The sequence below is a fragment of the Rhipicephalus microplus genome, chromosome 5 (genome assembly GCF_043290135.1).
Source record: "Rhipicephalus microplus isolate Deutch F79 chromosome 5, USDA_Rmic, whole genome shotgun sequence".
NCBI lineage: Eukaryota > Metazoa > Arthropoda > Arachnida > Ixodida > Ixodidae > Rhipicephalus > Rhipicephalus microplus.
The window spans coordinates 115,110,856-115,182,944 of record NC_134704.1 but is presented as its reverse complement, the minus strand read 5'-3'; the positions used below and the strand labels follow the sequence as shown (position 1 = coordinate 115,182,944).

The 72,089-nt window shown below is 44.9% G+C and overlaps 1 protein-coding gene, 2 long non-coding RNA genes and 1 pseudogene across 3 annotated transcripts in view; 1 reads left to right on the top strand and 3 right to left on the bottom strand.

The window, feature by feature from the left end:
- LOC119174279 (uncharacterized) overlaps positions 1-3,773 on the bottom strand; it is a 5,061-nt gene extending 1,288 nt beyond the window's left edge. Inside the window, exon 1 of the long non-coding RNA XR_005110194.2 lies at positions 3,701-3,773. This is a non-coding gene — a long non-coding RNA (uncharacterized LOC119174279). The remainder of the gene's footprint in view (positions 1-3,700) is intronic.
- Positions 3,774-18,906: 15,133 nt separating this feature from the next.
- On the bottom strand, positions 18,907-21,880 carry LOC119174278 (uncharacterized). The gene is made up of 2 exons (XR_005110193.2): positions 21,817-21,880; positions 18,907-19,104 (listed from the first exon to the last, which is right to left on the bottom strand). It is a non-coding gene; the product is annotated as an uncharacterized LOC119174278 (long non-coding RNA).
- A 13,918-nt stretch (positions 21,881-35,798) lies between these two features.
- Positions 35,799-41,951, top strand: LOC142817540 (NADH-cytochrome b5 reductase 2 pseudogene; annotated as a pseudogene).
- Positions 41,952-43,139: 1,188 nt separating this feature from the next.
- LOC142817903 (uncharacterized) lies at positions 43,140-65,044 on the bottom strand. The gene is made up of 5 exons (XM_075895847.1): positions 64,819-65,044; positions 59,184-59,347; positions 57,963-58,027; positions 44,152-44,235; positions 43,140-43,397 (listed from the first exon to the last, which is right to left on the bottom strand). Exons 1-5 carry the CDS (start codon positions 64,909-64,911, stop codon positions 43,264-43,266), a joined length of 540 nt encoding a protein of 179 aa, XP_075751962.1. The 5' UTR covers positions 64,912-65,044; the 3' UTR covers positions 43,140-43,263.
- Positions 65,045-72,089: the final 7,045 nt, after the last annotated feature.

The following is a 72,089-nucleotide window of genomic DNA, read 5'->3' as shown; positions in this document are numbered from 1 at the left end:
CATAATATATTATGCCAATAGCTCGGCTATTTGGACAGAAGAATAGACATATTTTTTATGACAGGAATGTGACATTCACACACAGAAAAAAAGTTAAAGGCAGTCCATTCAATTGACCAATAGTTCTCAGAGAAAGTTTTGAAAACATTAATACGTGCACAGTATGGTGCCGCATCATGACTGCCACTGTGTCTGGTTTGTGTGGAAGAAGAGGGATAAATGTACACACTACAATCCACATGATACGCCCAAGTACGAAGCAGTAACAGCAACTTGTCTCTTGCAATAGCAGCAGGCTATTTCAAAAGTGGAAGCTGTTTCAAGAGTTCGTAGCTCTCAATGATGAAGGTGAATCAAGGCTGTGATAGGCGCAGTAAAAGAAAAAAAAACATATTCTTCCTGAAGAGGATCATAGGGTGATGCGAAATATCGCGTTTGTGCAGCGCGGGCAGCCGTTTTTTTATGCGAAGCCTTTCTTAGCGAACTTCGGCGACTTTGAGCTTATCTATCTATCTATCTATCTATCTATCTATCTATCTATCTATCTATCTATCTATCTATCTATCTATCTATCTATCTATCTATCTATCTATCTATCTATCTATCTATCTATCTATCTATCTATCTATCTATCTATCTATCTATCTATCTATCTGTCTGTCTGTCTGTCTGTCTGTCTGTCTGTCTGTTTATCTGTCTGTCTATCTATCTATCTATCTATCTATCTATCTATCTATCTATCTATCTATCTATCTATCTATCTATCTATCTATCTATCTATCTATCTATCTATCTATCTATCTTTCTATCTATCTATCTATCTATCTATCTATCTATCTATCTATCTATCTATCTATCTATCTATCTATCTATCTATCTATCTATCTATCTATCTATCTATCTATCTATCTATCTATCTATCTATCTATCTATCTATCTATCTGTCTGTCTGTCTGTCTGTCTGTCTGTTTATCTATCTATCTATCTATCTATCTATCTATCTATCTATCTATCTATCTATCTATCTATCTATCTATCTATCTAAGCTTTCTATCTAGCCACCTACGACATTTAGCTCTCCTGGCCATTTCGATAATGGTATCGATACCAACTTTGGTATGGCATAACATGACTCTATGAACAACATATTTGTCTAGTCATAACATGAAATTCATGACATGTATGTCATGAATGTCATGATTTATACTTCAAGGTCTTGCTGCTCTTGCGGTGGTTCGTTTCACATGGCATGTTGCAAAACTGGTATGCTATGGCATGATTGCAAGTCGAACACAAGCGACAGTTCTAGCGTGAAAGACATGACATGCGTGTCTTCTAACAACATGGCTACATGCCCTACTCATGATGCGCTTGCGGCCGTTTCACTAGCCTCCCATATACCAAACTTGGTAGTACGGTACGTGAATGGATGACAAAGGTATGTGACTGGTGCAAACATGATAATCATGGGATGCCGTGTCATGTAACAACATCACTACAAGCTACGCTCATGATGCGCTCGCAGCCGTTGGGCTAGCTTCACATGTACCTAACTCGATATTACGCGACGCAAACGGATGACAGGTAAATAACACATCCAAACATGATAATCACGACATGCGTGTCGTGTAACAACAGGACCGCATGCCAGACTCATGATGTGCTCGCGGTCGTTTCGCTATCTTCACATATGCCAAATTTGGTATTACGTGACACCAATGGGTGACTAAGGTATGTGACTGATGCAAACATGATAATCATGAGATGCGTCTCATGTGAGAACATGACTACATGCCACAGTGAAGGCGTCAATACATTTCGACGTGATGCGGTGCACGTGATCGCCGGCGTTCATTCCATTGCGTCACGCTGGCGTTGCCACGCCAGGCACCGGTCCTGCCATATACTCGCAGGCGTGTGCCGCGCTGCGTTGCTTTGACGCATGCGTGTTTCAGCACGTCCGGCATGCCTCGGTCACGAAAAGAGGGAGACGCAGTGTTGTCTGAGTAACGCATCGGCACGAAATGCAACATGTCGCATTTTGCGCCGTTTGCCGTCGGGCTGCGCCGATGGACGCTGGTCACACCGGTTACGCCTGACGTCAGACTATAGAGTCCTCGTGTTTTACTAACGTAGCGTCGCTGTGCCCAGCGTGCGCGTGCGTCAACGCTACAATGGAGCATATTGGGCCCTTCATGTGGCGCTCGCGGCCGTTTTGCTAGCTCCAAATATACCAAATTTGGTGTTATGTGACGCCAATGGATGAAAACTTATATGACTGGTGCAAACATGATAATCCTGACACGCGTGTATGTAAGAATATGACAACATACCACGCTGATGGAGTGCTCGCTGGCGTTTCGCTAGCTCCCCATATACTAAACTTGGTATCACGGGACGTGTATAGATGACAAATGTAAACGAGACATACAAACATGATTATCATGACATGGAAGTCATGTGCGGCATCATTTACCTCCATCTGGTAACGTTGTGTTAATTTCAAGGTAACATTTCAACCTTTCTCAATCGTGCTTCGCATATCATTGATTCCCAATTTACGTGGGATCTGCCATTTTTTTTCTTTCAATCAATAAAATTGCTAGCAGGCGCTGCCCTGCGTGGGGTTTGTGAGACGCCACGGGGGCATTCCAGCAATTCACCGTTTTCAAGTCAGTAAATTAGCATGATAATATTTCCAGTATATTTGACATGTTCGCCAAAACCGCTAGAACGTTGCGCGTGAAGCGACCCTGGTGTAAGTTATGCACAAGATTTTCACGATATGCTGGTGCGTTATGCCGTTGATATCGGGGCTTGATTTATCTCGCGCTGAGAAGTGTGCGACAGATCAAGGGAAGTGGTGCATCTAAGAACCAGGTGTTTGTGGCGAAAGATAATAGATAATTGAAATGGAGCCGCTGCCGGCGGTCTCCACCAGGCGGCACTACAATGACAACACAGCGGTCGTCTACGTTATCACTACTTCTACCCCGCTTTACTGCGTCGAAAGCTTGGCCTGTAGAAATGGTGAACGCGTCATAGTACTATCCGTTTTGCACGGGGCAGATGGCATGTCGGGCCTTGAAGCCCAATTTGCCTTGTTGTTGTTTTCCTCTGCACATCGCTCGTACTAAATGAAGGAGATTGACCAATGATAAGGTTAATTTTGTCAATACTTTCCGTATTGCTTATTACTAGGTATGCTAGTTCATATAAAATAACGTCTACGTAAAAGACGCAATTTACATGAATATACCAAGCTATCGAGTGAATGGTACATCTCAAGATTTTATTCCTCTATCACGGCTCCTTGAAAATTTATTCACATAAGAGACTTTATTGCGGAAGACTCTTACAATCTCCAGTATTCTTACGGCGGGGGAGAATTCATGCTGCAAGCTAGGATTTCAGCATAGCTACAACCGCGAATGCCAACTGTGATTTGCGACTCTTTCGTTTTACAAACCGCTCCGCGCGGACCGAGGCCGGAACGTGGTAACGGCTCACATAGAGTGGCGTAGTGAGCGATTTGTGGGCCGAATCGCGATTAGGTTCGTAGTTAGATTTCAGATTTAAGTATATTACAGGAAGGAGTTTCACATCGATGCACTGTGTGGCTATCTTGTGGCTCCGAATTTGTCGAAACAGTGTGATAACTTATGAAGACTTGTATCATAAAACACTCTCACACACTTACACGAAATCCGACGTCGACGCAGTATTTTAAGCCCGGGAGTAAAGAAGTTCCTTCCACCGCTTGTCCGGTGATCTGCACACGAGAATGACCCACAACAATAATAAAGAATCCCGCTCGCCTGAAAGTACAGGTTGAGTGGTACTAATCACTTGTATGGGCTACAGTTCTCAGCAGGCTGATGAAAATGCGGCTCCATAAACACAAAAAGACACGGAGATTCCGACATACAATCCAGGGCACTTGTCATTTTTTTTTCAAACAGAGTATTTTTAGAGCAATTGGTCCTCTCCTCCAGGCAGAAATTGAGAAATTGCCTGGCTCCGTGATTGTGACTGTCACGCTGAGTCAAAATCGTACCAATTTATCTGCTACCTTGATCATGTGCTTCATACCCCGCGCCAGGTGTGTCGTCGCAACCACAAACAGACAGACAAGTTTGGTATCGATAGCATTATCGAAACGGCGAGGAGAGCTAAATGTCGCAGGCGGCTTGATAGATAGATAGATAGATAGATAGATAGATAGATAGATAGATAGATAGATAGATGTTAATAGTTCGGAGAGAGAGAGATAGGTTTATTTAGAGAAAGGCAGAGGTCGGCCTGAGCCATAGCTTGCTCTAGCCTGCTACTCTACACTGGGGGAAGGGAGAGGGAGAAACAGATTAATTGATGATGATGGTGAGATAGAGAGGTGGGTATGTACTACTCTTTCTAGCTGAGATAAACTTTATAGCCACGCATATAGCCCAGTTGCTTCCAAAAAGGTTATAACCGTTCTTATGACCACAATTGCACTGTTGATGTCTGGCCAAGGCTGCTCTGATGAATGCAGCTTCTGATGCGGTTCTTCCACAAGTTGCGTGCGCGTAAGTGGCGGCCACTCTTCAGTAGAGAGAGACCTACTTGTTTTCTTTTTTCCATCGTCTGCGTTCGCCGTGGTGTACCCTGCAGTGGGCACCATTCCCAGATGCGTTGACTTACTTCTTGTAGTTGACTGTGTTCTTCGCGAAGATCTTCGACGGTGACGTCGTCGTCTTCGCCGGACTTTTTCCGCAGCCTCTTTGTGGGTAGAGCTGTCTCGCACCATTTGTCTAAGAATAGTAAACTCCTTCTTTATGCGTGGACAGTCTTTGGAAGATGTACTGTGGGCACCTTGACAATTAGGGCACTTTAGTATGGTTGCGCTGCATTTGTCCTCGGTGTGTGGTTTGTCGTGATATAAATGGTGCGGTCTTTAAGGTAGCTAAAAATCCAAGCATACGGTCGTCCACCGATGTCGAAATCTTCCAGTGCGTCAAGAATCGCATAATGCAGCACATTATCATAGGCACCCTTGAAGTCTAGGAAGACTGCCGCCACTTGTCTGCGTCGGCTCCTTTCCTCTTCAACGCTGGTGATCAAGTCGACCACACCGTCAATGGCAGATCGGCCACTTCTGAAGTCATTCAAAAATGCAGGAAAGGAGTTATCGCTCTCTAGAAGCCACTCTAATTCTTGACAGTACCATTCTTTCCATTACTTTCCCGACGCAGCTGGCTAAGGCGATTGGTCTGTAGGATGAAAGCGTATAAGGACACTTCCCCGGCTAAAGCAATCCAATAATGCAACTGCATTTTCAATTAGCTGGGACTTCTTCTGACTCCCATGAGATGGTATAATGAGATAACAGGATATGTCGTACTTCTCTACTAAGATGGTTGAGTGCAGCATACGTGATTCCGTCAAGTCCTGGTGCCGATGAGCGTCGGGAGGCAGAAATCGCAGCGTCAAGCTCATGCATTGTAAAACGCACATCAAAGCACTCGTCAGACGATGGAGGTGCAGTGGTAATAAGAGGCTGATTAGTGGCAAGACCATCAGTGGTGTCTAAGATTAGGCAGCAGTAGTCGCTGGCTATCTCAACTTCTGTCTGCCCTTGATGTAGAGCAACAGCTTGAAATGGTTGACGTTGTTGGGGAGTTGTCTGCAAACGTCGTACTGACCGCCAGATCTTACAGGTTGCCTGGGGTCCAGAGATCCACAGAATTTTCTTCAACACTGCCTGTAAATTTTGTCAAGATGCCGAAGAACATGTCGTTGAGCTCGACGACAGGCGCAAACGTCTGAAGACGACTTCATTCGTCTGTATCGGCGTTCTGCATGGCAACGGATTGCACGAAGGGCCTCGTCATCATCATCATCATCAGCCTGACTACGTCCACTGCAGGACAAAGGCCTCTCCCATGTTCCGCCAGTTAACCTGGTCTTGTGCTTGCTGCTGCCAATTTATACCCGCAAACTACTTAATATCATCTGCCCACCTAACCTTCTGTCTCCCCCTAACCCGCTTCCCTTCTCTGGGAATCCAGTTAGGTACCCTTAATGACCAGCGGTTATCCTGTCTAGGCGCTACATGCCCGGCCCATGTCCATTTCCTCTTCTTTATTTCAACTATGATATTCTTAACCCCCGTTTGTTCCCTAATCTACTCTGCTGTCTTCTTGTCTCTTAAGGTTACACCTACCATTTTTCTTTCCATTGCTCGCTGCGTCGTCCTCAATTTAAGCTGAACCCTCTTTGTAAATCTCCAGGTTTCTGCTCCGTAGCTAAGTACCGGCAAGATACAGCTGTTATATACCTTCCTCTTGAGGGATACTGGCAATCTACCTGCCATAATTTGAGAGTGCTTGCCGAATGTGCTCCACCCCATTCTTATTCTTCTAGTTACTTCAATCTCGTGGTTAGGCTCTGCGGTTATTATTTGCCCTAAGTAGACATAGTCTTTTACAACTTCAAGTGCACTATTACATATATTGAGGCGCTGGTACTTTCCGAGGTTGTTGTACAATACTTTCGTTTTCTGCAGATTAACTTAAAGACCCACCTTTCTGCTCTCCTTGTCTACTCTGTAATCATGAGTTGAAATTCGTCCCTTCGGTTACTCAGCAATGCAATGTCATCGGCGAAGCGCAGGTTACTAAGGTATTCTCCATTAACTCTTATCCCTAACTGTTCCCATTCTAGGCTTCTGAAAACCTTCTGTAAGCACGCGGTAAATAGCATTTGGGAGATTGTGTTCCCCTGCCTTACACCCTTCTTGATTGGTATTTTGTTGCTTTCTTTATGAAGCACTAAGAAAGCAGTTGATGCCCTGTAGATTTCTTCCAGAATGTTTACATATACTTCATCTACGCCCTGATTCCGCAGTGTCTGCATGACAGCTGATATTTCTACTGAATCAAACGCCTTCTCGTAATCTATGAAGGCTATGTATAGTGGTTGGTTATACTCTGAACATTTCTCTATTACCTGATTGATAGTATGAATGTGGTCAATTGTTGAGTAGCCTGTTCGAAATCCTGCTTGTTCCTTTGGTTGATTAAATTCTAATGTTTTATTTACTCTGTTAGCAATTACCTTTGTAAATAGCTTGTATGCTACGGAGAGCAAGCTGATCAGCCTGTAATTCTTGAAGTCCTTGTCATCTCCCTCCTTATGTATTAAGATGATGTTAGCGTTTTTCCAAGACTCTGGTACCCTTCCCGTCAGGAGACACCTCGTAAACAGGGTGGCTAGTTTTTCTAACACAATCTGCCCTCCATCTTTCAGCAGATATGATGTTATCTGATCCTCACCAGCGGCTTTGCCTCTTTGCATGCTCTCCAAAGCTTTTCTGACTTCTATCATTACTGGTGGGGTGTCATCTGGGTTACTGCTAGTATTAAGGTCGTGGTTGTCTCGGCTACTGTACAGATCTCTGTAAAACTTCCGCTATTTTACCTATCCTATCCATATTGGTAGTTATATTGCCTTCTTTGTCCCTTAGTGCATACATCCGACTTTTGCCTATCCCAAGTTTCCTCTTCACTTCTTTGACGCTTCCTCCGTTTTTCAGAGCGTGTTCAATTCTCTCCATGTTATACCTTCTTACATCGCATACTTTACGTCTATTAATCAACTTCGAAAGCTCTGCCAGTTCTATTTCGTCTGTTGTACTTGACACTTTCATGATTTGACGCTTCTTAATTAGGTTCTTCGTTTCTTGGGAAAGCTTGCCAGTGTCCTGTCTAACTACCCTGCCTCCAACTTCCACTGCACACTCCGTAATGATACTCGTCAGATTATCATTCATTGTATCTACGCAAAGGTTGGTTTCCTCACTAAGAGCCGAGTACCTGTTCTGCAGCGACACTCTGAATTCCTGTACTTTCCCTCTCAGTGCTAGCTCATTGATTGGCTTCTTGCGTATCAGTTTCTGTCGTTCCTTCTTCAAGTCTAGGCGAATTCGAGACCGTACCATTCTATGGTCACTGCCTCGTACCTTGCCAACCACTTCTACATCCTGCACGATTTCTGGGTGTGCACTCATTATAAAGTCTATTTCGTTCTTATTTTCGCCATTAGGGCTCCTCCATGTCCACTTGCGGTTTTCTAGTTTTCGGTAGAAGGGATTCGAAATCCGCAAATTATTGCGTTCTGCGAATTCTATTAGTAGCTCTCCTCTGGCGTTTCTTGTGCCGATGCCATAATCTCCTACTGCCTGGTCTCCAGCCTGCTTCTTCCCTACCTTTGCATTAAAGTCGCCCATCACTATAGTATACTGTGTTTTTACCTTACTCATTGCCGATTCTACGTCTTCATAGAAGCTTTCAACTGAAGCGGCATCATGCCTGGATGTAGGCGCGTAACTTTGTATCTTCCGGTTACCTTAAGCTATCAAAATTATTTTTACACGGAAAAAACCGGACTGTTGTGTTCTAAAAGAAAATACTAGCTATTTTTCGGTGCCGTTTGTAGCTCCTTTTGAAAATTTGTTTTATTGAAATGAGCTTTTTGCTGATTACTACCTTAATTAAGGGGAGTCAACTGCTGATCTCTGCATCGATAGATTAACCTGTTTGGTTGTGTCACGCAGTGAAGAAGCAATGATGTTCTCTACCTCGGATGGATCAGTCGTGTGCTCACAGCCGAACTCGACGGATGCCTTGAACAGTGTCAAGTAGGTTTGACGATGTAGCGTGTGTGTGTGCGGCGAAATCATCTCAACTGAACATAGGTTGGAAGGTGGTCACTGCCGTGAGTGTCCAAATCTGTGCACCAGCATGCGGAAGACAGAAGGCTTCTGGAAAACAAAACAGTGGTCGAGGCAGCTGCTGCAGGACGTGCCACGAATAAATGTTGGTGATCCGTCGTTGAGCACGCATAGTCCATAGTTGCATATAAAATTGGCCAAATCCCTTTCGCGATAATTCATTGTAGTGGTTGATGATGAGAGGATGATGTGCATTGAAATCGCCAATCACACTGTGTGGCCTTTGTTCTGCTTGATGAATGGTCCCCAGGTGGATGCAGTCTATCTGTGCGCTTGGGTGTATGTATCCTCCTATTACTGAAAATGTCCGCTTTTTATGAGTTATAGTCAGGCTCACGTAATCATTGCTGGTATGCGACGTGACTGCATATCTCAAAAACGTCAAATCACGGCGTATACAAACGAGAACTTTGCTTGTACGTTGATCACTGCGGGACCAAATCTAGATATATCCAGATATACGAAAAGTTGAAACCATATTCGCTTCACATATCACGATAACAGGAAATTGATATTTAAAAACCCATTTTCTGAAGTCCGACAGACGGCCACGTGGACCACGAGCATTCTATTGCATAACAAGCAACTGGCGCATGAGTTCTTCGAACATCAATGCCATATTCACATATTGAAGAATAAGTAGAAGAGGCTCCAAAACCTAAAGTAGCTGCACAGGCGCCTTAGCAGCGGGTATATTTAGGCTGCTGAAGATCTTACGCATCGATCTCATGAAAATTTTAAGCAATGACTTGACATCTGTGTTGTCCATCTTCTTGTTTTCTTCATTGGGGATAGCGGCCCCATTGGATGATGGCACTACGGCGGCTCTTGATGGTAGTAAAGGCCACTGAGTCTCCGACGTGGTGAGAGCCAATGACTGGTTGCCTTGTACATGCGTGGACTGTATTGGCACTTGAGCATCTGTATCCTCCCTTGTGGCCGACAAAAGTAGGCTAGTAGGTGGTGAGGGCACAGTTTTGTGTGTCGAATTCGATACGCTATGGGCACTGCTGCTTCGTTTGCGTCGGTGTCGGGAACGATGTTTACGGCGCCGTACAGCCCTTGCAGCTTCTCTGTCAGTTCAGTGGTCTCGAACCATCTTGTTCAGGATACTAATTTGATTCCTCGTTTCAGGACATTCCTTTGATTTTGCGTCGTGGGCGCCTGAGCAGTTTGGGCATTTGGCCGCAGCATTGCAGTTATCACCATCACGAAGGCCACCGCAGTGCTTGCAGGTTACGGCACCCTTGCAAACTTCACTAATGTGCCCAAATTTTGTGCAGTTATGACAATGCAGAGGTTTCGGTACATAAGGACGTACCGAGTGCCCCACGTACCCAACTTTTACATGCGTGGGTAACATCTTCGACTGAAACACTACTTTAACACATCGCGTCCGTCTAAAGCGGTGGAAGCCAAGCACGGGAGCTAACAACGACAGCAGTTTCTCGAGACTCGAGTTTGTGATCTCCTCATCGACATCTTATATAACTCCTGTTGTCGTTTCTTTGTCGTACGCGGAGAATGCGCGAACCGGAATGTTTCCTAATTGAACAATCGCTTTCAGCGTGTTCAATAAGGCCTCCGCAGTGACATCCACAAACAGGATGTTCTTTCGAGTAGTTATGCGTATTTCTACGACTTTAACTGGTGCGATGAGCTCAAAGTACTCCACCAGGCTCTGACTATTCAGAGAGTTCAAGATGCGGTCTTCAATGTCGACACATACGAAATTGTGTACGACCGCATGATACTCGCCTTTGTCTGTGCTTGCCGGCCAGTCGGCAATGTCCAGCTGATTTTCCTCTTCAAGCGTCGGCTTCGTACGACCACGAAGTCGCTGTCCGAAGCCATATCTTCAACGGAGGAGTCATCAGAGTTGTCAATGTGGACCACGCTTGGGCCGGGGTGAGAACTTGCGTCAGACGCACTATGATGTGGTGGTCCCGGTCCCGGTTGCTGGATGCGGTTTTAGTCCCCTATTCTAAGGCAGAACTTCCCTCCGCGGTGTGTGGATTATTGAAAAATCTTGATAAAGTAATGAAAAAACTCACAGAGCTCGAAGCAGAGGCTGTTCTCTGTGACCACTTCTTCTTCCTCCCCTTAATAATTAGGAAGCTCACAAACTTCCTAATTATTTATCTGAGAGCAGCTGTTTCACAGGGATGTTGTACGCCATATAGGATACCTATTTTCAATAAACCACAGAATTGCACATGTTTTGACATTATCATCACCTATGTTCAATGGTGATATCGAGATCTTGTCTCTATATCGTGAATCATGACGACTGGGCGTGACGATCGTGCGAAGTTAGGTCCTAAGATCCACAATGTCTACGTTGAAGTCTCCCGCTAAAGGAAACGGTTCTGAAATCTTTATATTAGTCCAGCTTAACTGTGCCATCTCGGCTGCTAGGATGTTGCTTTTTAAGGACTCCAAATTCTTATCACCGTACCTAAGCTCACTTCATGACAGGAGGCAAGCCGCGCATATTTGAATTTTATTTCGTAGATTGCGGCTTTCCTATTCGGTCCACGAATTTGAGCAAAATTATTTGGTTACACACTGTGCATGTTCACTGTACCCAGCCGTCCAGCGCGTTGAGCTATTTCTGGAGACTAGGCGAGCATGATGAGCCTCACATAAGTAACTAATGTTATGCCAATATCTTTGAGATTGTCGTGCCAAATCTAACGTTACGTAGCTTATTCGGACGCAGCAACAACTGTGGGCTATACACTATAATCTTTTTTGCGTGTTCTCTACCCGGTTTTGCCTACCCTTCATGTCCGATTTCATTCTATAAACGCGCTTACAAGATGCGTCTGGCAATGTTAACTGTGTATATTTTCACAGTTTACATTTCTTGGCTCTTTCATATCCAGATGACTCCTAGGAGTGCTGCATGATCATTACATTTAACCTTGATAGGTACATTGCTCTTAATGATTAGAGACCCCACATGTAGAGAATTCGTCACAGCAGTTATTCTTATAGATGAGCAAAAAGGTTCCACGTTTTTTTTTAAACTGGAGCATGAAATTATCGAAACAAGAAACTGGTCATGCTTCCAACAGTATTTCCTCACCTCCAAACGGTCTATGGTGGGTTTTTCTGCCAAGCTGTATTTATATCCAACCAGTAGAAGGGAAAATAAGAAACGTGTGCCCGATGACTTCATCATAACAGCGTCTCCGCTCAAGCGCTAATACATGCTCAAAGTCATGTACAAGAGATAGCAGGTCTTCTACGTAAGTCGTTAAATTACGTTCATATTATACCAATTTCTAACGGCTCACGCCGGATATAAACTGAGCGTAGCTTTCATTGATGTAGACTTTTCGTTCGAGTAAGGCACAGATGTACTGCTTCCACACAATAGTTCTAAAGCTTGGATATTGCAATCTCTCATGAGCGGCTAGACTTCTAACAGCTGTCGTAATTGTTTTGTTTTGTAATTGTTTTATATTCGTTATAATTAATTTACCCATGTGTTGCTATTCAATTAATTATTTGTTTACGTGTTGTAAAGGAGAAAACTTTTAAAAAGTCGAATGTGCCGTCTAGAAAAAGAATGAGCGAAATAAAAATAAAAGAGGAAAAAGAATGAGCGAAATAAGCTAGTAAACGAATGTCATAATAATTTACTCTTAAGTAAGTATTCCGACAGTATGAAAAGTGGGTTAAAGTGTAGTCGTCTAAACAGAACTTATTCCACATTTTTCTGGTCAGATGATTACAGATGTCTGGTCTGGTCGACATCACAAAGTCTTGTTAGTATATTACCTCTCATTTTCTTTTTTAAATTTTTCTTGTAATGTATTTTTGCATATTGATGTGCATTTTAGATGCTATCAAAAAAAGTTGTGATAACTTCGTTCAACCCCTAGACGCGGTTATGTGCCATATTTTGAGAATAGAGAAACAAGTAGCATGGTGACTGTGTTGGCTTCATGTTTCTCAGTGTTGTTACAATTTTCACGCAGTCAACAGCGTGACTCTCTGCTAAACGCCTGAGAAGCTGACGGATCACGATCCGGTAGCGGCAACTGTGCACATTGCAGGGCTTCGTAGTGAAGATAAACCGCCATGTCAGTTTAGTGGTTATGATGCGTGACAGCTGACCCCCACGTCACGGAATGAAGTTCCCACCGTGGCAGCTGCATTTTATATGGAGACTAAAACGCTTGAAGCCCGTTCATTTGAATAAAGTGCCGGTTAATGAAGTCCAGGTGGAGAAAATTTTCAGAGCCTTCCAATACGCCGTCTTTCATGATCGTAAGGCTTTGCGGGGATGTTAAACCCAACAACTAATAATATTACTAGTGAAGAAGGCAACACAAGCGTAGGCACTCAAAGCGTAGATAGCTTTCCCCGGTACAATCATTGTTTTAAGAAGTAATGATATTTTTCAAGCTGTAGTCAGGCTGGAGGTAGAAAACAGGATCCTTTAAAAACATCTTTTCGGTGTTTATTATGCGGACAAGCCCCGAGTGACATCCGTAAGAACTAATACAACTAATTGAGCTATACCTCTTCGATGAATCATCATCGATGAGAACTCAGGGCTGGCTTGTCTTTGATGATCATACATGCAATAAAAAATTTTGGTAACACGATGGTGATAAACTATTGAGCACGCCAATTTGCTCGGGAGCCATCCAGAAGACGTGGCATGACAACAGAAGAGGCGGGAAAAGTATGGGCGGATTGCAGGCAAAACTATGTAGCAGCGTTCTCTGAAAGCAAGTTTGAATGTTGGGACTACGCATCAGCCGTAACGTACCTCTCGTGTCTGGTTATGGAATACTTTTTGGAGAAATGCGGGTAAATACATGTAGCAGACTATGCATTCGCAAACTGATAACTTTCGTGTCTGGTCATATTGGCACTTCCTGAACGCATGCAGCAATATGTCCAGCTTTGAACAGCTTGAACCTCCGAGGAGCTACTACAGATCATGAAGTGGTGATTTTAACAGCGACGGTCTGCGGCATCAGTGTGAGCTCTGCTAAAACGCTTCCGGTCCCTGGATGGCAATAAACACTCGGCAAACCCGATTCTTTGGCGGGGTACAACACGAAAGAGAAGAAGCAGACATGAATTAAAGGAATATTTGACATCATTTCCCTCGTCCACCGCGGCGGAGCCGTTGCTATGATGCTCGGCTCCAGATTCGAAGGTCACAGGTTTGATCCCGGCCGTGGCAGCCACATTCCGATAGAGCCGGAATGGGTGAAGCTCGTGTACTGTGCAATGGCAGAGGACATTAAAAAACAGCAGGCTGGCCGAATTTCCCGATAATTCAAATATGGCATGTCTTGTGATATTATCATGGTTTAGGAATGTAAAACTTCACATATTCTTGGTATCTGGTCTCAAATACAAAAAAAAAACAATTGTTCTCGCTTACAGAGCCACGCTGTTGCACGTGCCTATGTGGTATAGCGTGGAGAACGTGAGGTCTTCATCGATAGCAGTCCATCTGTGACGAAAAGAATGAGATAATTATTCTTGCACTTATTATAGTAAAAGAATGGCTGGCCATTAAATGTGGCTACAATAGAATGAACCAAGTGCACGTTGAATAGGCAAACATCCTTATTGCGTGTTGAGTAGCGAACCATGGTTAACATCCCTGCCTTCTCCATCGTTGTCCTTCCTTCCTTCCTTCCTTCCTTCCTTCCTTCCTTCCTTCCTTCCTTCCTTCCTTCCTTCACTTCTATCTTTCTTTCTTTCTTTCTTTCTTCCTTTCTTTCTTTCTTTCTTTCTTTCTTTCTGTCTTTCTTTCTTTCTTTGTTTCTTTCTCCCTTCCTTCCTTATTGTGTGTCAAGGCAATATCACCACTCTAATAGCATTGGTTTCACGTGGAGAACAGAGAGTTTCTTTTGTATCATCCAGTTATGCAAGAACTACATTTCAAACCCGATTGAGACGGGCAAGATACCACGCAAGATCCATTTCCGCTGTCCACTATCCTTTCCATCGACGATCCCCCCTGTAAGCCTCCTGCAGCAGGAGATGTGATTCGTGCGTACCCTGGATCACATTGCTTAGGCGGATATTCGAAAATGACCTAAATGGTTTAGGTTCCATTTGAGCAAGGAAAAAGCGCCGTAGGGAAGCGGGAGAGCTACAAAATGTCGAAAGAAAATGAATCTGTGACTGAAGGAAGAGTTACAAAATCCTTGAGGCTGGCTGCATACGCTTTCTATGTGTCGCTGTGGATAGACGATTGTGCGTGAGCACCGACGTCTGGGCTTTTCTTGGTATGCGTGGGCGAGGTAGGAAGTGCTAGGGTGTTGGTGCAATAGTGATCATTGTATAACGCCAAAGAAGTACGGCGAAACATGTGTCGCTGAGCCGGTTTCAAATAAAAACATTCACAGCATATCTATGGAGTTAACAATGGTAAGTGGGGTGAAGTGTTCACCCGTCCGTCTATATGTATAACAGAGTGTCTGTCTGTCGATCCGCTCATATCACACTGGGGCATTCATTCAACGGACGGACGCTTCACCCCAATCATCATAATTCACTACCTGGCTATGCTTTGAATTTCTTTATATAACAGCGCCATCTCTTCTCTTAATTTGTCAACTATACAAAAAATACTGATGTCATGTATTGATAATATTTCCAAGGACATATACAAACAACGCCATCTAGTGAGCCATTCCTAAAACTAACTAGAAATAGCTCCTACAACATAATAATGCAGAGGAGGGAACTACCTACACCCTTAGGAGCTTGGTCCCTAAAGGAAAACATCGATCAACTGGACATGTAGGCAAGCGTCACAGAGATAGAGTTATCGAGCACGGGGCCAGATCCAACATCACGATCTTACTCTGGCAGTTTGTTGGCGCTCGTCACGGCTCGCACAATCGCGGAGTGTTTCTAGTGTAGACATACCCCCCCCCCCCCCTGATCCTGGCAGCTGCTTTTGGCGTTCTTCTTGGGGGCTGATCAGGACTTTTTCCTGGTGCTCGTCTGTCGCAGCACCTGATGCTATTGTAATTGCCTTTTTTACGTAACCAATAATGTGCGAAGTTTGAGAGCTTCGTCACAATCTTCCACTGCATTGTTTGCCATAAAAAGTCGAAGTTTTGGCAGAAGGCTGAAGCAATGAATGCGATTGCAAAACATCATGCTGGTGTACGAAGTAAAGCAAGGAGATTTATGAACCATACGAAATGTAGTGAACATAGTCGATTCTGCTTGAATTGAGGGTAACGCATTAACCACGATATCTAAAGACGTATTGTTGCGAATATTTGGTTGCGAGACGTAACGCATTAACCACAATATCTAAAGACGTGTTGTTGCGAATATTTGGTTGCGAGACGTCTGAAAAGAGGTGAAATCTAAGTTAGGCATAAAGAAACGCGACAATCCACTGTTTTTCACGTCGAAGTACATTAACGTTGAACTATTGAGTGCCTATAACCGGAACATCCTGTACACATACCACATAGAACTTAGCAGCAAAAAGTTCGGGACATCGGTGCGCAAGGTTTGCGATGAGATGTACACTGTGGCGACGACAAAACTGTGCAATATTTTAACGGCGTAAGCATGACCACAATCTATCTGGGGCAGCGAGTTGAGTCTGTTTGTTTAAAGTGAAAGTGACGGGGCACAATTCGGTGGGATGTGAATAAACAGGCAAGACAGGCAACTTCCTGAATAATTTCTGACTTGACGCGAGCAACTTTTCCTGTTGCTTCAGAATGGAGACGGAGCCAAAAACACTTTTTATAGCCCCTTTTATCCAAATTTATGTGCTCCAGTGAACCAAACCCTTCATGAATCAAACCATCGGACACGTCAGTGTTTAGGGAAGGCATGTATGGCTTGTCCAAAATAAGTACAGCCGCCCAAACGTTTTATCGTGCGTGAGTGCCAATTGTTTCGTGCGTCAGCGCATGTGTCGACGTTCTCGCCATGGAGCACCCAAGCTGATCATGAGCCCAGCTTAGCGTGCTTCATGGGCATGCGCTTACTTTAGCCTAATTAGCACCTTGGCTATAGTTATAGCGCGAGAACAAAATGACGACACAGAGACAAGAAGGACACAAAGAACACAGTCCTTCTTGTCTCGGTGTCGTCGTTTTGTTCTCGCGCTATCTATCGTGATGCCATACCAACTAGCTCAAGCTGCCACACTTCTAAGTTTCACCTTGGCGTCGTCGTACGGCGCTGATGCACAAGAACATTGGCACTCGCGCAAGATAGCTCGAGATTTGGTTGGCTGTACATGCTTTGTTCAAGAGTGTTTCTTTTAGGTTCATTGACTTTCAGTAAGCCAGTTAAAATGGTTTATATAAAAAGCTTGCCGTTAGCGAGATTGACAAATTGGTGCTGCCTTGTTAATTAGTGCAGTGCGCTCAGGAGTCAGGTACCACTGGTTGAAATCCGAGGCTGATGCCTTGGACATTTTTTTCTTCCTCTTTAGTTTGCTTTGTGCCTTTTATGTACATATGCTGTAAAAAGTAAATCTATAATATAGAGTACAGAATTCTTCTTTGCAAACTCTATATCGCCATGTCCCTTGTATTTGATCAACACATGGGGTTTTTTTCCACGGTATTGAAAAATATCATATAAAAAATATACGGGTACGGCTCTGTAAGCGGTCCAAAAACAGTTATTTACACCATTCATAAACATCGAATATGAAAAATCTAAGATGACGCATACGAAACTTCGAACATAAAGTTCCTCGCTCCGCGCGCTTCGCATTGCTCGAAGCAACAACATTTAAAGTGTACCCTCGCACGCGTCACACCATCTCGCTAATCAACGAGAACACGTGGAAGTAGCCGAGCTCTGAGCATAGGTCGGCGAAAATTGTGGAGCGCGCTCACAATCATACATGAAATATCTTTCGCGCTTTGAACTCGTTCGGACGCGGAGCCACAAAAATTTTTCTGAGCAAGACTTTGTCGGACTCAAACTCATGAAAATTTTCTTCGACCGCACTCACTCAGACTCAAGCTTACCAAAATATCCTTCGCCATGACATACTCAGTCTTATACCTCGGTTTGAGTAAGTCCTGGTGAGTCGAGTCATGAGTGAGTATGCTGACCTACGGCACTGTGTACCACCGACAAGACAGCAACATTTGTGGCGGTAAAATGTATTTTTATATAAGAAAACTAAAACAACGATGCCCTACCTGCTGTACCAAAGTATTGCAGGCTACCAAATTTTATTTAGAAAATGAATAGCACAAGTGTCAAATTGTATTCTTGAAGAAGAAAATAGAGAAAACAAAAATAAAGACACCACCACCAACACTGCCAAACACCTCCAAGGGAATGAGTGAGGAACTTCGCGTCACAATATACACCGTATAACGCTATTCAGAAATATATACTGTCCCGCCACGGTGGTCTAGTGGCTAAGGTACTCTGCTGCTGACCCGCAGGTCGTGGGTTCAAATCCCGGCTTCGGCGGCTGCATTCCCGATAGAGGCGGAAATGTTGTAGGCCCATGTACTCAGATTTGGGTGAACGTCAAAGAACCCCAGGTGGTAGAAATTTTCGGAGCCCTCCACTGCGGCGTCTCTCATAATCATATGGTGGTTTTGGGACGTTAAACTCCACAAATCAATCAAATCGATCAGAAATAAATACTCGGACTAGGCCTTTACTTTCAAACGCTTCTGTGACAAATCCATTTTCCCCCGCTCGTTATTCTCTTGTTTATCTTGGTTCCAACCTTCCATGCGAAATCATTTATTTTCCTTGTCGTTTTCTCTTATATGCTTTCACCAACAGTAAATGCTGTATATAATAAATGGCTCGCCATTAACACTTCGAAGAACATACGAACATAAAGAACTTTAAACGCAGTCATTTGGCACCGCGTGCTGCATTTGCAGCGAGAGGTCTTAGGTTCGACTCCAGGTGACGAAACTTTTTATGTTAGCTTTTTTTTGCCATCTGTCAACGTATGTTTTGCAACGTTGTGCATGCGACGGGAATACGTCAAGGGAGCCGTGATATGCAGACCACCGAATGAAACACTTTCGTGTTAAACAAGTGGCATTATTACAATTCGGTAATGTTTAATCGTCTCAATTGTTTTTGAGATATTTATTATGTGTACACGAGTCTACCGGTTCGTTGAATTCACTGAATTTTATTAGGCTTGAACATTTATCAACTGCCGCAGGGCCACAATGTTATACGTTGACAAGTACCTTGCTCCTCAAGATTTTGCTCATTCCTTCCGAAAAGGTCTCCAATGGCATGTGCTGCATATTCCTATATGTCTGGAGAAATCGTGTCAGAGTTGTAGGGGGCTATGATCAGCGCAACTGCAGAGAAGAATAAGAAAAACATATAGTCGGTTGCACTTAGACCGGGGATTTTGATATAGAGCATGTATATAATTGTAATCACGAAGAGTTGTTTGGAGCGCAGACGTTAAGTTCCGTCACTGTTCCTATGACTGTTCACCATTAAAACAGATTATTCAGCTGTGACGTCAATGTTCGCTAAGCAGCACCTCAAACACAAGTTCGCATGGTGGATAGTACGGCTGCAAGACTACACTTGTACTATTTGTCACCGCGCAGAACCTCAAAATCAGGTTGCGGATGCCTTATCGCGAAAACAAGTGGAGAAACGCTCAATGCAAATACGCGAAGACTGGATATTGCTCTACCGACAAGAATTTTCGACTGCCTAACGTGCCGATAAATAATTATTCCTCATTAAAAAGTCGTTTTCAGGCACTGGACACAACGCCGAGTTTTCTTTAGGCGAAGGCACGCTCTATTGTGGTCGTTGGATAGAGAAGCAGGACGAACATCGATTTTTCGTCGTTTCTATCTCTTTGCATTCCAGTATTCTGCGTGCCACCCGAAGAAGGCCACATAAGCTACTGATCAACCTTGCACAAAGCACAAGAGCGTTTTAGTGGCTGAGAACGGACAGGAATGTGCGCGCCTATGTTGCACGCTCTGACGTCTGCCTACAACACAAATGGTGTCTGGGCTGTCAACCTGGTTTACTTACGCCTATTACCTCTTCGGATACTGTGGGAGTAGGCCACATTGGGCCTTTTACAACATAGGCAGATGATAGCAGGTGTATTAGAGTCGATGTTCTCTTGCTGCAAGCTTCGTCATAAAGTTTCTACAGCACTGCTTAAAATGGAGGCATTAGTTTCCTAAGAAGCTCATCTCCGACAGATCGACGACTTTCTGCAGCTGTGAGCTCCGTCCTTATATACGCAGAGCAGAAGTTGTGGAATGGTACGCAGAGAGGAAGTTGATGGTACGCAGCCGTGACTTCCGCAGAGCGGAAACCAAGGCTCCGTACCATCCACAAGCGAATGACCTAACAGAGGTACCTTGGAATCTCGACTGGCGCCGTACTGAAAAAAAAAACTGGTGAGGCAGATTAGAAAGTTCACCTCAACAGAGCTGCATACGAAGTAAACACGGCCTTGCAGAGTTCAGTCGGAACATCCTCTTAGGAAGTCGTCTACGTCCAGCCATTAAAACAAGGAGCTACCATCTACTTACACAAGCCCGCGCAAGCTAATCTCCCTGCCGCAAGAGAAACATATTGCCGCAAAGTACAAAGCAAGGCGCGCAAGAAGGTTGTGGATTCTACGAACCAAGAACTGCAAGAACGTCGTGAATTCCCAACATGCGCAAAAACGACAATTTGACCACCGCCATCGTCGACCACCGCCACACTACATCGGTGATGAGGTGTAGGTGCGACGAGTGACACCGTCTTCATCAAAGAAATTGTGCACAGTGTTCGAAGGACCATTTGCTATAAACAAGTGGGCGAGAACAGTTAGCGAGTGCGGTCTTTGGATGCTGACTCACACACAGACAAAAGAAGGTGAAGTAACTTTGCCGTACATGTGTCACGGATGAAGCGCTGTGTACGCGGAGACAACTGAAGTGCAGTAATCTGTTGTTCTCCCCAAATTACACCTTCCGCAGAGTGACCTAGTGTAATGACGAGCAGCGTCAAAGAAGCGTAAGGCCGAGGAAGGTGGTCATAATAAAAACAGCGGGCCTGGAATAGAGGTGTTGCTTCTTGATCTCTAAATAATATCTATATAATTGTGTTAAGATATCATTGAAAAAGATATTTGTACCTCGGTATGCGGCATTACTTGTACGACGTATCGGTTATAAAAATGCAAATATCTTAGAAGGTTTACTTTTATAAAGGATAACCATTTTGCTTAAACTGTCTGATTATTTGTCTAATTTCAAGAACTATACCCATCTAAGCACTGTGATCGGATTGTCAGGCTCCCATTCACGTTTTGCATAAAAGTGTTTTTATTAGTGCGATAGCATGTTGTGCAAGCAAAACTGAAATTAGAAATGATATTGTCTTCAAGCATCCGGACTGCTTGCGTAGTAACACATATGTGTGAATACTTCAGCTCCATGCAAATATAGGTTGCCGCTAAGTATGGTGGTATGAGCTGAAAAAAATGAGAACATTACTTGACAATCCGTAGATGCCACCAATAGGTTACTTTTATGCGTCTTTCTTGTGTACTAATGCAGCCTAATCCTTACGTACATAAATGAGCTCCCTTCAAACGCTTGATGCTGCCATGCTCTACGACGTGAATTTTACATGCCCTAATGAGTAGCCAAATGCTCCATTGCTGTCTAACTGGTGTATCGGTTATTCGCGACTCCATGCGGGGTATATTTCGCAGATGTATGCGTCGAAAATCTATAAAATTCTGGAATCTTTTTCACGCTGCAACAACCTCAATATGAAATCTCTCTGTGACGCATCAAGCATCCGCCTTCTTATTTAGAGCTACAAAAAAAAAACGTTCTTGAAGGCTGGTAAGTTCACGCTTTGAGTGATCTAAAATTTACGCAAGGAAAACCAAGACAGGCTGAAGCAATGAGCAAGTCCTGTGGAGCCTTGGCCGTACTTTCCACCTCTCCTGCTTTTTCGTGGTGCCTAAACCTTAATAAATGTTGTATTCAAAGCGAAGAGCTTATTTTTGTAAGACTGCTTAGACTTACCGAGTGCGCTAGCAAGCCCCATAGCAAGGTACCGTGCAAGGAATCCATTCATGTCCCACAACTGCAAAGATGAAATATAGAACAAGTGACGCACGTGAAAAGCTCAAATGCACGCAAAATAATGTGCGTTAGACCACATTGGGCGGAGATCTTACCACTGTGCGCTGCCCTTTGCATCAAATAAAAATGGATAAAAGGAGCAATAAATGCAAGTACTTCAGTGTTTTTTCAGGTTACTTTTCTATTTTAAGACCTGACAATTTCTTCGGAAGAGCCATAACAGAATATATAACGTGTGCGGTAACAACACAGACACTTTCACAAAAAAAAAAAATAGGCTGAAAGTGTAATTTGCCTGACGAATGTAGTAATTTTACATGAAAAGTTAAGTGTCCTAGTTTTCAATGAAAATTAAAATGTTAATAGCATGACGAAGTCGTGCATTTGCTCATACAAGCCTTTGAAAACTGTGTGGGGTCGTTTTAAAATCTGTAAATTATAAAAGTAAATTTTTTCACCGTGTTTTGAGATGGTGTTTATTCAGCCGCTCTAAAAAACATTTATTAGACGAAAAGTTGAAGAACCTAGTTGCCCATAAGAGATCGTTCTACGGAAGGCAACGGCCAGCAACTGCGGTGGACCCCTCTTAGGAAGGTGTCTGACCAGTTGTCCAGGACCAAATAAAGTTCATTTCACTTAACGCAAGTAACTTACTCACACACGCACATGGGGCAACGCTGATGCACTACCTCTTGAGGGTTGTAAATCACAGACATGCACATTCCACAGAACACACACGCGTACACTGTCGTCATTTATGAAAGGGGACACGCGAACACGTGGCCGGCGCTCTGCGGCGGCTGCCTACAGAATAATCCACCGACAGCAAAATGAAAGACGTTCGCTTTCAGCTTCATCTGTTGCCGAAAAAAATAACGAGTTACGGCGGGTAGACAAGCGCTGATAGATTGCACACTTTCTCTGCTCACGCCTACAGTGCGTAGTCTACTGCCAACATATCAAACGTTGTTCGCGACCATGGAGCAAGTTGCAGTAATCGTCCGATATCGCTCGCGCAGTGAGCGATTAGGGGACGTAATCTACCAGCGCTTGTCTATGGACAATATCTCGTTAACTTGCTTGGCCATAAATGACGCGAAAAGCGAACGTGCTTTCTTCACTTGCCGATTGATGGTGCAGTAGGCAGCCGCCGCAGAGCGCAGGCCACGTGCTCGCGTGTTCCCTTTCATGAAGAATGACAGTGTACATTCAGGCTTCGCATTCACTTTACTGCATACAATTGACCACGACGACAATCGTCGAGAGTGGCCATCCTGGCGACGAAGAGAATAGACGCCGTGTTGCTGCTTCACTCTGCCAAACAGACTTTGATTTGTAGGGTTTAACGTCCCAAAACCACCATATGATTATGAGAGACGCCGTAGTGGAGGGCTCCGGAAAATTTTGACCACCTGGGGTTCTTTAACGTGCACCCAAATCTGAGTACATGGGCCTACAACATTTCCGCGATCATCGGAAATGCAGCCGCCGCAGCCGGGAATTGAACCCGCGACCTGCGGGTCAGCAGCCGAGTACCTTAGCCACTAGACCACCGCGGCGGGGCTGCCAAACAGACTTGAAGTGGTGAAGCTCTGCCACTTCGGTGCACTTTAAACGCTGAAAAATCATTAACGCCAGCATCTAATGATAGCCGACGACGATGATGCTGAGGGCGAGTGGATGAAATAACTTCTTTTTAACGAAGAAACCACAGAAAACTGAATGGACGCCTGACGATCTCGGTGCAGCGGCACATGACCTCTCGTCGCGAATGGCGCCATGCTGAATATGTCATTTGTTCACCGCGACTCTTACATCATAGTAATGAGCAGTCGCAGTTGGACGTGCATAATACAAATGAACAGTCGTAAACTTTACTTTTTATTCTTAGCTTGTCACCGACTATAGGGTCGGCGGGCCGCAGTGTGCAATGAAATGCTGTGTACAGAAAGTCAGCAAAACAAAAGAAATTAAAAAAAATATGCGCGACTTTCTTGGAATGGCCACATAAAAGAAGAGCGGTACAGTTTCAAAACTTGCTACTGAAAATCTGAAACTGTCTTCGTTTGGGCTATAAGTGGCGTCGTCATGATCAACGCTCCAGATTCAACTCTGATTGAGCAGGAAAAAAAGGCAGATCTCACGTATGGTGGTAATCGATGGTATGCGAAGCACAAGTGAGGATGGGTGATATGTCACATTAAAATGAGCACAAACTTAAGAGGTGGAAGCAAACGATGCTGTACATTACTTCCCTGTCATGATTATCATGCTTGTATGTGTCATTTACCTTCGTCATCTACTCACGCCACGTGATACCACAATTAGTATATAACGAGCTAGCGAAATGGCGGAAGCACGCATTGAGCGTGGTATGTTGTCATTTTCCTAAATGACACGAATGTCACCATTATCGTGTTTGCACCATTAATATACTTTCTTCATACATTGGCGTAACGTAACACCAAAGTTGGTAAATGTGGAGCTAGCAAAGGGGCCGCGAGCGCACCATGAAAGGCTTAATACACTCCAATGCAGCGTTGACGCGCACGCACACTGGGGACAGCGGTGCTACGTTAGCAAAAACGCGAGCACTCTATAGTACGACTCCAGGCACGACCGGTGTGACCAGCGTCCGTCGGCGCTGCCCAAGGACGACCGGAGCGAAATGCGTCATGCTGCATTTCATGCCGATGCATTACCCAGACAACACTGCATCTCCCTCTTTACGTGACGGAGGGATGCCGGTTGCGCTGAAACGTGCATGCGTCAGAGCAGCGCAGCGCGGCGCGTGCCTGCGAGAATATGGAAGGACCGGTGCCTGGCGTGGCAATGCCGGCGTGACGCAACAAAATGAACACCGGTGATCACGCGCACCGAATCACGTTGAAATGTATTGTCGCCTTTAGGCCGCGTTCACACTGAGCATTCCGGCCGCCGAAAGTGCTCCAAATCCGGTTCGGCGGCGGCGAGATCCGCCGAAAGGGCCCTTTCCGCGCCGATCGCTCTCGGACCGACTTTTGTGGCGTCTGCTGCCGAATCGGTCACCGTGGACCAATAGGAGAGATATTCAAGGAATTTTGAGAAATAGCGGCCAAGCCCTACTCACTTGTTATGCCGCAGTGCACGTAACTGAATGTTGAAACCAACGGGAGTTTAACCTACTCTGTGCCTACTTTGCCTCTGTATTTCGTGAAAGAGGTGACCGAGCTTGCTGTTGGCGTGACCGAGCTTGTTACGGTCTTTCAGAGCAAAACGAACCTACCAACGCCGCTGGCGTCGGTGGTTTTTCTGCTCTTCGTGCATTACAAGACAGCCACTTGCCAGCAAAGTAAGCAGTACTGTCTTTTCTTGCTTCTTGCGTACAAGAATCGTCGAAGTATACACCACCGGTTAGCGTAGTAGCGTTTGCGAGCCGCGACAACAACCGGGTGACAGCGCATCAATCCCGCGTTCGCCCCGTAGTAGATGTCACACTCGGCGGCACGGGGCGCGTCCAGTGCGAACGACGCTGCGTTTCGGCGGCAGGAGAATTTGAGTCGCTGTAGAAAGCGGATGTTTCAGTGTGAACTAGGCATCACTGTGGAAAGTAGTCATGATCTCACGTAACACGCATCTCACGATTATCATTTTTGCACTAGTCACATACCTTCGTCATCCATTGACGTCACGTAAGAACGAACTTGGCATATGTGAAGCTAGCGAAACGGCCGTGGGCGCATGACACACATGTCGTATTTATTATGTTTGGATGTATTATTTACCTATGTCGTCCGTTTGGGTCACGTAATACCGAGTTTAGCACATGTGAAGCTAGTGAAATGGCCGCGAGCGCATTAAGAGCATAGCATGTAGTGATGTTGTTACATGACACGCATGTCATGTTTGTCATGTTGGTACAAGTATCATACCTTCATCATCCATTCAGGTCCCGTAATACCAAATTTGGTATAAGTGAAGATAGCGAAATGGCTGCCAGCGCATCTTCAGCGTCGGATGTAGTCATGTTGCTCTATGACACGTATCTCACGATTATCATGTTTACACCATTCACATACCTCATTCATCCATTCACGTACTGTAATAACAAATTTCATATATGCGACACTGGCGAAATGGCCGTGAGGGCATCATGAGGGTGACATGTAGTCATATTGTAACCTGACACGCATGTCATAATTTTCACGTTACGGTCTGTTGCTAGAGTTCGCCATGCAATCATTTCACAGCATGCCAGTTTTGCAACATTGCATGTGAACGAAACCACCGCAACAGCTGCAGGACCACAAAATGTAAATTATGACATTCATTACATACATGTCATGATTTTCATGTTATGACTCGTCAGATATGTTCTTCGTGCAGTCATGTTATGCCATACCAAGTTTGGTATCGATAGCATTATCGAAACAGTCAGGAAAGCTAAAAGTCTTAGGTGACTAGATAGATAGATAGATGGATGGATATATAGATAGATAGATAGATAGATAGATAGATGGATATATAGATAGATAGATAGATAGATAGATAGATAGATAGATAGAGTCAAAGTCGGCGAAGTTCGCTAAGAAATGCCTCGCATTTAAAATTTCGGCGGAATCACATGTCAACTTGACGTGGCCAAACGTAACGAAATTCACCATAATTCTACAGTCTTCTACCCCTAAGCAGGCGGAAAGCGAGGCCACGAGCAACGTTGTTCTCTCACCGATTTTTCTTACTAATGGTGAAAGCGCTACGTCCTTGCCTCTCTCCAGGACGTGTTTTATGACTGTACAGATTTCTTGACCGCCCAGCCGGCTGCCAAGTTGTCTTACACATGAATGACGGAACAGAACAAAGTTGCTCTCTATGGTCCCATTCATGAAACTTCCAACTTCCTCGTCTTCTGTAAACGTGTGCGTTAATGAAGCAGCCATCAAGAAATGCGGGCGCCTGGAACTCGCTAAAAACGAGTGCATCATACAACAGTTGGCACACTAACCTAACATCGCGCTGACCTCGTCCTGTGCTGATGCTCCCTGTTCAACACGCAAAAATAAAATGGTACCCGAATTGTGCGACGAAAATTGAAGCCGCTTATCCGGCTATCTGCAGTGCTGGAGCCTGATTTACCTATGTAGTTCCGGCTTCTGTGATTTAGGCAGCTGTCCGCCAGGAGGTCACCAAAATGGTACTTTACTCTCTCTGATCACTGAATCATGCAGACGTTCAACCACGTGGTTTCACCCCTTCATCGTTTCAGTACCAAGCATGTTTCCCTGGCGCACTCCTTACGACAGCCCCACTTGTCTCGCTGGCCTCTGGATTGGACAGATCTCTCAGCATCATCGCATTCACTGGAACTCTAGTGCACACTACATGTACTCTAGCTACCACCACGGCAATGACTCTTACCGTCTAAGTTCGTTGAGTGAAATGCTCACCGATTTCTTTTATACAGGCACTGATATGACCAACAGTTTAAAGCTGGCATGCCAAACGGACGGATCTACATGCAGCTCCTTACCGCTCCGAAAATTCAAAGCACACATCTGTTGCTTACAACAGACTTCAGCGTCACCACTCCAAGTTAGCTTTGATGATGGCGCAAGAAAAGATGCACCAAAAGAATGTGCAAACCTTGCACGAGCTCTCGAATCATGAAAAGTTAATTTTCTACCAATTAGTCATGAGCACGAGAAAATATTTTTTTGCGTCCCGTGTTGACACCGTCAGTAAATATTTAAGTTTGATTAGGCATCTTAGGCTTTCGTTTTAACACTAAAACGAACAAAATAAAATTGGCAAATCCTACGTACAGTAGGAAATCAATGACATGCAAAGCACGGATGAGGAAGGTTGATATGACACTTTGAAATCAGCGCAACGTTTCGAGGCGGGTGTAAATTCTGCCGTACATGACTTTCGTGTCATGATTATCATATTTGAATGTGTCATTTACGTTCGTCATCTATTAACATCACGCCATACTAAAGCTTGTATATGTGAGCTAGCAAAATATCCTCGGGCACGCTATCAGCGTAACATGTACTCATGTTTTACATCACAGGCATATCATGATTATCATGTTTTCACGTCTTATTTACCTTCGTCGTTCATTCACGATACGTAATAGCAAATTTAGTATATGTGGAGCGGGCCATACGGCCGCAAGCGCACTATCAGCGCAGCTTGTAGTCATGTTTTACATGACAGGCATATCAAGGCTATCAAGCTTGGATGTGTCATTCACCTTTGCTATCTATTCACGTCATGCAGTACCACATTTGCGAAATATGCGAAGCTAACGAAATGGTTGCAAGTGCGTCATGAGCGTGTTATGTTGTCACGTTCTTACATCCCACGCCAATCATGATTGTCAAGTTTTCACCACCCACATAAATTCATCATTCATCGACGTCTACTAATACCAAATTTGGTATATGTGAACCTACCAAAATGGCCGCGAGCGCATCATGGGCATGGTATGTTGTCATGTTCTTTATTGACATGCATGTCATGATTTTCAAGTTCGTGCCAGTCATATACCTTCGTCTTTCGTTCACGTCATGTACCAGCAAATTTGGTATATGTAAAGCTAGCGAAATGGTGGCGAGCGCCTCATGAGCGTGGCATGTAGACATGTTCTTACATGACACGCATTTTATGACTTTCATGTTTTCACCAGCCATACAGTTTCGTCATCTATTCACGTCCCGCAATACCAAATTTAATATATCTGAAGCTAGCGAAATGAGCGCGAGCGCACCATCCTACGAAAAAAAAAGAAGAAAAAGGAAGAGATGCAGAGGACTTTCTGGGTTGGCAGTGACCTTAACGATGCGCAGCCGAAGTGGTTTTAGAAGCGAGGTCAGGGGAAAGAGAGCACTGGTTGAAAGGTTCGGCTGGACAGTTTTGCGTGAACATGCAAAACTGATTACGCAAACCTGTTCCCGCAAAACTTGAAGCAAAGACTAGGGCAACGTCTGATCCCTGTGGCCGGCCCAGATGCTCCACCTGTAAACGTATGCAGCCGGCTACCAACGCAAAAAGTACACCATCTGATCACATTCACAAGGCCAAATTCAGATTGACCTGCACTTCAAACAACCTAATATACTGTCTTGAGTGTGCCACGTGTGGAAAACAATATATAGGTGAATATGGGCAGCCGATTCACGTAAGACTGAATGGCCATCGTGCCGACTCAAAGCACAATTTACCAAAAGCCATAGCCCGTCAGTTCAATCAACAGAACCAAAATATTGACCAAGCAAAGCTTTACGTTCTACAAACTGATCTCTGGTCACCACTAAAAAGGAAATACATAGAAGCATATCTGATACACAAATTTAAGTCCCTACACTCATCACGAATCAAGGTAGCACATGCGAATCATGAATCGCTGAAAGCAATAAATAGCATATTTGTGGCAATATTTACAGAGACAAGCTACGTTCAGCTTTCAAATGGGCATGACCGGTATTACATAAAATCGCTCCTAGCCTACATATTGTACTGTTATTATACTCTTTCAATTTTTCAAATATATAGATATGCTTGTGTCCATATACAACTACGAAGTTTTTATTTTCTAGACATTTCAACCACTGCTTTCTTTTCTCTTTCCTCGCTTCTACAACCACTTCTGCCACGCATCGTTAAGGTCATGGCCAACCCAAAATGTTCTCTGCGTCTCCTCCTTTTTTTTCCTTTATTTCGTGTGTTATCCCTTATGTCTCACTTACCTCCCCCTGCCTTTTACTTTCCCTCTCTCCTCTTTCTTTTTGTGTATTTCTCGTCGTTGTTCACTTCCTTTGCATTATCAATTTCCATTTTTCTCCGCCAATCTACTGCCAAATTATTCAGGCAATTCCACTGAGCGGGCAACTTCGAGGGTACCGAAAGCACATTTTCGCCAGTGACCATCCCAATTAAACACGTGCTCTTCCAACCCCATTCGGTATGCTCACCTTCGACATCTCGGCATTTAAAAGTACGCCGCCTGCTTCAACCCCCTTTAAAAGACGATAGTCTTTCTTGGGAACCCTCGACGCAAAAATTTTGATGTGTCTGTTTCTTTGTCTGTTTGTCCACCCTTAACGATATTGGGTATTATAAACGGCACCAGCTGATACATCAAACGGCCGACCACATCCGCATCACCCACCAATGTTGCTCAAGATTCAGCGTTCATACTTTTGCGATTATCAAATAACAAAAATTGGCCCGAATCTGCATGCCACACTGTAAATGTCGTCGAAAGACGAGAGAGTGAACAAAACGTGTTTTTGATGTTCTGCGCAAGAAAATTGGTGAATGGTATTTTGGAGGCAATGCGTTAGCGCCTCGAGCGTGTAGCGGAGGCGAACGAGTGCATCGAAGCACGTTAGACACGAGCGCCATCTGGCAGTTCGAAAACGAAGGAAGGCGTGCGCACCCGCAGAGAACGATGCGCGCTTGTCTCGGAGATGATAAGGTGTAGAACGCAAAGCGACGGGCAGGTGCCACCACCATGTCATCTTTGAAAACCGTTGAAAGCAGTTACCTTATTGAGCATCGCGTTGCCGTGTAAGCTCAGCGTGATAAACACTATTGTCCTTAGACTTGCTTGTGTGTGCCTTCTCTAGTATAAAGCCACACATACAAAACATTGCGGTGTTGTTATGGTGCCACGTGTATGCTCAATTATTGCTTTTTAATCGACAATCTCACAAGTATGAACGCTCAACCTTGAGCATTATTGGTGGGCGCTGCGGATAGGGTTGCCCGTTTGATGCCTTTTAAGTTATCGGTAAGGGCGGACAAACAATCAATTGTACAGACAGAGCCAGATAGACAGACCGAAATGTTTCTGTCAAGGGTCCCCAAGAAAGACTCTCGTCTTTAAAAATTGGCGCCGTATCTGCATGTTAATCTGGAAATGTCGTCGAAAGACGAGAGTCTTTCGACGACATTTGCGATGGTGACCAGAACATTTATTTGATGTTCTGCGCAATAAAATCGATGAATGCTACTCTGGTGGCACTGCGTTAGAGTGCCTCGAGCGTGCAGCGGAGATGAACTAGCGCATCCAGTGAAGTCACACGTGAGACACGAGCACTATCTGGCAGTTTTCTTGACAAACGAAGGGCGTGGCTCTGAGACGGGCGTGCGCGCCCGTCTGAGAGGTGATAAGGGGTAGAACGTAAAGCGAGGGAAAGGTGAAACCACCGTGTCCTCTTTGCAAAGCCTTGGAAACACTCGCCTTTTCATGCAAGTGTTTCATGGTCAGCGCAGCGTGATAAACGCTGCATTTTAAAATTATTTATGTATGCCTTTTCTAGTAAAAGACGAACATACAGAATATCTACGTGTTATTATGGTGCCTCAGATATGCGCCATAATTACGTTTTAATCGGCAATCGCACAAGTATGAACGCTGACCCTTGAGCAACATTAGTGGGCACAGCGGATGGTGTCAGCCGTTTGGGGTATCGGGTGGTCCTCTTTAGAGTACCAAGAACCGTTAAGGGTGACCAAGCAGACAAATGTACAGACACACAGACAGACCAATTTTTTTGCATCAAAGGTCCTCAAGAAAGCCTATAGTTTTTAAAAGCAATTATTTCACATATCTGAGGCACCATAACAACCCGGATGTATTCTGTATGTGCGTCTTTTACTAGAAAAGGCATACATAAGTAATTCTAAGGACCGTAGCGTTTATCACGCTGCGCTGACAATGCAACACTTTCACGAAAAGGCTAGTGTTTCCAACGCTTTGCTAACACGACATGGCGGTGGCACCTACCCATCACCTTGCGTTCTACTCCTCATCACATTTGACACGGGCGCGCATGCCCGTCTAAGAGCCGCACGTTTAATTTTCGAAGATAACTGCGAGATATCGCTCAAGTCTGACGTGTGACGTGACTTGATGCACTAGTTCGCCTCTGCTGCACGCTTGAGGTACTCTAACACAGTGCCTTCAGAATACTGTTCAATAATTTTCTTGCACAGAATATCAAATAAACGTTCTGTTCACTCTCTCCAGACGAAAGACTATCGTCTTTCAACGACATTTGCAGGATAACATGGGGCCAATTTTTGTAACTACATTCTTGTTATGCGTCCCACTTGTAGGTGTTCGGGAACAGGCGTAAGCCGCTATCGTCGGCAACACTTTGTGGGAGCCAGACGCGGCAACCATCCGCAGGCTTGCAACTTTCGAGTTCTTTTCTTTTTTCGTGTCTGTAGCGGACAACACTTTGCGGCACACCACTATTACTTAACGTGCTTCTTCTTTCTTTTCTTTTTTTTCTTTTCCTCCTTCTTCCCGCTTTTTTCTATTCTCGGAGAATATTTTGAACCACTATCACCTGACGTGAAATGAAGCAAAGACTGCACTCTGCTGCTTTGGGGTTCTATTTTTATTTTCAGACGGCAATTGCCAACAGCGACACGTGCTATCAGCAGAAGATGACGTCACTATTAACCCCCTTAAAACTAACACGCCAGGGACGACAAGGTGCCTTTGACCAAGATGGGTCCTCCTATCAAAACGTCGGCCAGCCTGTCTGCGGCAGTTCCAATGTTCACGATGACTATCACATACGTGTTTCCATCTGTCGGTTGCTAACTAGATTTTGGTTGATATACATCTCATGATTTTCGTGTTATGACTAATCTCACTTATGCTTATAATACAGTCATGTTATACCATATCACTTTTGATATGATACCATCATCGAAACGGCCAGGAGAGCAAAACGTCCAAGGTGGCTAGGTAAATAGACAGGTACACACAAAGTCGCTGGGGTTCGCTAAGAAACACTCCGAATTTAAAAGGAAAAACACAGCGTGAGTAAACTACACAGCAGTTTAAAGGCGCACTGGAAAACTACGTAGTAATAGTAACTAAACTTTAAGCACGCTACGGTTCTGTAGTAATAAACCAACGCAAAACAAAACATAAAATACTCTGAATCGTTCACATGTTTTCAGTAGATACTTCAGGCAAAAAGTAGCATGCTTTTACAAGGGTAGCATATCTCACAGCTGAAGCCGCATGCGCTCGTTGGCATGAAATTTCTGGCTTCAAGGCCTCACTCGACGTCGAATTTTATTGTACTAGAGCTTCCCTGGATTCCGTTGAAAGTAACATGACCCTGCAGATGTAATGAGCGTCCACGGTAGCACTTAAAGACGACTTGAAGTTCTGAAGCGTGCCGTACCGTCGCATCGCCAGGGCCGCTCCAATTCTCGCGTGCTCCTGAGAACGCTTCTAGTGGTTTTTCCTGCCCGTATATCAACTTTCCGAAGCAGAATCACTATACCTGTAAATGTATCGAAGGACTCTAGTAGGACTAATTGTATTTTTTCATTTAGCTGGGAAGTATAAACACGTACAAGGGATATACTGATGATGATACGATGTGACAGGCATGTGCTTAGTGAGTGCTTTTTTGAAAGCACATGCATTTTACGAAATTGTCATTTCATTAGTCACATATCCGTTCTGAAACCTGCTGTGGTTCCAGCCAAGTCTTCAACTTCAGCAAACTTTTGAACATCTTTGAAGGCAACTTTTGTTTTGTCTGAAATTTCTTCACTTCAGCTGAATGCCACTGATGAATCGCTCGTGTGGATGCAGAATAAATTACGATGATAAAATGAGCATGTTTGTGAAATTACTTTATTAGGGCCGAAGCTCATTAAGGCCTAGCCTTGTAAGCGTCTGTCACGCCACATAAAACCGAAACTGAAACACCTGCACAACAAAATTGAAAACAATATGTGTAAGAAACCTGACTTCATAGGTAAATAAATATAGTATAATACAGCACAATACACTATCACCTGCGCCGTCCGTGCGTCAGTTCATCCACCTGTCCGTCCATATGACGTCCTTTGTACTGGACGGCGACTTCAACGTAGACATTATGAATTTTAGGAGATAGCGTAGCCAACTCATGATTACTCACTTCGTGGGGTTGCGTGGTTTTAGCACATCTGCTGGGCAGTGAAATAGTTGTGTTTTGAAGCAAAATAAAACAATAAATAATTTTGATTTCAAATCAAAATCTTTTTATGGTAAATTAGCATTGATTATTTCATTCAGTAGTAATATACTACAAGTGTGAACAATCTTATCTATAAGTACATTTTCTTTGCCAATTAACCGGAGTGGATATGAGCCAATGGTAAAGACTATTATCACCATCACCATCATCAAGAAGCATTCGCCCCAATCGATGGTCGGGAGAAAAAATAAACCAACCAGCCACCACGACAACACCAGCACAATGTTGCATGGGCGGGCCCAACAGCTGCTCATTTTCGTAGCTTCCGCAGCAGCCACCTTCGGAGCTATCACGCTGGCTGTGCTGCTCATACGCAAGATAGGCGCCCACATTTCCGGTGACGTGCTGCTCGTCGACCCCAATGCCCGGTACACGGTGCGACTTGAGCGCAAGATCGCTGTCACTCACAACGTTCGCCTGCTGCGCTTCTCTCTGCGGAGCCGCTACCAGGTACGCAGTCGGACAAGGCGCGTCTCACGTTTTTTGGCAAACTTTCAAATACATGTGCCACTTATGCCGCACATGCGGGTTTGTTATTCGAGTATTTTTTTGTTTTCGTTAGCTGACCGTTCAGTAAATGATATGAAGAGGGCGTCAGTGGTCAGGTAAAAGCTCAAAACCACTGCTTCTATCCACACAGCAGCTTTCGATAGAATATGGGCTAAAACGTAGTAGCGCGTCGTGTCTAGGCTGGCTCACCCAGCGCGAGACCACACAAGGCGTTTGTATAAGCCATGTTCTCAAATCACGAGACCAAATGAGCATCGGCTTACGCTGTAGCGAAATGCCTGCCACCCTTGCGTCATAAGAATGATGCAGCTATGTGTCACAGCAGGTGATGATTTCAGCAAGTCACTGAAACAATAACCAGGGTGAATTGTTTGTTGCGACAAAGCTGTCTTTTTGTACTACGTGCCGTAGTTGAGTACTACTAGTAGGTGTAGTAGAAGGCATGCACCAAAGCGTCAATGACTGAGCAAGCAGGCCACTTGATCTGTCAATCACCAATAATGTTTAACCACGCGCTTAAAAAAAAACATTGATTCCGCAGTTCCGCGTCGCTAGATCCGCTGGGTACCCACAACATGCTAATTATTGCGACAGCAATTTTATGAACAGTATCGGCTCGTTTTTGCCGTTGCCGCCACCATCATTCACGTCCATGTATATGTATCTGTATACGAAGAGAAGGATGCACTAGCCTCCTCTTTCTGCGGAGCCAACATCGCATTTCCGGCCAGCGTCGTCTGCGCACGAGCTTATCTTGTGAGCGAACAAGGGGAGAGGGGTGGTCACGGTTACCGAGCTGTCGCAGCAATCATCGGCGAGCGGATCTTGCCACCACAGGAGGCGGCAGCTTTTATGGGCAGTGCTCTCATCACAAAAAAGCTGTGTCAAAAGTGTTCCTTGAGCGGCCGTCCACATATACATGGGCTATACACATAACGAACTGCCACAAGCGGCGGCACACGACGTATAGCCCTTAGTACCAGCGTGCGCTGCCCACAGGAGGCGCTTCTCATCAACCTTTCTCATCAGCACTACGAACGGGCCTTGTTGTGATCATCTACGGTGTCCACGCCGCAGAAAACTTGGTTTTTAAGTAAGCGCATGTTCACTACAAATAATATTGCTCCTAAATCTGCTGGCCTTACTTCGTAAAATATTCCATTATGTTGCTACTACGTTTATGGATTCGCCCTTTTGACTTTTTTTCTAATCCTGGGCTTCACAACATCCCTTGATCTCGCTAGCCAATCATATCGACGGACTCACGTGTTTTTGTAACCTCACGTGTTGTCACAAGCCTATCATATAGAGCCATGCGTATAGCCTACGCTTCTTTATAAATAGGTACATAATTGGTGGTCCGCGATGGCGAGCAGCATCGTTGCTTACAAAGACGCTGTGCAGAGGCTGGGAATCCACGTCGGTCAACACCTGCTTGTCTGCGCGAGTATTCATGGCTGCCCGGTGACTAGACATTACACTCCTGTGACCCGGTGTGATCAAACGGGCCACTTCGGCATCATAGTCAAGGTTTACCGCACGGGCGAGTCCGAGGAACACCCCGAAGGGGGCCTCATGTCCCAGTTTCTGGACTCAATGCGCCGAGGGGAGAAATTGAAGGTATGAATCAAGGTATTTCTGCCGGGTAAGCGTTCGCGCTAGTTTTCAACCACTGCCTCAATCAATAGGTATGCCTCTGGTAAATAGAAATTGTGCTTAACGCCCAAATGTATGAATTTTAATCCATCCGGACCAAGCCTAAAAGAAGGACACTTGAGAAAATCTAAGAACCACCCAGTGACCACCCAGTGTACTGTCAAAAAATAACAATTGGGAGAGGAAGTCACCCGAGTACGTAGGGAACACGCTTGATAGCCGATATCTTATGGCAGATATTATGAGAGAAGAGTGGACCTTACCAGATCATGCTGTAAGGAGGGAAGGTGCCAATACAAATCATGTAATGAGGGTCAGGTCGTGAGGGTCAGGTCATCATGTGAGCTAGGACGTAATTCCCACTAAAAGGTGTTAGACACACCAGCATTTATAACTAACTCAGAAATCTACTAAGGAAAGTATAAATCATTGTAATATATGAGTTACTATTGGAACATTAAAAAATAAAGTGGGTGAAAAGAAAAGTTGCCGCCAATGAAGACCAAAAATGTGGCCTTCGAATAACGCGTCCGACGCTCTACCAACTCAGCTGCAGCAGCGGTCGTCTGCCCATAGACTTTATGTGGTTCGTACTGCTACATATGCTTCTTTATTTTTACATGTCACCTCCCCAATACAATATAACCATTGCCTCAGTAAAGCTCGGGCTATTGACTGCCAACTGTCTAGGTAGTGTTACAACCTTCTCATGAGTTTACGAGCACAACACGAGCACTTGAGTTAGTTGTGGAACTTGCGCGGCCGCGAGGGATAATGCTGAACTATTCAATGATACATGTGTAAACGCGGACGCGCATGGCCGCTGATCTGTTTATAGACGGCATACGTTCTATTGACCGGTATCAGTGACAGGCCGCACTGCTTCCTGTAGTTTTATTCACCATTTTCCGGCCAATAGTACAGCTAAATAAAGGTTTTCATTCTGAAGACGCCATCAATGTCTTTGTCGACGTCACAACCACGTGACAGTGTGTCATACTCCCGTTCATTCTCTGGGTTATACATGCGCGTAAATTAGCACGCCACGAAAAGCGGATGGGGGATGACTAGCCCTGTAGCTCAATTGTTGTTTCATCGGAGGCATTATTCGAAGTAGCATAAGCAAGCGGCAAGTTTATTTTCATCCACTTCCTTAGCCTTTACCTAATGAATACAATCTAAACATGGTAACAGATAGATGTCACCTTGTGCACCTATAGCAAGGTTTACTTAGTTTACAGTGCATACATTTTATACCTAATAAACCTTAATATAGGCGGGCTTAATCGCATATATTCGTTACCAAGTTTAGAGCGTACTACGGTTGACATCGCCATTACGTTCCTTGTCTTTCTTGTCGGTTACTTCTGCTTGATGTTATGTTTAACTAACAAAACGAGCCCCTTAAATGTTCTTCTTTTGTACCAAAGGACATGAATCACCGCTAATTAAGGCAGAAGATAGCTGCATCATTGAAATTAAAATGTTTGATACCTATTATGGTATCCTCTCGAGCAGGATGAAGTGAATTGGGGATCATTATTAAAAGAATAATCCTACATAAGACATATCGTGCTCATGCTGTTGATGGGGATCATGATTATAATGATAACACGTGTAAAGTTGGATTAGGGCTATAATCATACAGGGACTACAAAGGGTGCTTGGCTTTATTACTCTTTCACGAGTGAGATAAGTTTAGTAAAAGTACCGGTCAAATTTCAGGCGTGAGAAACACAGGAGGTCATTTCTTTGAAGCATGTGATAATTTTTTGCGGTAGTGAGGTGCTACTAACGCGAAGACAGAACTATCGGAAGTAGAAACTCTTGTATGACAATGAAAAGCATAAAAGTGGTTTGTCCAAACTTAACTCATAATCAATGAAAATTGAAAAGGCCATGTAAGATTCATTACCAAAAAGTCAACAGAGGAACATGTAAAAGAACACGTATCAGGAGGTGAAGGAGGAGGAGGAAGACAATTTTTATTAAAAATCTGACGACCCCGATGAGGCGAATTCCACGCCTAGATGTCAGCCAGCAGCCCCTGGGCTCTAGCGGCGTCCTTGGCCCATCGAATAAGGAACATTAAAAACTCGTATTAATGTTTCTTGTCGCTGCTGCCTATGAAATTAAAATTGGCTCCTTTATATGGTCAGCAGTTTCCCTGAAAAATTTCGCAGAAGCAGACAATTTTGAGTGATTTTTGGTGTTATTTTTTTCTTTTCAGCCCCAAAAAATTCACAAAAAAAGTATATCTGCAGCATATGTGACAGTTTTTAGGTAAAAGAAAAGTCATTACGCGAACTTGCATTCATTGCTTAATGGCCTCATGCCTTCTGCTTGAATGCCTGCTTTTTAAATGCGAAGCATTTCTTAGCGAACTTCGGCGACTTTGAGCGCATCTATCTAGCCAGCCGCTTACGTTTAGGTGCTCTCGTGGTCGCCCCATTTACTTGGCGTGAACCAAAATTAGCATGAGAGGGTAAGATGGTTTGACGAATACGATGCGCTTGTCAAGACAGGAATAATGTTACAATCCCGTTGCTACGTCGTCAAACACATCCCGCCAGACAGTGGCACATACCCACGGGTAGGTATGTGCCACTCGTATGCGAGTATTTGCCACGGGTTATAAACGCTCAGTATCTACCCAGGAACGACGAGAACACAGATAGGCAATTTAAAAGCGCGATTGTTGAAAAATACCCGACGTTGGTAGCGTCAACCCGTCGAGTCCCAGTCGGAATCGAACCCGAGCATTCTGGGTGCCAATGAAACATTTTACCACAGAGCTACGCCAGGTCTCGGAACTACTTTTCAAATACACCCTAATCTTCGTGGCACGTTAAAGAACTCCAGGTGGTCGAAATTTCCGGAGCCCTCCACTACAGCGTCTCTCATAATCATATGGTGGCTTTGGGACGCTAAACCCCACAATTCAATCAATCTAATCTTCGTAAAACGTTAATAGTGGTTGTAGTGCTGCTTACCCGCTTTTTTAAACAAGCCGTGACGGCGGGTTAACTTTAATTGTGGTTAGGTGTCATGCGCTGAAGTGATTTATCAAGCAGTGTGCAGGGCCAGCATTTTCGCGAGCATCACCGCTCCATATCAGCCTCTGGTGTTGCTAATGCGCATGTTCCAGTTGACGTAGGTGTGCAAGTGCAAACGACAGGTTATATGTAGGCCCGTATGCTCAGATTTAGGCGCATGTTAAAGAACCCCAGGTGGCTGAAATTTCCGAAGCCCTCCACTACGGCGTCTCTCATAATCATTAGGTCATTTTGCGACGTTACACCCCACACACCAATCAAACAACTGGTTATATTAAAATCTGCATCTCTTCAACATATGTCTGAGCGTGCAACATTTGTACATATATTTAGCGTCATTTCATGACATTTCTCTCAATAAAAAATTAAAACATGGTCAGTTTTCGTCCACACGCTTCGCATAACGTGGATTCCCAAGTACGTGGGATCTGCCGATTTTTTTCACGGCTTCGTCAGCAGTTATATGAAAGTCAAAATGCAGGGAGTAGGGTTCGCCTGTCTATGCATAAGTATTGCATTCTTACCGGCATTCATATTTCCAAGGCGTTATTAATGTTTTCTGCTGTGTGTAGCAACATGAATAAAAAAAACAGGTGTTCATGCAGAAGGTATTAGGTCTCCTTTGGAAGATCAGTGAAAGTAGGCCACTTCTTTCAATGTATTTCTTCCACCAAGGTACAGACAACATTCCACGTGAAGTAGTAAAAATACCATTTCAAACAAGTTCTTCCTGTGGCTCACCCGTCTCACTGTGTCTCATCATTTCACTTCATCTCATATGGACACATATCCACGAACAAAGTGCAATGCTGCAATTGTAGTCAGCACAGAAGATTGAATTTAGCTTTGTGTCATTATAGTTGAATGATTTAAAGGATGGTTACTTCACGCCACGACCTAAAATATATGCATGGTTCATATAACCTCACAATGATATCTGTTTTGAACATCCGCTCATGCGACGGTTAGTTACCTTCACTGCTCCGGCTGTTCATAGAAATTGGATTGGTTGCAGTCAAACCGTTTAACAAAAATTATCATAGGATATTCTCGGAGTGCCATTCTCTACTTGAGAGTACGTGCTCTTTGTGTTCTTCGCGCATCTTGTACATACGATAGATTGAACGACAAAAATGGCAAATGAACCAACATAAAAATACGAAATAGTCGCTGCACTGCCATTCAACAAACTTGCTCGAAAGTGTAAACAGAGACAAACAACTTAAAGCTCTGTTGATGCTCTTTGCTCCTTTAATGATACCCGATCAGAAATGATTGCAAATTGATCGTAGATGTAATCTAATATTTGTCGTGTACATGAACTGGACGTATGATTTATTATTTTCTCGTTTTTACATTTTACCACAGATTCAGGGCCCACGAGGCAGCTTCATTTACGAAGGCAAGGGGTGTTTCGTGACGGTCGACGGAAGCCGACTGTCGAAAGCAACATGGATCGGGCTGATCGCAGCGGGAAGTGGCATCACGCCAATGCTGCAGTTTCTGCGCCACGCTCTGGTAGATCGCAAAGACGAAACGAAAATCAAGATGATCGACGTGAACAGCACGGAAGACGACATCATCGCGCGTCGGGAGCTAGACCACTACACCAAGGCCCATGCCGAGCGATTCAGGTGAGCAACTGAGCCGTGTTATTCCGATGAGCGGGGGGTAACCACAGAACAACCGACACGCTTGGTCAGTGTGCAGGGCTCTGAACTACTTGGCTCGGCACTTCTTGTATGCTCATCTGCAGTCGCGCAGAATTGAGCAACCAAAAAGAACGAACGCAAAGCGATTTTCTGAAATCACGGGGTCATAATATTTTTGGCTCACAACAAAAGAAGACAATGCTTAATCGTGTGAATATATAGTGTCTGAGTATTGCCCTCAGGTATCCGAAATGATGAATGAAATAAATCAAATAAAAATATTCAGGTTGTTATGGAGACTTCTTGGCACTATTTAATCGTTGAGTTTGTCCCAAACATGTCCACCTTGGTGGAACAGTGGCTATTGTGCTCGGTCGCGGGTTTGTTTCCAGTCGTGGCGATACGATTTTGATGGAGGCCAAATGCCAGAGGCTCGTGTACTGTGCAGTAGAAGTGCACGTTAAACAGCAGATGGTGGCGATTTCCGGAACCCTCTACTACGGCATCTCTTATGGTCCCTGAATGGAAATTACCAGTACAAACACGGAACACGTACGTTTCGTTTCTTTTCTCTGTAGGGCTTGTTCTGTGATAGAGCTGTTATTTTAATTCAGATATACGTACAACCTAGGCCAAAATGATGTTTTACTAAAATTATCTCATATCAACATCGGAGTTTTGGATCGTAAGGCGCTATATAGTTTCCCCAAAACTTATTGACGACGATAATAGTGAGCAGTCGTAAATGTTGTGTTATCAGCCTCCTTCCTTAATAGTACGATCTAGTTGTACAGGTGGGCTGCGCACACGATTATGAACCTTTTACATCCATGGTTCTGCAGCCTCTGCCACGTACTGAGCAAGCCGCCAGCAGGTGAGGGTGCTACTGGGTACGTGCCGGGCCCCCTGACTGCTGGCATGATGGCTGAATACCTTCCTCCGCCGAACAACGATACTCTGGTGCTCTTGTGTGGACCGAGTCGCTTTCTGAGTGAACTGTGCAAGCCGGCACTCAGCAACATTGGATACAAGCCTCAGAGGGTGCTCTGCTACTGAGTGGCGACCCAACATTAGGGTCGCACAAGTGTATGAATCTAGTAACCTCAAACTGTTTCGAAATAATCTTCATCGTACATCATCGACGTTACCTTAAATCTTTGTTCTGTGTGTATATGCTGGAAAATTGGCAAGTGCCAAGAGCTGACACATATTACGACATAAGAAAAGATACCTCAGCTACACTTATTCAATCAATATAAGTAATATATGGCTAATTAAGAAGAACAACACAGGCTCATCTCATAATAAAGTAACACACACTGAGCCTATCAAATAGCGGCCACAATCAGCACACGCATGCGCATTGGTCTTGGAGATATGCGTTACCCTGGGCAATGTAGTAATTCTGGCAGTTTTAACGCGCTAATGTGCCAAAAAAACAAACATTAAAAATGATTAGATGGGAGTGAGCATTGCACCCAGACTGTGTGCGTTGCAAGCAGGTGTTCTGTCTCAGGGCTACGTGATTTGTTGAAATTGCTTCGAAAGAAAAAGAAAAAGAAAGACACTATCTGAATATCATTTTGAAGAGGGAGTCTGCTTAACGCATCATATATTGCGTGGCATAAGCATAGAATACCACCAGGTGTTCTGATGTGTGAATTGAGCAACATGAGCCTGTTTCAAATACCTTGTTAGAACAAAACGCTCAAGCATATTTATTTAGTCGTCATCAGCACCAGACCTATTAACAACGTGAGCAGCCACGTAGGTTCCCGTGTTGCCCAACACATGAGTTGTGGCCCCTTCACTTATTTGAAAAAGAAATATTTGTGGTACAGTGGGCACTTCACCTCCGTTCTTGCTGTATACATTCAATAACACTTCGAAACGGGCAATGCTAAGGCACAGTTTTTTTGTGTCTTTACGATAGGGATGAGGCATGCACCGAGAACCTGAGCAGGCTAGCGGTATACAGACGGTGATGTACACGATTCCCGATAGTGCACCTCTGGTCCATTTGTTTTACTTCCCGATTGTGCAATATGGTCATGAAAGTGAAGCTCGAGCTTCATCCAAGTTTTGGTGTTTAAGGAACACCTCATCTTGCCCAATACCATGAGTAAGTGCCCAATCCATCTTGACCTATAACATGAGGGCGTAAGTGAAATCCAGTAATTCTTCCCATATAAATCACCATTAAGCTTTAATGCCTGGGAGGCTGCGCTGCTTGGCGCAAGCTTGTTCTACGATAGGGAGCTGAGGAGTCACCTCGTACAGCCACCCAACTCTGGAGAGCCATGTATTGATGATCTAAGATTTACTTACTGAGATTCAGCACAGGCATTCACTGTGAAATTTATTTTCCTTCCTTCGCGTGCCTGTGTGATTCAGTGGCATAATACGTTGAATCATCTTTGGTGATATGGCAGTGCCGCCTACGCAGCTGTCTCATTTGGTAGTATTCTATGCACCTTGTTCTTCAGAGCAAATCTGCGTGTTGTATATTAAGACTCCACCGTCGCAGAATTTCTTGTATTTTCGTACGCACTTACGAAAGTAGTTGTCCTTATATGCATTGTTGACCCACAGCATGCATTCTGAAAAAAAAGGAAGGTACTAAATTAGCAGAAAATGTGACACGCTCAACGAAAGAAGGAAGCAGACGCCTAGGACATGACATTACTTTCATGTGTTTCACACTCTACATTTCCTAAGATCTACTGCTTCAGCTTCAGTGCGTGGGCACTGCTAACTGGTTGCAATTGCAGAAGGTGAGAAAAGCATGGAGGGAAAACAGGGTTAAACAAGTATATGTCAGAGCCCGATGAGATAACGTTTGTCCACACTAAGCTTGCGAAACGGCTTTCGCGAAAGCGTGCTCATCCAACCCATCAGACAAGTGCAATACACTTGCATAAAATGACCTGATGTCAATTCACGACTATAGCCTTAGGAGCAACACAGGGGCTACTATTTGCTTCGTGGGTAAGGGGGATTACTATCTTGTTCCTGTGACATTAGCTCAATTGTTTTCGTTGCTAACCCACAGGGCATAGCACTTGGACCAGTCACATATGCATGTTCACTTGATTGTATACTATTAGCTAATAAATATGAAAGCTCTGACTAATATTATGCCCGCCTAACTGCTGCTATTATTTTAGGTGTTTTAGTCGTACATCATTTGCGTCAATTTGAGGCACCCGTGTATTTTTATGTGAATCACGATTAAGCACGAAACTACATAAATACGGTTTTTTTGAAAAAAATATCATGAAATCGCACTAGATAGATGTGATGTGTCGCAGTCCGCAACAGGAGCTGCAAAATGAATATTTCAAACTTCCTTACGGCCTCCAAGATCTCCACTTTTCAGAATGAAGCACTTCCTGTAGTCAGTGTAAGGAACGGTTGCTGTAAAAGGATTGTCAGGATCTGAAAAAAATAGAGCATTGCAGCAGAAGATATATAGAACGTAGTGCAGGGCTTGTTCCCATGTCATGGTTAGATAAATATTTAAATAATTTCACGCTCTAAATAACAATTGCACAGATCTAGCGCCTTGTGAAAATCGGTTTCATGCGAAGCAGTCAGTGAGTAATCTTTCTGTGCTGCACGTTTTGGCTTTCAGCCGAGCATTACGACGTGGACCGACATGTCTATAACGCAATAGCATTGAAGAGCTTGTTTTGCAGAAATGCCGGTGTTGGTGTTAATGAGGGCGCTAGCGATGGCGTCTATGGCTGTGAGAGAAAAATGGTCTTTTTTTTCGTGACTAAAGAACTGAGAAATTTGCCAATAAAAATAATAAATATTATTAGTTTCGAGTGAGGATGAAACCCAGGCCGCTTGCTTGGTAAGCAGGTGTTCTACAAAAAGCCACGCGTCTTCTTGGAATGATAGTGAAAATAACTTCATCTGCTTTGAAATGCAATGATTATAACGGTAATGCTTTGCGAACCCATCCGTTCTGTATACAAGCCTCACATTGCAACAGGTAGTGTCACAGTAACGCTTCGTTGTACAAGCGTACATTGCCATCGTGTGTCAGAACATGCAGTTATGATAACTTCACATGGGGCTGGGCGGAAGGGGCACGCACTCGGTGTACCACCTTATGGCTACGCCGCAGTGACTTCGTGGTGCAAAGTCGGCTACCCATTATAAAATGCACACACGTTACTTCCCGTATTTCTCGAAGACCACTTAGTGAGTGGACACTAATTTCAAAAACGTTTCACGCGGATAACTAGTCGTGGTTTGAAGTAGGCCACCCGTTGCACAGAATGCAGCCATCTTCCGGACTAGAAGGCCCAACGTCTAAGGACCTATTTATTAGTAATAAAGGTTGTTTGATTCTTTGTCCGAGGCAAAGCTCTTTCACCTTTGCCAGTTACATTGAAGCTATGCACAGTTTGTACTTCTCACTTTGCATAATTCAATAAAAACATTGTAATAAGTAGTTATAGTACGCACTATAGTGAGACGACATCGCTTTCGTGTTTAAGTCCTTCGATTTTTTTACAGTGCGCTGGCTGAAAGCACATCGTTGGCTTCCCAGGCATGTTAGCTGCACTGGCATGTAAGGTGGATCTTATGGTATGACGCGACGTCAGCAATCAAGCTAGAGCACAGATGTATGGTTGCAACGAAGTGAACTCAATGATGCGACTACTTGAATATCATACTCAACTTTCGTTAGTCTATTCCTTCTGCATCCAGCAAAGCTTGAATGTAACTTGCTGAATCATAGGAATAGAAATGTATTGTGAGACTGCTACAGAAGCAGAGCTTACACTAGAACCCCGATTAACTCGATTGGATGCCACCGTCACTGCAGTTCATACGGAGTATTCCAATAATAAAGAGCCAGTACTGCAACAACAACTCTCGTCCCACCAAAGTGATGCCTTCATGGAGTCTTCTTCCTCAGCAGTGTCACAAAATGGCTAGGCTCTGTGGTAGAATAATAAGTGCGAATGCACTTCATAAGCAACCCTAAATCCCCCGTTTGCGGTGCTCCTCCTCCTCTCCCCTAGCAACGGTGCGAGAAGCGGAGAGGAGCGTTGGTAGCAATGGCGCAGCGACGTCACACACCACGTGATTGCGCGCGGCCACGCATCCGCGTCTTGGTCGAGATCGGCAAGTCGTCATAGGTATGGATCCATCGCAGGCATCGACCTCAACTGCGATACCTCTAATAATGAGTACAACGCAATCGAATGCGAGCATTGCACGCGTCGTTGAAGATGTCGCGCCGATTGAAGACAAGGCCGCGCGGCGAAAGGCCCGTGATGCCGAGCGCAAGTGGGTGAATCGGGCCGCGGACATGAACATTATTATAGTGCGAATTTACTCTCACATATACGCGTAAACTCACCAAGATTTTCCGAGAGGGTCTAATGGTTCCTCGGAATCGCAATGGGATCACACGGGGTAGTTAACGTTAACTCACTGGTGAATGCTAACGGATGTTAGCTTTACTCCCCCTCATAGCATCACCCCATGCATTCGCACTTAACGATGTTCACCCTCGGAAAAATGTTTGGGAATTTTTTGACTGCCACGAGGAATGCTTGGGTTCTATTCTTGCGGAAATTTTGATAATTATTTTTTGCACTTGCCGAGTAAATATTGCTGATGTAGGTTTTTTTTACGCACTCGCATTTATTTCCCGATGCTCACTGTCACCATTTCCTAAAAGATAGAAACTGCGAACCACATGGGGTACATACCTATATACCACGGCCACACTTATGTGGAGAAAGGGGCACGATGACGTGCACGACAGGAGCGCACGACAGGAGCGCACGACAGGAGAAAATCTTATTGGTCCTACCCACCTGCCTACACAAATTTTCCTTTATACTAAGCTGCGGATGTGATCCTGAGAGCACACACGCAGACAGACAGACAGACAGACAGACAGACAGACAGACAGACAGACAGACAGACAGACAGACAGACAGACAGACAGACAGACAGACAGACAGACAGACAGACGGACGGACGGACGGACGGACGGACATAATCATCGTTTGTTCACTAAGAAAAATTTTGTGTTAGCATTGAAACTAACATGAACCGAGCAGCCAAACAGCACTCACATGAGAACTTCTCATCGTGATGTCTACACAGACAGATATGTTGTGCATAGTACCACAGAAGTGGCTGCTAAGCATGCTAGTATTTATACATATGATGATCAGTGGGACGATATTGCCCATTATTTCGCACGTACCCGGATTTGCTTTGTATAATACTGTCATTGTATACCGTTTATACTAATAACCGTGTATGTATAACAAGGTCATTGAATCCATAGCAGCGCAGCAATGATAGTGGGCTGGTCGGATAAACCGAACGTGGCGGGATTGATTCCGGCCACTGTGGCAACATTTCGATGGAGGTGATATGCCGGGAGCGCATATGTTGTGTGATACCAGTGCACTTTAAAGAACACCAGACAACTTCCCGAGCTTGCCACCTTGGCGTCTCATATAATCATATGGTGGATTGGGGTGTAAAAGCAGAGATAATATTATTAACACGATTATTGGTTTTTCTCTAACGGTCAGGCGTTGCTCTACTGCTTTAAGGTTCTTTTTATTCTACTAAGCTTTCTTATTTTTATTTAGCGAAATCTTTCTATCTACCCTTATTTTTTGATAGGTGAACGCCAATTCTAGCTCCACTAAATTGTCACCATACGCATAATGCGCGCATATCAGCATAAAAGAGGTTGAAAGTGACGTGGCAATAGAAACCTATTAAAATGAATCCGAGGCTCACACGTATATGCGAAGGCATTTAAATAACATTTATGTTTTTCTTTAAATTATAGTTGTTAGCAAAAAAGGTTGTGATATGGGAGAACACACATAGGCTTAATATCGCTGTATATGGGACAATGCCCGAGCGATGTGCAAAGCTTCGCGTTCGAAGACATACTCCAACTATATGACAGATACTGCCAAAGAGTCAGACAGTGTAGGGAGGTAATAGCATGCCCCGAAAATAACAGACAAAAATCATGTTATAGCACAAAAGACAGTACCAATAACAACTTAGGAGCAACTTTCTTGCGCTACATTACGATTTACAGCAATAATTAACTTGGCCAACAAGTCCTTCTGCAGAACAAGCACGGAGAGTGCCATTCCAGTGCATTCAAATAAACTGAAGTATAATGCTGTGTGGACGCAGAAAGTCGCCTAGTTTATTTATTCACTCTCATGCACTGACATATTCTTCCGGAGTTAACTTACAGTGATATAATTCCGTCAACAAAAAGTTTTGCAAATGCAAAACAATGATACAAGTAATGAATTACCACGTGAATGCTACACATTCCTGCATTATTAGGCTTATTGTATAAAATCAAAGCAGGTGAAAGCATATTACGCTTCACTGGATCGCTTCGAACATTTGCTGGAGCTCAAGAATTTGATTGACATCTAATGTTTCATCAAAGTGTCATATCTTCGCGTCTTTCCTGTGGCCATTCTATCTAGCATGTCAACATCTAGCAGCAGCTGGGGAACGTCCGAACTTTCTCTCGGGTAGTTAATGGCGGAATTCGGAAACCTGTAAAAAGGGACACTGTGGTCTGCTATATTCAAAGTCCATGCTCTGTAAGCAGGGTGAAATATTATTGCGATGCTGGGTATTTTTGCAGGAGCCAAAATGTGCTTTCAAAAGTGACCGTTCATTGAAAATAATACGAAAGCTATGGATGCTACCAAAGGCTAGTGACAAGGCGCAACACTTTGAAGACAAATTTATGCTTAATGGCTCAGTTTAGACAATTCATTTCTATGATCTGGTCTTTCATGCAACAGACGTAAGCCGACATTGAACAAGAGGCTGCCTAACCACATCACGTTTGGTACACCAATATTAAAAATATGTAGTTATCTAGGGGAACTCATGGGACGCAGCGATTATTGCATTAATCACGTTATTAACTGTTTTTGAAAGCAGGTATGATTCATACTCACTGGTTTCATCAGAACCACGCCAAGAATTATTTCATTTTCCTTTTTGGATGGCAATATAGATATAAGGTAATAAAAAGCTATAGGAACTGCAATAAAACCTGGTCTTTGGTGGCTTGTGCACTGTGAAGGCTTAAATTGGTAACGTCAATTGAAGTAAGCATGTAGGGGTTCCCGGTGTTTTTTGTTTTTATCTACCAATTGTTGCTGTTATGTCCTCCCTTCTTGTAATAACCGACATATTCGGCTTAACAATATGCACAAATAAATAAATAAATAAATAAATAAATAACTAAATAACTAAATAAATAAATAAATACTTATCAAAGGTGCGTATGTCCCGGCATCCCCCTTAATTCTGCAAAAAAAACTAAACTTTCTTGGTACGCCCTCATGTATAAATAATGTGTCACTGCTAACGATTAACGGCTTTCTCCCTAACAAGCTTGCATCAGAAAATTTATAGTTTTCTTAAGGAATTGATTGTTTGATACATCAAACAGAACATGCCCACTCGATACAACACCCTCTACACATGCGCATTATCTAGCTGGATCATATACATACTGTACTTTCAGAAAAATAAGCAGCAGTGAGTCATAAGTCCTTTTACTTAACTTTACTGTGTGGTCATTCTTAGAGCTCTCGTTTGGGTTTAACGAGATGCTTATAGTAGTGAATTGCATGCCTGTAGCCTACCCTCATAGCGTCCACCGGTGGACGTGCTGCACTTATTCCGGCGGCGAAAAGTAGAGCCATCCCGAGGATCCCATTAGCAGCGGCGTGTTTCATATTTGAAGGTTGTCAGTAGGGTGTTCGCTTCGGTGAACACAGTTTGTATATACGCTTCCAAGCGTTAACGTTCATGTGCCAGCTCGACGATACAGTGCAGCTGCGTTGGCGACATCGCAGCATCTGTTATCTGAGAGCCCGTGTCACACGAAGGTCGTCCGCTGGCTGGCTGGCTTAGCGGTTTCGTGTTTCGAGTCACACAACTGTTAGTCCTTGTGTTAATTCAGGCATGAAAAAAAACATGCCCAAACACTTCTGCCTTGATTTTTTTCAAAAATCTTAACTAACGTTGGTCTCAAATGTATTTGCGTGAAATAATAATTGATTAAGGGCACTGCGAGGCCCTGCACATCCAGTCTATTTAAGTGTGCTTTTGAACCATTTTTTGAAAAATACGATGTTTAGAGGGTTCTGGATTGTCTAATTTCGACCTATCACCATCTCTTCGATCAATGAAACTAAAATCGCAATGCCAATCAGAGTTTCTATATTGATAGCTTTTTCGAGAAATAAAAAAAACGACCTTTGTCCTGAGGTTTTTCTGAAAAACTGCCGAAAAGATCAAAATTATTCCACATACCCACACCAATCCAGCCCATCAGTTTGCAATGATGTTTAGTATATTCTGGTAAAAGATGTCTGCCGTCTGCCTTTGTTTTTCGGAAACCTGTACGCACTAAAACCACCGCGACATATTTTTACAGTGCTCTGAATATGTGTTTTAAGCAATTCTTTTGTGTTGAAGATCATCATAGTTTGGCCGAGCAGGACAATGCCGCAATGACAGATAAATATACCAGAAATATAAACATCCCAAAATCAGTATCAGGAAGCCCAGAAACTTCATTGTAGGCACTGTGGTTTCACATGTCAGTTTGAAAACATTACGGTCGTGTTAAAGTCAGCTGACAGATTTACAACAGAGGTTGTTGAGGCATTAAAGATAATATAGACTTTGGGAATCCTGTGCACAAGTATTGTTCGGTAATCTGTCAGAAAAAAAGTGTCAGCTTTTTTGCGAAATATAATTTTGCTCGTGCAATAAGGGACCTCGTGATGCTTTGTCACATTGTCATGGTGTCGTTACGTCGACGAAGGTGGCAGTCTTCGCTAAGGGGGCAAACTCATTACGCCGTGGCCTGTGCGTCCCGTTTTTATAGTATGTAGTAGTAGGCACCTCTCATTTAGTTCTTAGAATCACTGCTGCATGGCGGTACTTGTATATGATGAATATATTGCCGCGCTCGAAATAAACAGGGAACGAAGACGATGTGCGCACCAACAGGCTCGGGAAAAAGGGACACTCAAGAAGATGACGTGCTTCTGGTTATGTCCTTTGCTCTTGGCTCCGGCATAAAACACACGCCGTCGGTTCTAGGACTCAACGTCTCGGTGATCTGCTTACGTTAAACCACGACACTGGTGGAGCTTGACACTCCATCTGGGAGCCGTTCATCAAGTCCAGACATGCAGTCACCTGTTGCAACACCAGTGCACCGCTTCCGTCAGCGGTTGCCAGGCCTCTCTCCTCAGCTGACCTCCTTGCACGAACATTCTACCAGGCATTTCATACCCCTAATAATAGCCTCCGCCAGCCAGCCACAGGCGATACAAAAGATACAAGGCAGCCCCGTTTCCAATTCAGCCCAGGTAACACTTCTTCAACCACTTGTACCTGAACGCTTCAGTGGTGCCCCACATAAAGATGTTGAAGATTGGCTTGAGCATTGCGAACGCGTTGCCGACATCAACCAGTGGAATGCTCAACAGAAGCTCGCCCGCACGTACTTTACTCTCGATGACAGCGCTCCCACGTGGCTTGACAATCCAGAAGGCCATACATCGACATGGGATGAGTTTCGTCAGCAGCTGATTTAAATCTTTGCTAGCGTCGACTGTAGATAGCGAGCTCCACAGTTGCTCGAGTTAAGATGTCAAAAGTCTAACGAAAGTGTGGTAAGGTTTGCTGAAGACGTGATGCGCCTATGTCATCGGCATGATCCCAATATGTCCGAGGAAAAGAAGTTGCGCTACCTTATGCGTGGCGTGAAAGAACATTTGTTCGCCGAACTTGAGCCCAATGCCTCAACTACCGTGGCCAATTTTATAAGAGAAGCCACTGCCATTGAGCGTGCTCTGCACCAAATATCGAGGCAGTATGATCGCTTGTCGAATACTACCGAAGTCAACGCCGCTTCAGTGACTCCGGACAATCAGGGCTCCCTACGTGACCTGATCAGAGATACTGTTTGAGAAGAAATTCAGAAGCTTCGGACGCCTCGAGCGAATACGCCAGTGACCGCCGTTGCAACAGTCGTTCGTGACGAACTAAGGCACGCTTTTTAAGCAGCTGATCTCGGTCACGAGCAGCGTAAAACGAGTTACGCCGACACTCTCCGCCATCCACCCCCCGTCCCGCCTATTACGTCATACTACCAGCCACCTACAGCCGCACCTGCGTCGCAAGCTTTTCAGGAGGCTTTGAGGCGTCGGCCCGTGTCTCCCATGTCTTTATGCCACCAGCCACTACTTGCCACGCCTTACTCACCACCGCAAGAGGACATGGGACATTTACGATTTCACAGAACTGACGCTTGGGGTACAGTCGAATGGCGCCCGCTTTGCTTTAACTGTGGTAGTGCCGGCCATATAGCTCACTATTTTTAGTTCCGCGACACATCGCGTCGCCCGTCTCAGCCAGGGTATGACGGTCGCCGTGGCAACGCCGACTACATTGTTCGCCATGACGACCCTGGTTTTCCAGGACCTCCAACAACGTGGCCTCCCTATCACGAGTCGCTTCCCAATAGGCAGCCCAACTTCGCCCACAGGTCGCGCTCTTTATTCTCTGCTCAGACATCGTAACCGAATCAACGTACTTCTGCTGACCTTCGGGGAAGAAGGTCGCCCGGCCCTTACCGGGGAAACTAAAGGCGGCGACCCCTCGGGGTAAGGTAGATGCCCAACCACAAGACGATAAAAAGTCCCCAGTACTTCCGCTACACAATGACGCCATGCCGACGAATATTAAAAACGACGAAATGGTGAGCACCAACCTCAATGTAATTATTGGTGGAGAGCAAGTAACGGCCTTAGTCAATACGGGTGCTGATTTTTCTTTTAAGCCACAAGCTGGCCAGTCGTCTTAGAAAAGTAAAAACACCGTGGACAGGACGACATATAAGAACAGCGGGTGGTCAATTGCTGCTTCCTACTGCAAGATGCACAGCAAGAATCAGCATAGGAGACTCCTCTTTCTTCGCGACCTTCATCGTTCTCCCAGAGTGCAGCAAAGATTTAATTATAAAAATGGACTTTCTCAGAGAGCATGGCGGAATAATCAACGTTCTGGGCCACGTGGTTTCGTTTTACAAGAGTGCTCGTCTGACTGATTCTTCATCACTGGAGCACAAATCATTTCGTCTCAAAGACCACAATATAGTTGTGCCGCCTCGATCATGTATCCTCGTTTCAGTAGCATGTGACGTATCATTCGATGGTGAAGGAGTCATCGACCAACTAAACTCGCTATTTTTAGCTCACGGGATTTCAGTAGCACGAGAAATAGTCAATGTCACCGACAGCCGAACGAACTTGCTGTTGACCAATTTTACCCCCAAGCGACGGTAGCTTCCAAAAGGCGCAACTCTGGCATATTTGGATGAGATAGCAGATGTTTGTGACTGCTTCTCAGCACTCGAAGCAACGCCTACACAAGACCCACGTGACCTAGAACGTAACCTTGACGTCACCCCTACTTCAACTCAGCAACAACGGGAATACCTGCTTGGGCTGCTAGGCGAGTCCCACGACTGTTTTGCGTCGACCTCGAAAGCTGGCCGGACGTCCTTGACCAAGCACCGAATCATCACAGAGAAAACGGCTAGACGAATTCATCAAAATTCGTACCGTGTGGCTTCAAAAGAACAAAAAGCGATACAACAGCAGGACAAAAATGCTTGAAGACGACGTGATTCAACCGTCGAAAAGCCCGTGACCGTCACCTGTTGTTCAAGTCAAGAAGAAGGACGGCAGCCTGCGTTTCTGTGTGGACTATCGAAAGCTAAATCAGGTTACAAAAAAAAAGATGTGTACCCGCTTCCGCGCATAGATGATTCGATCGACAGGCTTCGAAACGCACGTTACTTCTCTTCCATGGACTTAAAGAGTGGATGTTGGCGAATTGAAGTCGACCCCAAGGATCATGAAAAAACCGCTTTCGTAACGCCGGACGAACTGTACGAATTGAGGGTCTTACCATTTGGCTTGTGCTCCACGCCTGCTACTTTCCAGCGTCTTGTGGATAGCGTGCTTTCTGGGCTTAAATGGAGAACCTGCTTAGTATAGCTTGACGACGTCATTGTATTATCTAACGTTTGACGAACATTTTGAACGATTGCAGGTGGTCTTGCAGGCCATACGGGCCGGGCCTGACGGTCAAGCCGGAGAAGTGTCACTTCTGATTTGGCGCACTAGAGTTTCTTGGTCATATCGTCCATTACGCAGGAGTTCGTCCAGATCCCGAGAAAGTTGCCGTCGTAGCGCAGTTTTCGAAACCATCAGATAAAAAGGCAGTTAGGCGTTTTCTGGGTCTCTGTTTATGATATCGGCAGTTTATTTCAGATTTTGCGCGCATTGTGTCACTTTCAACTCGTCTCACGAGAGATTACGTTGCATTTGTTTGAGGCGACGAACAGGAAGCTGCTTTCAATGACTTGCGGCAACGTCTACACACGACCCCCGTGCTTTCCCATTTTAGAGAGACAGCCCCTACAGTGCTTTATATATTCCAGTAATGTTGGCCTCAGAGCTGTGCTTGTGCAGCGCCAGGACGGCGACGAAACAGTGATCGCTTACGCAAGCAGAACTCTGTCACGCACAAAAGCAAATTACCTGACCACTGAAAAGGAATGCCTCGCCGTGGCATGGGCAGTTATGAAATTTCGCCCATACTTATACGGTCGACCATTCAAGGTTATCAGTGACCAGCATTCGTTGTGTTGGTTGACAAGTCTGAAAGATCCTTCCAGGCGATTGGCATGCTGGAGTTTTAGACTACAGGAATTTGATATAATGATGGTGTAGAAGTCGGAAAAACGACACGCGGACGCCGACTGCCCGTCTCAATCACCGATAGACTCGGCTGCTTCCGTTCATGAAAAGGAAGCGTTCCTCGGAATACTCGACACGTCAACCATCGCAGATCACCAGCATGACGATCCTGAGCTACTTGGCTGGATTAAATATTTGGAAGGACAAAGCCAGAACGCGCCCAAATCCTTTGCAAGAGGACTGTCGTCGTTCTGTCTGCGGAACAATGTTCATTACAAAATGAACTTCTCATGAGACGGGTCCACCTAACTGCTTGTCGTTCCTACCACTCTTTGTTCTGAGGTGTTGCAAACGTGAAACAACGAGGTCACATCTGGAAATTCAGGGTACACGCGCACACTGGGCAGAGTTCAAGAGGGGCATTACTGGCCTAGACTCACCGCTGCCGTGAAGCACCATGTTCGGACCTGCCTCGATTGCCAGCGGCACAAGTTACCTCTGACAAAACCAGCCGGTATCCTACATCCTGTCCAGATCTCAACAACGCCATTTGACCAGATCGGAATGAACCTTTTGGTACCACTTCCCACCTCTAGTGCTGGTAACCACTGGGTTATAGTAGCGACCGACTACCTCACTCGCTACGCCGAGACAAAAGCCGTTCAGAGAGGCACAGCTGAGGAGGTGGCCTGATTCTTTACAGAGAACAATGTGCTGAGACACGGTGCGCCGTCGATCGTTATAACAGATCACGGAACCACATTCACGGCCACGCTTTTAGATCACGTCGTGGTGCTAAGCAGCACAATTCATCGTAAGTCGACAGCCTACCATCCACAAACAAACGAGCTGGCCGAGCGGCTCAAGAATACTCTGGAAGACATGCTTTCAATGTACGTGGACATCGAGTACAAAAACTGGGACGAGATTCTCCCTTAAATAACATTTAAATAGAATACTGTTAAAAAAGAAATAATACGGATAACCCCATTTCTTGTTCACGGACGAGAAGTAAGGACGATGTTGGACGTGATGCTGCAACACGAATGCGATGACAACAAAACGAGTGCTGACGCGCTCACTCAACGCGCAGAGGAAGCCAGGCAGCTCGCACGTCTCCGAATATACGAACAGCAAGAGTATGACGCAGGTCGCTATAACCTACGTCATACACCTGTAACGTAAAAAACTGGGGACAGGGTATAGGTGTGAACGCCTGTACGCAGACGGGGACTATCCGAAAAGTTGTTCAGAAGATACTTCGGACCTTATCGAGTGCTGCGACGACTAAGTGTCGTTACCTACGAAGTCGTCCCAGATAGTCCAAACTGTACAAGGCGTCCCCAGCACCTACCTGAACTTGTGCGCATAGTGTGCATTAAGCCATACGTGAATGAGTGACTCTGCGAAGCACCGTCGCTTGTACAAAGTGACTTTGTGCGCAAACGACAGGCTCAGCTATAGCATCGGGGCGAAGCTTTCTTTAGGGGACGGAAATGCCGCGCTCAAAATAGACAGGGAACGAAGACAATTTGCGTGCCAACAGTCTCAAGAAAAAGGTACACTGAAAAGGACAACGTGCTTTTGTTTATGTCCTGTGCTCTTGGATGTGGCATGAAAATATACGCCGTCGGTTTCTTGATTCAAAGTCTCCGTGATCTGCTTACCTTAAACCGCGACTACATGATGAAGAGATGCGACGTGGCTGTTCTTATAGTGCTTACTAGATGAACGAACGTACGGTCGGATTGACGGATGGATAGACAGACAGACAGCCAGAGACAGACAGACAGACATATGCACAGATGGACGAACATACAGACACATGATCGGACGTACGAATGGACGCGAGGATGGACATAGAGACTGACAGACGGATGAATGGAAGGACAGATGGATGGATGGTCACAAGGATGGACGGACTCATGGACGGACGGAAGCAAGAACGAACGGATGAATGAAAGCATGGACGGACTCACGGTCGCTTTGCCCCGCTAATCATGATTCACTTTTGCCCAAATAAAAACAAAAAACACAGCTTATGCTGTGTTTTTTGTTCTTATTTGGGCGAAACTGTACCCAAGAAACAAAACATCACTCTACTGTCAACACAAGCTGTAGATTGATAACGGCGAATAGGGTGTCAGCAGTCGATAATCTGCGAAGCTCTGAGACGTGTCCAAGTTTGTACATGTGCCTTCAAAGATTCCAGCTTTGAAGCCGCGTAAGTTACGCAACAAACTCTAATACTTGCATTGCGTTCGTGATCTCATCATAAAGATCTAAGATTATCTAGATGATTTATTTACTTAATTCACTACCCTCAGGGCCCGAAGGTGTTCAGAAGAGAGTGTGTCCCAATACATGAAATAAAAATGAAAGGAGAGAGAATTAAAAAGCTGCTGAGAGTATACAATGCACTCAACAGCAGCCCTAAATGTAGTGATGTGATTTGCAGTCATTCAGGTGTGGTTTGCGCATGGGTGTTGTTACAATTGTAATGAAGTAGAAACTGTTGTAGGCCCGTATGCTCAGATTCGGGGGCACGTTAAAGAACCTCAGGTAACCGAAATTTTCAGGGCACTCCACTACGGCGTCTCTCATAATCATATGGTGGTTTTGGGACGTTAAACTCCACATATCAATCAATCATTAAAGTAGAAACATAATATTGTGTTGTGGTGTTGTGCTTAATAAGTAAAAGGCGCGTGCGGCAATACCCATCACAATTGTCTGTCTTCTTTTATTTATGTGCAGCCAATATTCCTTTTGCGTAACTACTCAATAAATATTCAGTTGGCATTATGCCCCGTGTAGTTGTAGTTTCTCATCCTCTATTCTCTAGATATCACTGATGCTGTGTTAAAGCAAGCATGACCCACAAGCCCAGACAATTTTCTTGGCGAGGTCACAGCTTCTATGTAATTTGACCGCGACGATGCGCAAAAAAATTACTTAGACCCCTCCGTCCTTTGACAACTCCGTTGTCAGAACCACATTTCAAAATGTTTGTACGTGTGAATGAAGGCAGTGAGTTCAGTATGTCGCATGCCGTCCTCCTGAAAGAGTACTGGCACGAGAGCTCGGAATTTTCAGTGGTGGATCTACAATGTGAATGAAGAAAGGAATGTAAAAGCTTTAAATAACCGGTATTCTATCACTTGCGTGCAAGAAAATTTAAAAAAAAAAAACGTCATACATCACCTCCTTAAAATAATATTAGTTTCTGGAAAGCTACTATACAACAGAATTGCAAAGCGCATCATGTGAAACCTTTAAAGCCTGTATTTTTGTTTTTGCCGAGTGGTTGAAATGAATTACCACTTGAACCAACGACAGTCACTTCATTAGGTGCTCCTCCTCTGGTCATGTTGTGGATTATTGTCCTGAAATCAATTTCAATATTTGTGAGACACTGAGTATGATGAAAGACACACTTCAAATTGCAATTTATTTGCTGAAATGGACATGAAGTACAATCAAAAAGCAAAAAGTTAGGGAAGAGACAGTATAATGCAAACTTTAAACAATGACCAATAAACCCGAGGCATATCAAAGAACGTAAAGTTTGAAACATCGGAATGAGACACTTAACGTGACGTTAAACGTGTCCTAACTAAATTTGTTTTTCAGATAAGCAAAATCGTTTGGCTCCCACGTTCTCACACATGTGTTAAATGCTTCTCTGGAGCACAAGTGCTTGGCTCAAAGGTATTAAATATTTCACTTGATCTGTTTTTTTTGATAGAACATCCGCGATATAAATTAACACGCTGTTCTTTCTTTTGTTAGTTCTTGGAGAGACAAGAATTCTACATTATGACTTTATGGGTACTTACAAAAAGCAAACATGTGCTGCCAGATTTACAATTGATTTTCAGTAATTGCGTATACTCGAAATACTATCTAAGATAGCTATATCTAGCGTGATAACAGGGCTCTGTGCCAATGCATGTTCACAGGAAAAATAAAGCCCTTATTGCTATTGCACCCCAATTTTGAAGGCATTCCCCCTCCGAGTGTTTACCGTGAAGTATGGTAGCCAGTTTTCTTTTTCTTGTGCTGTACACCAAGAGCACTACTATAGAATTGACTTAAGCAACGTTACTAATAACCAATTACGGTTAAGAAAAAGACTCGTGTTAAACGATTTTGTTCTGAGTATTCCATAAGAAAGGTCATCATGAAACATTTGAGTGCGTTTATGTGAAGGCAGCGAAAACCAGTTTGTCCTGACAGATGAGGTATTAAGATTTATTTGCACGGGTTTCTATACAGTGTGATCAGAATACATTCATTTGGTATTATATAATAAAAATTGGTATAAGCAAAGCTATGAAAGAGTTTGGTTTATGTGAAAGTTTCTGTGTAGGTGAATTAGCTCGAAACAAATACTCTTGATTGAACGTTATGGTGCCAACGTTCTAATGAACACACACACACACACAAACACACACACACACACACACACACACACACATACACACACACACACACACACACACACACACACACGTGATACCCAGCTTTGTTCATACTTACATTTCATTTCCGTCTGCATCTTTCACATACCAAAGGTATGTGCCTGTTCCTGCATCCAAGTCGTATTCAGTGAGTTCCGCGTGCAGGCATTCTAGCTGAATGCCACCACCTGCCGTAGCTGTTGTTGCATAGATGGCAGTCATGTTTGTAAAGTGTCCTATCATCTGAAAGAGCCAAATAATACAATAACTTTAGCGAACTTGGCCATTTGTGATCCTGCAATTGAGATGTTTTTAAGGGCATGTAGTTTTAGGAGTTCATTGATTAATAGAGGAAAAAAACAGTGTAATTATCCAAAAACGTTGCTCGGCGAGAGAACAGCGATGTTTATTTATTTTTTTCATGGTGGCATTAAGATGTTTATATGAAGGTGGCATTAGGATGTTTATTTAGTGTTTATATGAAGTTTGATATATTGATCGTTTAAGTAAGAAGAAATCGGTGCCTACGTCAAGACATTGCCCAATATTATATAGGACTACTTGCGAAACAATCATCAAAGATCTTTGACGGAATAGTTCAAGATGAGAAAAAAGGATAATATTTTTGGTGGGCTTTATGTGCCTTAGACTTTAAACAATGTCAATGCAAGCTTCAGAAAAAAAACAAGCAACGTGTAGTAACTCCCGTACTTGCAATCGTAAAGAAGTCTGCAGTATGAACACCGAGCGATTCCAATTCGTAGAGTTCGCATTGCTTCGTATAATAAAACTCTCAAGACGTCAATGTTTGAGGCAATCATGTAAAGTTTTTAAAGACGATAGAAGTGCGGTACTCTTGCAGCGTGACAAAAACTTACGCGAACGTGTCGTTGCTTACGCAAGTCACGCTCTTACCGCTCCAGAAAAGAACTACACTATCACCGAACAGGAGTGCCTTGCTGTTGTTTGGGCAGTGCAAAGATTCCGACCATATCTTGACAGCCATCACTTTACCGTCGTTACCGAACATAACGACCTATGCTGGCTTTCATCGCTGAAAAACTTATCGGGTCGTCTCGGTCGCTGGGTGCTTCGCTTGCAGGAGTATCACTTCGATGTCGCCTACAGATCTGGGAAAAAGCATCAAGATGCTGATGCTCTATCGCGCTGTCCTTTCCCAGCGGAAGCCACCTAACATCGATACTCCAAAACGACAGCACCTCTATAATCGCAGCGCTAAGTTCATCACCTGCCACTCTATCTGTTCTTGTTTCACAAAAACTTGTCGACCGATACTGCCGCACCAATGTTGACCGCTTGACCGGCTCTACTACTCCTCTAAACGCCAGACTCCGTCGACAACTTGAACAATATATGCTTTTCGGGGGTGCTTTATACCACTATATTTACCACATTAATGGCAACAAGTGGGTACCTGTCATCCCACGTTCTCCGCAACTTGAAGTTCTGAAAGCCTTTCATGATTATCCAACCGCCACTCATCTAGGCTATCACAAGACTTACGACGAAATACGAAGTAGTTGTTTTTGGCCTGGCCTCTCTTCAGCGGTAGCTAAGTAGTTGCCTCATGTGTTCTTTGCAAACGGCGAAAACTACCAATAACTGCTCCGGCTGGTTTAATGCAACCTCTTCCTTGTCCCACCTCGCCTTTTGAAGTCGTTGGAATCGACTTGTATGGCCCTCTTTCTATATCAGCCAATGGGAATCACTGGATTGTAACGGCCGTCGACCACCTTACCCGCTACGCAGAAACAGCTTCTATACCATCTGGGACTGCCACTATGTCACCGATTTCTTTCGTCGCCACATCTTTATGCGTCATGGAGCTTCACGCATTCTACTGAGTGATCGTGGCAAAGTTTTTCTCTCTTCCATTGTCGAGCAAGTTTAGCGTGCCTCGAACACTGCTCACAAGACCACTTCTAGCTACCACCCGCAGACCAACGAATTGACTGAACGGTTTCATCGGAACCTATCGGACATGATCGCCATGTACATTCACCGTAACCACACGAGCTGGGATGCAATTCTACCTTTCGTGAAATTCGCCAATACTACGACTGCTCAACACACTACCGGCTTTTCTCCTATTTTTTCTCGTCCATGGTCGCTTGCCGAGTTTCGCTCTAAATGTCTCTTTCCTTTCGACCCCTGTACCCTCGACGGCTCTTTTCTCTGAAGAATTTTTATCTCGTCTCGCACACTGTCGTCACCAGGCCTGTGTTAACACCAACCTCTCTCAAGACACTCAAAAATCTCGCTACGGCTAGTCTCGCCGTGTTGTGAGTTTTTCCCGTGGTGACGAAGTTCTTCTATGGACTCCACTACGCGTCCCCGGCTTATGCGACAAATTCATCAGTCGCTTCATTGGGCCGTACACGGTGGTCGAACAGATTCCTCCTGTCAATTACCGCATTTCTCCCCTTAGCGCTAATCCTGATCATCGTTGCCGAGGAATAGAGATAGTGCATGTACCTCGTTTAAAGCCTTATGCGCGGCGCATTTCATAATACTGTCAAGTGACCAGGCGGCCACTTTCACCGCGCGGGGGTATTAGTGTGAACGCGACAAGCGAATGACTCTTCATTCTCTTTAGATATTATCATCACCTGTACATCTTCATCATCTGTAAATATCATCACCAGTGTGATTTAGCTCAAGCCTGGCTGAATAAACCGGTTCCTCACAATAGTCTTCTTAAGGACCGTCCACCCCAAAAAACTTGGTCTGTCTGTCTCTCTGTGTGTCTCTATATCTGTACGTTTGTCTGCTTGTACGACCTCCCTAACGGCGCCAAACAATACCTCGAACGGCCGACCCCATCAGCAGCGCCTACCATTATTTTTCGAGTTCCATTGTTTACACTTGTGCTATTGTCAAGTAAAAAGCAAATATTGAGCATATCTGAGGCACCACAACCACACGTCGTTGTTTTGTACGTGTGCCTTTATTTAAAAAAAAGGCACACACAAGTAATTCTAAGGCCCGTAGCGTTTATCACGCTGCGCTGACAGTGCAACGTGATGCTGAAAAAGGCAACTGTTTCCAACGCTTTGCTAAAACGACATGGTGGTGACACCTGCCCGTCGCTTTGCGTTCTTCTCTTTATCGCCTCCGAGACAGGCGCGCATCTTTCTCCGCGGGTGCTTACGCCTTCCATCGTTTTCCAAGATAGTTGTCAGATGGCGCTCATGTCTAACGTGCCTTGATGCGGTTTTTCGCCTTTGCTACACGGATTGAGACTCTAATGCACCACTTCCAGAATACAATTTGCCAATTTGCCCACGCAGAACATCAAATAAACGTTTTGTTTACTCTCTCCACATAAAAAAACTATCGTTTTTTGACGACAGTTGCAGTGAAATATGCAGATATGGCGTCATTTTTTTCTTTAGGAGTAATGCTACTATAGTCGGGTACAACTTTAGAAGGCAGTGACATTTTCCCTTTCAAAGCGGATGCACATGAGCCTCTTCCAGTAGGCGCACACTTCAGGTAACTTCATGAGCCGTACGGCCGGTGACCATGCTGACGGCGAGCATGCTGTCATTGTTGTTTCCAGCTCAGTGCACAAATGACCGATCGTTGGACACAGTGTGATGAACTAAATGGGCGTCTAGCTGCCCGTATGAACATTTTGAGCTTGGCACTGATAATCAGGGCACAAAAGTGATTCAATTTAGCTTTGTAAGTACTGAAATATGTTTCTATGCCACTTCTCAAATCGAGCATTATGTGTGAGGCACGTTGTTTATCGGCATGTGCAATCTGACATGTGCAGAGCGTTTTCATTTATACAATTTTACTGAAGCACTCACGATGCACTAATCGTATTCATATTTTCAAATAGGCGTCTTACAAGCAGTCATGATTTTTTCCGCGAGGTTATTTTTTTATACGTGGAGTGAACTGGCTGCTGCGCTTCGGTTAAATAGGTGGAGCGCCTCTCTTGTTTTCTTAAGTTGTACCCAACTAGGGAAGGTTACCAAATGGGGCGTGGAACATATGTGCTACTTTTGCTGCCTGCTTAAGAATTTCTCGGCACGATGTTTAAATCGTGAAACTAGAAAAGACTAGCAAATAGAACGCTTTATTGAGTTCCCGGTTGTGACGTGAGTTGCGATACCATCAAATGTAACAATGCACTGCCCGCGAAGCACAGGCGAGGGACTAACTTTCTCGACGTAGTGGTGGTGCCATCATTTGCAAGTAGGCGTAGCCAGTGGCATGCTTCTTAATCGTTTCAGCATTATTGTCAATCATTGCGATTACTTTTTGGTTGCTTAATTATTTTATTAGGCTGGATGCTCTTTGTTCACTTTAACTGGGCTTTGAGAAGGGCTAGCCTCATTATGACCTGCATTGAGTGCATTACTGTGGCCACGACCATGGCACAAGAGACTTATAGGTAAATGATAAGCCGGATCCTTGAGGCACTGTGCACTTCTAACTCCGTGGATGCTGTTAACGTCACCACATTGCACAACTTTTCTTGCACTTTGCTGCAATACACATGATGAAATAATGTGTGGTATTGTAAACAAACTTTTATTGGTCTGCATCTTGCAAACTCACCCTTGCGGGAACGTAAAAGCACTGTTTGTGGTCTGCTATATTCAAAGTCCATGCTCTGTAAGCAGGGTGAAATATTATTGCGATGCTGGGTATTTTTGCAGGAGCCAAAATGTGCTTTCAAAAGTGACCGTTCATTGAAAATAATACGAAAGCTATGGATGCTACCAAAGGCTAGTGACAAGGCGCAACACTTTGAAGACAAATTTATGCTTAATGGCTCAGTTTAGACAATTCATTTCTATGATCTGATCTTTCATGCAACAGACGTAAGCCGACATTGAACAAGAGGCTGCCTAACCACATCACGTTTGGTACACCAATATTAAAAATATGTAGTTATCTAGGGGAACTCATGGGACGCAGCGATTATTGCATTAATCACGTTATTAACTGTTTTTGAAATCAGGTATGATTCATACTCACTGGTTTCATCAGAACCACGCCAAGAATTATTTCATTTTCCTTTTTGGATGGCAATATAGATATAAGGTAATAAAAAGCTATAGGAACTGCAATAAAACCTGGTCTTTGGTGGCTTGTGCACTGTGAAGGCTTAAATTGGTAACGTCAATTGAAGTAAGCATGTAGGGGTTCCCGGTGTTTTTTGTTTTTATCTACCAATTGTTGCTGTTATGTCCTCCCTCCTTGTAATAACCGACATATTCGGCTTAACAATATGCACAAATAAATAAATAAATAAATAAATAAATAACTAAATAACTAAATAAATAAATAAATACTTATCAAAGGTGCGTATGCCCCGGCATCCCCCTTAATTCTGCAAAAAAACTAAACTTTCTTGGTACGCCCTCATGTATAAATAATGTGTTACTGCTAACGATTAACGGCTTTCTCCCTAACAAGCTTGCATCAGAAAATTTATAGTTTTCTTAAGAAATTGATTGTTTGATACATCAAACAGAACATGCCCACTCGATACAACACCCTCTACACATGCGCATTATCTAGCTGGATCATATACATACTGTACTTTCAGAAAAATAAGCAGCAGTGAGTCATAAGTCCTTTTACTTAACTTTACTGTGTGGTCATTCTTAGAGCTCTCGTTTGGGTTTAACGAGATGCTTATAGTAGTGAATTGCATGCCTGTAGCCTACCCTCATAGCGTCCACCGGTGGACGTGCTGCACTTATTCCGGCGGCGAAAAGTAGAGCCATCCCGAGGATCCCATGGGCAGCGGCGTGTTTCATATTTGAAGGTTGTCAGTAGGGTGTTCGCTTCGGTGAACACAGTTTGTATATACGCTTCCAAGCGTTAACGTTCATGTGCCAGCTCGACGATACAGTGCAGCTGCGTTGGCGACATCGCAGCATCTGTTATCTGAGAGCCCGTGTCACACGAAGGTCGTCCGCTGGCTGGCTGGCTTAGCGGTTTCGTGTTTCGAGTCACACAACTGTTAGTCCTTGTGTTAATTCAGGCATGAAAAAAAACATGCCCAAACACTTCTGCCTTGATTTTTTTTTCAAAAATCTTAACTAACGTTGGTCTCAAATGTATTTGCGTGAAATAATAATTGATTAAGGGCACTGCGAGGCCCTGCACATCCAGTCTATTTAAGTGTGCTTTTGAACCATTTTTTGAAAAATACGATGTTTAGAGGGTTCTGGATTGTCTAATTTCGACCTATCACCATCTCTTCGATCAATGAAACTAAAATCGCAATGCCAATCAGAGTTTCTATAATGATAGCTTTTTCGAGAAATAAAAAAACGACCTTTGTCCTGAGGGTTTTCTGAAAAACTGCCGAAAAGATCAAAATTATTCCACATACCCACACCAATCCAGCCCATCAGTTTGCAATGATGTTTAGTATATTCTGGTAAAAGATGTCTGCCGTCTGCCTTTGTTTTTGCTAGTTGTTTTGATAATTGATCGAAATTAACAACAGCTCATTTTGGCGCTTTGAAAAGAAGAAGCATGTTCGTTTAAGGTTTTGTGTACAAATCAAATGCACTGAACAACTTCAAGAGTGGCAACGTGCCATTTAGGTCAGCACACCATGAAATTTTTGTTAACTTTTGTTCTTTTCCGACCGTGGCTTGTTCTGTCAAAATTTTGCTCGTAATGGCAGAAACGGTTGATGGCGGCCAATCTGGCCCAACTACATAACACTGTTTCGCTTCATCTACATGTCCAACTATCATGCACAACGTTACGAGGTGGAACTAAATGTTGCCGTGCATGATTCCTCTGTTAGGAATATCATGTTTCTATTTGTCGTTTACCTTTGTCATCTATTAACGTCACGTGACACTGAATTTAATATACGCGGAGCTAGCAAAACGCCCGCGAGAACCCTATGAGCATGGTATGTTGTCATGTTCTCACACAACACGCGTGTCAAGATTATCATGTTTGTATCAGTCCTATATTCCGTCATCCATTGACGTTACGTAACACCAAATTTGGTATACCTGGACCTAGCAAAACGGCTGCAAGCGCATCATGAAGGGCCCACTATACTCCCATGTAGCGTTGAGGCACGCGCATGCTGGGCACAGCGACGGTACGTTAGCAAAACGTGAGCACTCTATACTCTGAGGAGGCGCTGTGATCGCCAGAGCTCATGGACACGTTTCGCATAGACTCTGCATTTCCACCTTGCTGCATCGGCACAAGTTCCCTTTTTCTACGTCTGAAAAGTGACCCAACGCTCCAAGACGACACCAGGCACCGTTGGACATCACTAGATCACACTGGCAAGTCGTTGTTTTGCTGCTGCGAACGCAACGCACTATGCCTGACTACGCTAGGCCGCCGCGCATACCCTAACTCCAGCGTCGTTGCGACAAGACGCCACCTTTCTCTGTCAGCGTTCGCTTCCAGAGCACGTCCCAGACAGGAAAATGGATGTTGTCGTAACAGGAACGCCAATAACTGATGAAGAACTTAATGAAGGATCGTGGTCACAGACTGCGTTCGCCACGCAACGCCGATATTGCCGTCCTGATCCCGAGCGCAGCTCAGACGCGGCCGACAATGTGACCACTGACAACCAACGTGGCAAGCCGACTCCTTGCCGTGCACAACCACCACCGGCTCCAAAGTGACGCCCACTGCCCCGGTTTCCACCGAAAGACTACAAAATAGTCCTGCGACCGCAGGGTTCATTACCTCTAGCCGATCTGGGACCAGCCCGCCTCTCTGAATACCAAATTTTGTATATGTGGAGCTAGCAAAACGGCCGTGAGCGCATCAGGAAAGGCCCGATATACTGCTATGTAGCGTTGTCGCACGCGCAAGTTGGACACAGCGACGCTTCGTTAGCAAAACGCTAACACTCTGTAGTCTGACGTCAGGCACGACTGGCGCGGCCCGACGGCAACCGTCGTGAAATGTGATATGCTGCCTTTCGTGCCGATGCATTACCCAGACAACACTGCATCTCCCTCATTTCGTGACGGAGGGACGCCGGACGCGCAGACACGCGCATGCGGCAAAGCAACGCAGCGTGGCGCGAGCCTGCGAGTATGTGGTAGGACCGGTGTCTGGCGTGGCAACGCAGGCGTGTGGCAACGAAATGAACGCCGGTGAGCACGCGTACCGCATCACGTCTGAATGTATTGGCGCCTTCACTGTGGCATGTAGTCATGTTCTCACGTGACACGCACCTCATGATTATCATGTTTGCACCAGTCACATACTTTAGTCATCCATTGACGTCATGTAATACCAAATTTGGCATATGTGAAGCTTGCGAAACTGTCGTGAGGGCATCATGAGTGTGACATTTAGTCATGTTACATGACACGCATGTCATGACTATCATGTTTGAATATGCCATTTACCCATGTCATCTGTTCGTGTCAGGTAATATTGAATTTCGTATAAGTGAAGCTAGCGGAACAGCCGCCAGCCCATTATCAGTGTGGCATGTAGTCATGTTGGTACAAGACACGCATATTGTGATTATTATGTTCGCACCAGTAACATACTTTCGTCATCCATTCACGTACCGTAATACCGAATTTGGTATATGTGACGCTAGGGAAAAACCGTGAGCGCATCATGAGCGTGGCATGTAGTCATGTTCTGAAATGACACGCATGTCATAATTTTTATGTTAGGGTCTGTTGCGTTTGTTCGCCATGCAATCATGTCATACCACATCATTTTTGCAACATGCCATGTGAACGAAACCACCGGAAGAGCTGCAGGACCATGAAAAGTAATTCATGAAATTCATGACATACATGCCTTGATTTTCATGTTATGACTAATCAAATATGTTGTTCATACAGTCGTGTTATGCCATACCAAGTTCAGTACTGATATCATTATCGAAACGGCCAGGAGAGCTAAAAGTCGTACGCGGCTAGATAGATAGATAGGTAGATAGATAGATAGATAGACAGATAGATAGATAGATACGCTCAAAGTCGCCGAAGTTTGCTAAGAAATGCATTAAAAAATCTGGGTTACCACGCGTACTGTATACGTGCTTCACAATACAACATGAAATAATGCCATAATATTGCGGGGCACAAGCGTACGTCCCCATAGGGCGCCAGGACATGTGATTATCAGAATAAAGCCAGCCACCCAGTTCAGAAGTCACACATACAAGTGCATTCTTAAGGCCACGTAGTGGGTGCCTAGCAAGTTTGAAAGCATTCATACACTACGTGTTTTAAGTGCGAACTACGAACAGAATATTGCTATCGCATTACGATACCCTGTGACTTTAGAAATAGCATTTCCAATGTGCAAGGGCACGTAATGTCGACAATGCTTATTAGAAGTGTTCGAAGGAGTGCCGCCAAACTTTTTTCTGTTAGTAAATAAAGTGTGTTCATTTGCTAGTATATTGGCGCGAACCATGCACTGGGTTTGATTATTTGTGCTTTGCTTTTTCGGCCTGGCTGCGCCGGCCTGTGCTATCACGCTTTTGACAGCGTTTCGAACAAACACTATCACAGCGTTTCGAACAAATGCTATCGAACAGCGTTTCGAGCGTTCCGAACAAACAGCGTTTCGAACAAACGCTATCACAGCGTTGTCGATACAATTCGACTATTCGAGAAACCCTCGCGCCGAGGGATATAAATTCCCGCACAGCCGATGCCGCGACATTTGATCGCCGACGCTCACTAGCGTGCACGTCGTTTTGCCGGCCGCTGCTTCGCCGTCTGTGTATTCTTTCAGTTGTTAGGAGAGCACAGGTTCGCTACAATAAACTTGTTTTCCTTTTAGACAACTGCGTCGTCCTTTGCTGCGTGACATCTCGTGGAGGTGTGGGGTACATGAACCCTAACCCATTGCCAAGCTGACAAGCAATCCCAACACGACAAGCACGCCCAACTCGTGTCAGCCGCCGACAGCAAGGCCTTCAGCCAGAGTTTGGGCTGCTCCCGAATAAAAAGAGGAAAGAAGACGTAAAAAACTCCCAAGCATTTCCCCGAGGGTGAACATGGTTAAGTGCGAATACAAGGGGTGATGCTATGAGGGGCATTCATTAATTCGCACTATTATATTGATTAATCACACTATAGTGCCTTTATGGTGTAATGGTTCCTGGGAATCGCAATTTGATCAGACGGGAAAGTTTACGTTAACTCACTGGTGAATGCCAACGGATTTTAACTTTACTCCCCCCCCCCACCCGCTCCCGACGGGAGACTGAGAGAGAAGGCGGGCGCGCGAGAGAGAGGGGTGCGCGCGCAGCTGCAGCGAGCGAGGAGAGCGGAGGAGCGAGCGAAGGGGGGGGGGGGTATAAGACGCGTTACTGACACCGATATCAGCGTCGCGTTCGTGGCTCATTCGGTAGAGCGTCGCGCTGCGGCCCGCCAAGTCTTCTTTCTTTTAAAGATGGAGAGAAGCCTGCGGACGCCGCCGATGGCGGTGGATGGTTTGGGGTCGCTTATAAAGTGTATTCACACTTAAAACCACGATGATCAATGCAGGCACCATGACCATCGCTACCAACCCTCCCGTCGTTCTGCAACAACCTCGTGAGCGCCTATCATTCCGAGGATCTCCTGGTGAAGACCCGGAAGAGTGGCTGGAGAAGCTGGAGCGCATCCGCATCTTTAACAGGTGGGATGACGAAGAAACGTTTCGTCATGTCTTCTTCTATTTGGAGGATACAGCTCGAACGTGGTTTGAGAACCATGAAGGCTCCCTAACCGACTGGACTGTCTTTAAGAGCGAATTCCTCAAAACATTCGCTGCGGTTGTCCAGAAAGGACGAGCCGCCCTTTTGTTAGAGACGCGAATGCAACAACCTAACGAAGGTGTTGTACTGTTCGCTGAGGAGATGAAGATGCTGTTCCGGAAAGCTGACCCCGAAATGGCAGAAGAGAAGAAGGTGCGCTTTCTGATGCGGGGAGTTAAACAAGAGCTCTTCGCTGGACTCATCCGCAACCCCCCTAAGACCGTCGCTGAGTTCGTCACCGAGGCTTCGATGATCGAGAGGACCTTGGATATGCGTTCGCGGCAATATGATAGACCACTCAACACCCTTTCGGTGAACCCGGTAAATGCCCCTTGATTGGCGACGGAACACTTGCGGAAGACCATCCGCGCCGTCGTTCGCGAGGAACTGAGGAAATTGTTCCTAGCAACGCCGCCGCCCTAAGTCGCCTCCCTCACTGACGTCGTCCTCGAGGAGGTTCAGAAAGCACTGGGGAATTCTATGCCGTCGGAAGCATCTTACAAACAACAAGCGATGACCTACTCCGCTGCTTTCGTCGACCCCGACCTGTCCCAACCCGTTAGCAAGAGGCCCCGCCGTACCGCCGCCCAATGTCGCCCGCCCGACCCCCTGTATCCCGAAACCAGGCGCCCAGGAAGACCGAGGTGTGGCGAACGCCAGATAATCGTCCACTGTGCTACCACTGCAGAGAGGCCGACCACGTCTACCGCCGCTGCCTGTACAAGAGGCTGGGTTTGCGTGGGTTCTCCGTCGACGCACCCCGCCCGCGAGCCGGCGAGTGCCCATTTAAGATCGAAGAATACCTGTCGAACACCAGTCGTGGACCATCCCGTTTCAACCGTTCGCCGTCGCCCTACCCGTACCAATCCCCCGACCGTCGCAGCAATGCTGACTTCGCCCGTGGAAGGTCCCCCAGCCCACGAGGGGAAACTAAAAGCAGCAACTTCTGGAGGTGAAGTTGCACAACGGCGAGAAAATGAAAACCCTCCAACGACGTAAGACCGTGATTCACGACATGCCCTCATCCCGACGACCCGACGACACCCTGACGAGACCCCCGAAAACGACGACAGCTACGCTGCGTGACGCGTACCCGAAATGACGAAGCCTGTCGCTGAGAAGACGACGATGACGACGCATAGTGCCCGACCATCAACACGCGCAAGCCGCGATACGACGCCCCGACGCACCCGAAATTCGAGGAAAGCGGCATTGACGTCCAGTTGTCCATCGACGGCCTTGACGTAGTCGCCGTCATCGACACGGAAGCCGACTACTCGGTCATGAGCGGGTCATTCGCGTCCAAGCTAAAGAAAGTTACGACAAGATGGGACGGTCCGCACATACCCACAGCAGGAGGCCACCTCGTGACCCTAAGTGGAATGTGCACATGGCGCGTCACCATAGACGGCACTACGTACCTTTCGGAGTTCGTCATTTTTCCTAACTGCTCCCGCGACGTAATTCTCAGAATGGACTTTTCGACGGACAATGGCGCAATAATTGATCTGCAGACCAGGTCGATAACGTTTTCTTCCGATCGCTCCACGACGCCGCAGCCGAAACTCGAACTCCGTGCTGCTGTAAGGATCGCCGACGATCACGTACGGCACCCTGCCACCCTGCGCAAGCTTGATCATCGCCGTCTATTGTGAAGGTGCTGCTCCTGACGTCGACGCTATCGTGGAGACCGACCAAAGGTTGCTTCTAGACCGCGGTGTGTCTGTCGCAAGAGGCATTGCGCGGTTTAAGCAACGCAGATCCCACGTTTTGGTTACCAATTTCACCGAGGAGTACCAGCATCTAAACAAGGGCACTGCAATTGCGTTCCTCGAAGAAACGCAAGAAGCGAGTCAAGTGATCGCGATCGCCACCTTTGAACGCGCACGCGCAGATGCTTCCGGGCTGCCACATCCTTTCGACGTGAACCCGGCACTGTCGCAAGAAAATCGGGACAGATTACTGGTGTTGCTCCGTCGCTACAGCGAGTGTTTTTCCTCGAACTTGAAGTTACGTCAGACACCTTTGGCGAAGCACCGGATAATAACCGAAGATGGAGCCCGACCTACCAGACAGTCACCGTACCACGTTTCTTCACACGAGCGCGAAGCCATCCGGACTCAAGTGGATGACATGCTCAGTGATGACATAGTACAGCCATCGAAAAGTCCATGGGCTGCGCCGGTTGTACTCGTGAAGAAAAAAGATGGCACT

Bases quoted from the DNA above. Each gene is read 5' to 3' on its own strand.
- LOC142817903 (XM_075895847.1), bottom strand. From the start codon at position 64,911: ATGAAACACGCCGCTGCCCATGGGATCCTCGGGATGGCTCTACTTTTC. The intron at 59,348-64,818 runs GTAGGCTACAGG...TGGCTCTTTCAG, and splicing joins CACCGGTGGACGCTATGAGG to ATGATAGGACACTTTACAAA. The intron at 58,028-59,183 runs GTAAGTATGAAC...AATTGATTTCAG, and splicing joins GATGCAGACGGAAATGAAAT to GACAATAATCCACAACATGA.